This window comes from Oncorhynchus gorbuscha, linkage group LG05, assembly GCF_021184085.1.
Source record: "Oncorhynchus gorbuscha isolate QuinsamMale2020 ecotype Even-year linkage group LG05, OgorEven_v1.0, whole genome shotgun sequence".
NCBI lineage: Eukaryota > Metazoa > Chordata > Actinopteri > Salmoniformes > Salmonidae > Oncorhynchus > Oncorhynchus gorbuscha.
This window is the reverse complement of record NC_060177.1, coordinates 23,438,941-23,511,029: the sequence shown is the minus strand read 5'-3', so window position 1 is coordinate 23,511,029 and position 72,089 is coordinate 23,438,941. Positions and strand designations below refer to the sequence as shown.

The following is a 72,089-nucleotide window of genomic DNA, read 5'->3' as shown; positions in this document are numbered from 1 at the left end:
GGGGACCTCAAATTAATCCTTGAGGCATACTTCAGCACAGCTCTACGGTGTCCGACTTACAACCATCTGCCTTAACACACTGGGTTCTATTTGACAGGTAGTTCACAAATCACTCCAGAGCGTGAGTAATCCCAATACACGTTAAGCTCTGCACCAAGACAGTATGGTCCACAGTGTCAAATGCCTTTGACAAGTCTATGAATGCAGATACACAATGCAGCTTCTTATCCAGGGCACAGTGAACATCATTCTGAACCTTCACAGTTGCTGTGACAGTGATGTGGTTAGAACTGAAACCTGATTGCATACCACTGAAAATATTGTTTTCCTGGAGGAAGGCCTTAAAATGCTTAATGACTAGGGATTCCAATACATTTTCCAGAACAGACAATTTAGATATGGGCCGATACTTATTCAGTAGAGTGGGATCACCTCTTTTCTAAAGAGGTAGGACAAATGCTGATTTCCACAACTTGCGGATTTCATTACATTTTAGGGTGAGACTATGTTAAAAGAGGAGCAATTTTGTCTAACAGCTAATTGTAGTAGGTGAGGGTCTAGATCATCAGGGCAAGGGGATTTGTTGACATCAATTGCTTTCAGGGCTCTAATTACTTCTGAGGCAGAGAAAGACGAGAAGGAGAACCTGGAGAAGGAGTGCCTTGCAGAGGGAGAGGGAGTGTCAGGTAATATAGTCATATATCACTATTCTTTCCTGATCCACATTCTTTCATGTCAGGTGACATAACTGGATGTGTGTTGATTTTATCTATCAATTTCTTTCAGGTCACTGAGAAAAGGATACTGCTACCTGAGACTGTGGTAGTCGTAGATTGGTTCTTTTCCAATCTGTGAGAGAGGTAGATTCTAGAGACAATGTTTTTTTTTTGTTGACAAAGTTGGATGCTTACGTCGATGGATAAGTGCCCTACAATACCTCCACGTTTCCATCACCAATCGTCACCTCCTCACAGATAAAACACTATTCATTGTAAAACATTTGTTTTGCCATCTGACATTAGTCCATCTGCTGGGGTCAAAGGGGATGTTCTTGGGAGGGGATGACTCTGTAGAGGAGTCACTGAGGAGGGAGAACCAGAGAAACATCAATTCATAGATGGACTGGGCTTTGATCAGGACACAAAAGCAGCAGGATCAGTGATGGTGTGAAAGGGGTGTTGAGCGGGGCTGGATTAAAAGGATCCAATTAGTTGCTCCACCTGCATCAGGCCACCAATTAGAGTGGGAGTAGGCTGGTGGGGAAGCGTCTTCTAGTGCCGTCTAATCGAGAGGTGATCATTAGCCTTTTATAAACCAACAGCTTGGTTTGATTGGCAGGTAGAATCAGAGAGTGAATAGGAGATGGAAAGGGTATAATGTGTGAAAGTTCTGTGTAGCTGCTACAATGCTCATGATGGTGCTCATCATGAACCCAACAGTAAGTTGAAATGCATATAATATGTTGTGATTATTGCTAGCAGCATCTCTGGTATCTGAAATCCCTCCCTTGGCGATGCTGCCGGATAATTAACTACAAATCAGGACTGTAAGTCTCGACCGGGGGTAGGCAACCCTGGTCCTGTTTTTGATTTAACCAACCTGGAAGACGAGGTGTGTTGAATTTAGTCAATCACTGAACTGATCAATTAGCTCTGTTGGTCTGGTGTGGTGCCTAGTTGGGACAAAATCCTGCAGTACCTGTCTCTCCAGGAACACCCCTGGTCTAGACAGTGTCAACAAAGTTTTGTAGCTGGGTTCACTTGTTAGTTGACATGTTGTCACGTCAGGAGGATGACTCACCCCGCTAGGCTGTATTTTTCTACTGTCACTCAGTTGTTTTATTGCACCCAAATGCCCTCGTAGCATAAACTAGAAATGTGACCATTCAGGACTTAAAGGTTCATTGAAAATGCAAGTAGAACATTACAGACATTCCTTTGTTTATTTAGTTTTCTTAGTTGCTAAACATTTTCTGGAATTGTAGGTGGAGAAATAGCTGGCGGACATAAGGTCAAAGGGTGAAACAGACAATTTTATTTTTAATATTGTTAGACAGTATACCGATACTTTTAAAATGGCTACATTGGACCTTTAATCAATCCCTCTAAACAGACAGGAGAACTTAAATTATCCTCCTTCACTGACTCGGAGAAAAAGGATGGCTACCTGACAGTGACGGAAAAGAGAAAGAGAGAGAAAGAAAGAGGGAAATACAACAGGCCCCTAAATTTAACCCACCATCAAAAAAAAGGAAGCACAAAGGAAGTACTTAGGACATCTACACCTCTCTACGGCCCTTCTGTTCCACCATCTACACATCTCCACGGCCCTTCTGTTCCACCATCTACACCTCTCCACGGCCCTTCTGTTCCACCATCTACACCTCTCCACGGCCCTTCTGTTCCACCATCTACACCTCTCCACGGCCCTTCTGTTCCACCATCTACACCTCTCCACGGCCCTTCTGTTCCACCATCTACACCTCTCCACGGCCATTCTGTTCCACCATCTACACCTCTCCACGGCCCTTCTGTTCCACCATCTACACCTCTCCACGGCCCTTCTGTTCCACCATCTACACCTCCCCACGGCCCTTCTGTTCCACCATCTACACCTCCCCACGGCCCTTCTGTTCCACCATCTACACCTCTCCACGGCCCTTCTGTTCCACCATCTACACGGCCCTTCTGTTCCACCATCTACACCTCTCCACGGCCCTTCTGTTCCACCATCTACACGGCCATTCTGTTCCACCATCTACACCTCTCCACGGCCCTTCTGTTCCACCATCTACACCTCTCCACGGCCCTTCTGTTCCACCATCTACACCTCCCCACGGCCCTTCTGTTCCACCATCTACACCTCTCCACGGCCCTTCTGTTCCACCATCTACACCTCTCCACGGCCCTTCTGTTCCACCATCTACACCTCTCCACAGCCCTTCTGTTCCACCATCTACACCTCTCCACGGCCCTTCTGTTCCACCATCTACACCTCTCCACAGCCCTTCTGTTCCACCATCTACACCTCTTCACGGCCCTTCTGTTCCACCATCTGGGGGTGTTGTTAAGATGTTTTTTAAGCCAACACTTTGAGATGGGATTGACTTTTTGGTTTATTTGCCTAAACGCCAGTCACATCGGTGATCTCTCAAATGAATCTCTCTCTCGTAGCAGAAATCTGTCCCTTCAGCATTCAAGCAAGTAACTTTTCCGATATTCCTATTCCCTCCTCGTTCTACGTTCCCGCTCTTTTCCTTCATATGCAAAGGAGAGCCAGTGCTCCAACACCCCAGCCCGTCATCATCATTCTGTACCAGTGGCCTGCCTTTTCACTGCAGTTGTTTTAGAGTCTCTGTCAGACCTCCACCGCAAAGAACAACCATTAGTCATGATCTTATCCTCAAAGTATCTGCCCCTTTCTTCTCTTCCTTTCCAAGTTTCTGCATCGCTCCATTCTCTGTGTGGCAAGTGAAAGAGAGGAGGAGGGGTCTCCTCTCTGAACCATCAGATGAACTTCACACAGGATAAATAAAGAGGCGTTTTCAGTCGGTCACAGAGAAGGCCCTCTCTCTACTGCAGGGCCCTGTTGCTAAGGTGCCAGGCCTTTTCATTGCTCAGCTCCTGTTGCTATGGATGGCGCCTCTCTCTCACTTGAGGCTGGTTGCTAGGCAAGGCAGAGAGCTGTAGAGTGCACGTGGCCTGGTCTGGCGGTATTAATCTGCCTGGCGAGACATCTATGTCCAACGGGAGCCGTGATTGACACGTCCCTGCCTGCCTCACGTTGGCCTGATCCCTCTAAGGGACCCTGAGCCTGCTGGGTGGCACACACACACACACACACACACACACACACACACACACACACACACACACACACACACACACACACACACACACACACACACACACACACAGTCTTGTGAATGAGTCGGTCTGATTGAAGATTGAAGGCAGGTCTGACTCCTCACTACAGTGAAAGCACTCCACATTCCTCAACACACAGGGGGGGACACAGTAATTGTCACTGGCCCCGATGGTCATCCATTCAGGCTCTGGACTCAGCCACTACTAAACTTTGTTTCGTAACTGCAGTTGAATTTGAGTCATCCTTTTGCAAGTGTGTTTGGTTTCCTGTGAAGGATGTGTGATATAACGAAATTGAAGTAAATGGATTGCAGTCAGTGCTATTTCCAATCCTATTATATTGGTTCTCAGAACACACATTGTCCAATACAGCGCTGGTATGCCCTCACACAGACATTCCCATGCATGTAAATCAAGGAGCTGAGAGTGACATGTCTATGTGTGGTCAGACTGTCCCATGGTGACTGGTGGGGAGATGAAACAGAGAAGCCGAGTGGCTGCCCATTGTGTCCCTGTAGGGTTTGGCAGCCCAGAAGTGGCCCCAAGTGGCCCCATTTGCCACACATGCATATTTATGCCCACATGCAGATGTATGCAGATTGGCTGTGGGAGTCTGTAGATGTGTCTGACTCTGCAGTGAGAGAGACAAGGGAGAAAGCAGGGGACTGACCTTGCTGTCACAGGGCTTCAACTGAGGATGGGGAGGCTGAATACCCCTCTCTGTCACGTTCGTTATAAGGATCGGACCAAGGCGCAGCGTGGTACGCGTACATTCTTATTTAAAGAATGAACACTGCACAAAATAACAAACCGTGAATCTATACAAATGCATGCTGACAGGCAACTACACATAGACAAGATCCCACAAACACCAAAGGGAAATGGCTACCTAAATATGATCCCCAATCAGAGACAATGATAAACAGCTGCCTCTGATTGCGAACCATATCAGGCCACCATAGACATACAAATCACCTAGACCTACAAAAACCCTAGACATACAAATCACCTAGACCTACAAAAAACCTAGACATACAAAAAACCCTAGACAATGCAAAAACTAGCGTACCCAGAGACACAAATGGAAGAGACACAAATGGAACTTAAACATAGCTCCTGTTTGGTTGTTGATCTTGGTGTTAAACATGGGGAAATGTACAAATCAACACCTCCAAGTTATGTCACATGAGCTTTTTTCTTCTTCTTTTGGGAAATCCTGAGTTGTTGTTTTATTGTCCAATTCTGATTAGTTTATTCTGTGTGTATTGTCCTTCACTAAGCCCTTCCGCTATGGCCTCTTGCAGTGTTGTTTTGAGCTTAGGTGAACGACAGAGCTTCTTCGAAGGTGTCACCATGCTTACTGTCAGACTGTCGATGGAAATGCTGTAAACCAACTGAAATTGTATCAATATTTTACATTCCTGTTGTATATACAGTACCAGTCAAAAGTTTTGACACACCTACTCATTCAGGTGTTTTCCTTATTTTTACTATTTTCTACATTGTAGAAAAGTAGTGAAGACATCAAAACTATTAACTAACACATGGAATCATATAGTAACCAAAAAACTATTAAACAAATCAAAATCTATTTTATATTTGAGATTCTTCAAAGTAGCCACCCTTTGCCTTGATGACAGCTTTGTACACTCTTGGCATTCTCTCAACCAGCTACACCTGGAATGCTTTTTCAACATGTCTTGAAGGAGTTCCAAAATATGCTGAGTACTTGTTGGCTGCTTTTTCTTCACTCTCCTGGCCAACTCATCCCAAACCATCTCAATTGGATTGAGGTTGGGTGATTGTGGAGGCCAGGTCATCTGATGCAGCACTCCATCACTCTCTTTCTTGGTCAAATAACCCTTACACAGCCTGGAGGTGTGTTGGGTCATTGTCCTGTTGAAAAACAAATGATAGTCCCACTAAGAGCAAAGCAGATGGGATGGTGTATCGCTGCAGAATGCTGTGGTAGCCATGCTGGTTAAGTGTGCCTTGAATTGTAAATAAATCACAGACAGTATCACCAGAAAAGCACCCCCACACCATCACACCTCCACCTCCATGCTTCACAGTGGGAACCACACATGCGGAGATCATCTGTTCACCTACTGCGTCTCACAAAGACACGGTGGTTGAAAACAAAAATCTCACATTTGAACCAGTCTAAGATTTACACCAGTGTAAAGTCCACTGCTTGTGTTTCTTGGCCCAATCAAGCCTCTTCTTCTTACTGGTGTCCTTTAGTAGTGGTTTCCTTGCAGCAATTTGACCATGGAGGCCTGATTCACACAGTCTCCTCTAAACAGTTGATGTTGAGATGTGTCTGTTACTTGAACTCTGTGAAGCATTTATTTGGGCTGCAATTTCTGAGGCTGGCAATTCTAATGAACTGATCCTCTACAGCAGAGGTAACTCTGGGTTTTCCTTTCCTGTGGCGGTCCTCGTGAGAGCCAGTTTCATCATAGCACTTGATGTTTTTTTCGCCTGCACTTGAAGAAACTTTCAAAGTTTGAAAAATGTTCCGTATTCACTGACCTTCTTGTCTTAAAGTAATGATGGACTGTCATTTCTCTTTGTTTATTTGATCTGTTCTTGCCATAATATGGACTTGGTCTTTTACCAAATAGGGATATCTTCTGTATACCACCCCTACCTTGTCACAACACAATTGATTGGATGAAACGCATTAAGAAAGAAAGAAATTCCACAAATTAACTTTTAAGAAGGCACACCTGTTAATTGAAATGTATTCCAGGTGACTACCTCATGATACTGGTTGAGAGACTTCCAAGAGTGTGCAAAGCTGTCATCAAGGCAAAAAAATCTCAAATATAATATTTGTTTAACACTTTTTTGGTTACTACATGATTCCATATGTGTTATTTTATTGTTTTGATGTCTTCACTATTTTTCTACAATGTAGAAAATAGACAAAATAATGAAAAACCCTTGAATGAGGTAGTGTGTCCAAACTTTGGACTTGTACTGTATATGTTTTCAAAGTAGAAAGTAATAGAAACAAATTTCAGGAGAAAACCTATAGTACATCTTTCCCATCGGGAGTCCGGTCCATCACATTACTTTTAAAACATGAAGCCAATGCTGGGTACACTTTACCCTTTCTACTTTGATGCATGTTGATGCATCACACTGTCCTGTGTGGCTGTGGTGAGAGGAGGCTGCTGCTACTACTGACGCACAGACAGGCAGACAGGGGGCAGCCGACTCATACAGCACAGGACAAGTGCAGTGGAGGAAGAGATAGATTTGGAGAGAGGGAAGGAAGGACAGACTCACAGAGAGGGAGGGAGTGAGAGACCAAGGGACAGGGAGGGAGGGGTGTAATTCTCTGGGGACGGCTGAGTGTTTGGGTGAAAGGCGACAGCGTGTGTATTGTTGAAGCCCCTGACTCGCCACCCTGGAGAGCCCCCTGTTCCCACGGTCCGCTCGGCAAACAAACGCACCCCCCCCCCCCTCCCCATCTTCCCCCTATCCAACCCTCGCACTCCGAGGTGATGTCATTAATTAACATCAAAATGAGTGTGACAGCAAGCGAGTGTGCATGCGACTGCCAGTGTGTGTGTGTGTGTGTGTGTGTGTGTGTGTGGGGGGGGTGAGATTTCTCAAATAAAAAAATCTCCACTGAACCATTGTTAACAAGCAAGGCAGAAAAAAGGACCAAAATACAGAGTTCTGTGAGTGAGAGCTGGCCTGTCACATCATGTCAGAGCCTCACAAAACCTGATCTCCACACACTGCCCTGCCTGACCACTGAGGGACACTGTGCCCCGTGACTGTGGGGGACTGTGTGTGTACTGTGAGTTTTCCCTCCAATGTCTCGAAAGAGAGGGAGTGATCTTGTTTTTTTATGAACGGCCGTGTGTGTGTTTGTGCGTGTGTGTGTGACAGACAGAGACACAGTATTCGTGTGTGTGTGACAGAGACAGAGACACAGTATTCGTGTGTGTGTGACAGAGACAGAGACACAGTATTCGTGTGTGTGTGCTTGTATGCATTTGTTTCTTCATAATGTGTGTATTGGCAGGTGTATGAACACAGTTTGAACATACAGTAATAACACAGCTGCCTGACCATTAGCCTCTTTCTCCGTGCTATGATCTCTATTCATTTCCATATATACAGTACACAAAGTAGGAGAGAAATGCTTTGTGAAAATGGATGGAGTATAAATCCTGTTTCCCCTCCTTCAGAATAACGTAACCTGTATTGGACATCTCTGGTGGCTTAAATGCTGCAGTGTTCTAGAATGTGTGCGACGTCACGTAACCCAAATCTTTGCGAGTTCTTTTAGTCACGTTGTGTTGTTTAGCCGAGGAGGCCACACTAAGCAGGCTGCCCTCTCTCTTTGTGCCATGAGCAGGGGAACCAGATTATTGTTGATCAAATTTGCAGCCACATGAATGCATGGGAGTCCACCTCATCAAAGTCCGCACAGATAATTGCTACCATTTGATCTCCACTCTCTCTAAGGACATTCAGTGTCATTCAGTGTTAATTAGGAGCTCTGATTGGGGCAGAATGAGGCGAGAAATGAGGGGAATGTTTGTGCTTTGTTGTCCAGCACAAAGCTCTCTTCTCTGGGTTTACCCTGCTCTGCTGGGCCGAGGTGGACGGAGGTCCTAGACCCTGTGTGGCTCCTTGTTTCCAGGACCAGGCCCGTCTCTGTTTCTGGGAGAATGCTGTTCATCTGCCCCTCATCCTCCAAGCTCATCAAGGCATCCCAATGAGCTGAAACAATAAGCTGCATTGAAGGGAAGAGATGGACAAATTAAGGCCCTTTCCTCTGATTGCTAGTGTTGGGGCCACAGGAAACATCTTCACAGACCCCTTGTTGTTAAACTCATCATGGCAGCCAGGCATGCTACCTTTGGATCTTTTGGATGGGAAGCCGGATATTTTAATTGGGAATTATGTGTGTGTGTGTGTGTGTGTGTGTGTGTGTGTGTGTGTGTGTGTGTGTGTGTGTGTGTGTGTGTGTGTGTGTGTGTGTGTGTGTGTGTGTGTGTGTGTGTGTGTGTGTGTGTGTGTGTGTGTGTGTGTGTGTGTGTGTGTGTGTGTGTGTGTGTGTGTGTGTGCGCCAAAGAGAAGGAGCATAAATTAGCATGTGTATGTGCATGCCGACTTGCATTAAAGTATGTGTAATAATCAACACAACAAACAAAACTAACATTAATATCACTTTAATATAACTTTTAAGTTCAAGATACAGTACATACGTAATATATTGGCATGGGACTGAGTCGAGGTTTTGTCAATTATTCAGAACATGTCATGGATATCAGAATGCTGAATTGAATTCTCTTTCCAACACCAGGGCCCGTATCCACAAAGCATCTCAGAGTAGGAGTGCTGATCTGGAGTCGGTTTAGCTTTTTAGATCAAAATGAATAATATTATATGGACAGATCCTAGATCAGCACTTATATTGTCACCTTAGTTCCTATTTTATGTCTTTTTTTTAGTTTGGTCAGGGCGTGAGTTGGGGTGGGCATTATGTGTTGTTCTAGGTTTTTGTATTTCTGTGTTTGGCCTGGTATGGTTCCCAATCAGAAGCAGCTGTTTATCGTTGTCTCTGATTGAGAACCATACTTAGGCAGCCTGTTTTCCCACTATGATTTGTGGGTAGTTGTTTTCTTACTCTGTGTCTGCACCAGACAGAACTTTTTCATTTTTGGTCGTTCTCTTGTTATTTTGTTTTGTGTTCAGTTTAAATAAATATTAACATGGACACGTACCACGTTGCATATTGGTCCGATCTTTCTTATTCCTCATCAGAAGAGGAAGACAATTGTTACATATACTCGAAGACGCTTTGTAGATATGGACCCAGATCTTACTTCTCATAGTGTGAAAATAAATCTCAAGGCACTATTTCAACTAATGTTAAACCTCTTGCGATTACAGTTGTAATGGATAACATGTCTTCTTGACTCCTCTGATCAGTTGATGTTGATGTTGATGTTGAGATGTGTCTGTTACTTGATCTCTGCGATGCATTTATTTGGGTTGCAATTTCTGGGGCTGGTAACTCTAACTGATCCTCTGCAGCAGAAGTAACTCTGGGTCTTCCTTTCCTGTGGCGTTGCTCATGAGAGCCAGTTTCATCATAGCGCTTGATGGTTTTTGCGACTGCACTTGAAGAAACTTTCAAGGTTCTTGAACTTTTCCAGATTGATAGACCTTCATGACTTAAAATAATGATGGACTGTCATTTCTCTTTGCTTATTTGAGCTGTTCTTGCCATAATATGGACTCAGTCTTTTACCAAATAGGGCTATTTTCTGTTTAGCAACCCTACCTTGTGAAAATGATTGGCTCAAACGCTTTAAGAAGGAAAGGAAATTTAACAAGGCACACCTGCTAATTGAAATGCATTCCAAGTGACTACCTCATGAAGCTGGTTGAGAGAATGCCAAGAGTGTGCAAAAGCTGTCATCATGGCAAAAGGTGGCTACTTAGAAGAAGAAACATATATTTGTATTTGTTTTACACTTTTTTGGTTACTACATGATTCCATATGTGTTATTTCATAGTTTTGGTGTCTTCACTATTATTCTGCAATGTAGACAATAGTTAAAATGAAGAAAAAACCCTTGAATTAGTAGGTGTGTCCAATTTTTAAATGTTACTATATATATAGATATTATATATCTTTTAAATATATATATTGCGTACTTTATACAGTAGCTATACAAAAATATCATATTTGAATTATGATGACTTACTGTATATACTTTGTTTGTTTCGTCAGCAGAGCAACTTTTCTCTAGCACACTAGTGATATCACTGTGAGAGATTTGATTTGGTTAAAACAATTGAGGAACAGAATTTGTTGGGAAAATATGAATAGTGTGTAGTATTTATTCAACCTTCATTTAGCAAGGTACTGTAGGTCACTGACAGTAAAATGACTATTTACAATAATGACATGGTGGTGTTGTACAGTTCAAAGGGAAACATAGCATGTTGCTACCTCATAGTGCAACTGAGATATATGAATAGATTTCATATCAAATCAAAATGTATGTGTCACATGCGCCAAATACAAATACTTGCCATCAAATGCTTACTCACAAGCCCTTAACCAACAATGCCGTTTTAAGAAAATAGATTTAAGAAAGTATTTACTAAATAAAAGTTTTAAAAGAACAATAATGAGGCTATATACAGGGGGTGTATGGGGTTGATATATACAGGGGGTGTGTAGGGTTGATATATACAGGGGGTGTGTGGGGTTGATATATACAGGGGGTGTGGGGGGTTGATATATACAGGGGGTGTGGGGGGTTGATATATACAGGGGGTGTGTAGGGTTGATATATACAGGGGTGTGGGGGTTGATATATACAGGGGTGTATGGGGTTGATATATACAGGGGTGTGGGGGTTGATATATACAGGGGTGTGTGGGGTTGATATATACAGGGGGTGTATGGGGTTGATATATACAGGGGATGTGTGGGGTTGATATATACAGGGGGTGTGTGGGGTTGATATATGTATGGGGTTGATATATACAGGGGGTGTGTGGGGTTGATATATACAGGGGGTGTGTGGGGTTGATATATACAGGGGGTGTGTGGGGTTGATATATACAGGGGTGTGGGGGTTGATATATACAGGGGTGTGTGGGGTTGATATATACAGGGTGTGTGTGGGGTTGATATATACAGGGGGTGTGTGGGGTTGATATATACAGGGGGTGTGTGGGGTTGATAAGGAGCCTTTTTTTAACCTAGAATAGACTGTATATGTCATAGTTCTCCATACGAGAGGTATAGTTAAAGTACAGTTGACATGCTGAGTTCCACAGTACAAGGCTGAGACAGAGGCCCGCGTTACCAGCAGATGGTGCCAACGTGGCATAGACTGGCACAGTGGAGCCTGGCGGCGATAGGGGCATCTGATCTTCACCCACTGGGTTTACCATGCAGCCTCTGTTCTCTGTGGGAAACACAATACCTTATCTAGTCATCTATATTACACTTACATTCACTTTCTGCAGGCACGGGTGTGTATGTGGGGGGAAAAAACAGGTTTGTAACGTGCTCTAGAGTTTAATGGCCCATATAGTTAACAGTGTGCAGGTACATATAGATTGAACATACATCATTAAATTCATGTTCGTTTGAAAATGATCACAATATTTCTATGTTGTTTTGAGCAGCAGGCATGAAATGGATTTGGAATGGCACTTTGCACGAGTTGATGCTGAGGCATTACAAGCTGCAATAATGAATATGTTTGTACATTGTTGCAATCGTTTGAAAAAGGTCAAGAGTTTACAGAAAATTGATACCACATTGGAGCTCCAGAGAGATTTCAACATAACAATGCCATTACAATAGAGTGAAAGACATGACATAAATAGGTAACATACAGAATAACTTTTTTCTCAAGAGTAATGCCAATGTCTTGTTTGAGTTGTGGTTGACATATATAATTATATATGTTTGACTGAGATGTGATGAATAAAAGAAACGCATCACTTCACTTGGACCTAACCCACACATAGGCTTAACTGGCCAGTCACCAAGATGGCAGTGAGTGGGCAACATCATTGAGTCCTTCCTACTACACAGGAACTGTATCAATCACTCAGAGAGACCCAAACGGAAGAGCTTAGCACATTTCTCCCTCTTTCTTTCCCACTTTTCACAATTAACAAAAGGGGGATAGAACCATAACCAGTGCACAGATCCAGGTCTCTAGTAGGGCCGGCAGTAATGGTGGTGTTGGTATCCATTAACATTCTGAGGCTGTGCCACTTGGAGCACCAGGCTCCGAAAGAGAGCGCTTAGACTCCCTCTCTCTGACTAGCAGACAGCTAGGACAATAACTCTACTGTGTGACTTCCTACTCTTTATATATTCAAACTCCCCCCTGCAAATATACACCCTGCACCACCGCCATGAATGGACACCACTGTTCACTAACCCTACAATGAGTGGCCATGATTAAATATAGGTCTCTGTGTTATTTTTGGATCATTTATTGGGCTTAATGAATGTGATGTGTTCAATGTTCATTCTAGAGCAGAGTCTCGCGTTCAGATGACATAATACACATAAGTCGATCATCCAAATCCACGGTCTCTATGCTTTCATGGAGGTATCACAACGCACGACAAAACCTCAACTGAGGTTCAAACGGAATTTCCATCCGCTTCCGGGCCTACTTACTAATGAGCATTGAATACAGGATGCCACTAGATGCCGCACTCTTAGCAGCTCCTTTTCCCTTATGGGATGTAGTGCAGTAATTCCACTTCGGACAGTCATGATAAAATAGCCTAAAACATAGTCCCTGTTGTTTTAGAAAATGCTATAGAAGAAAAGCTACATTTATTTGGATGTATTTCAGTGTCTTAAAAAATACCCTTCGAGAAAAAAAGATTATATAAATAAAATACGTAAAATGTTGCATTTATAAGGACCACGCGTTTTCTATAAATGGATATATGTCACTTAAGATCGAAATAATAGTGGAGATTTAGTTGAACTAGATATACTTAATACCAACACATTATGAAAATAATTTCAATAGACTATTTAATGAAAACATCTGAAAGGATCAAGAGGAGAAGTCAAATATTATTTACCATAAGTACAATATAGCCTTTAAAACGTATAGGCTACTATTAAAACCAAGGCAATCAGCACACATTTATAAATGCTTACAAACACCATATAAGTTGTAATATAGCCTATTAGGCTACAGTGACATGCAAATATGCCTAGAACAAAATGTCATTCCTAGAACATTTTGAAAAATAGAGAAACAATTGTTACAGTAATTATGATATTATGATAGTGTGGTTTATAACCCTGTCTCTCATAAGAGGCACGCCTGGATGACAATTAAACGATTAAAAATAATTATACAACTCTGAAGAGGAAAGTTGAATATCATTTCCACTCCTCTAAAATATAATTTTAAATATTTTCGAATAACTATACCTAGAGATCTCAAATTAAAAAAATGGTCTATAAAATATTATAAATTACGTTCTGATGAGATCAAAACTGTAACTGAGCTATAATAGAGAAATACATAATGATTGAACTATAAAATCCTATTTCCTTCTACGATGCTATGTCAATCCCTTTTGTTTCAAAGGGGCTGACATGAACAGTTGAAGTCCCTTTTATCCGCAGCATAGAAATGTGCTTGATCGAAATGTTTTATTGCCAGTTCGTTTGCCGAGGGCTTTGTACAAGAGGACTTAAAACTATATAATTGAAAAGCTATAAGCATCGCAGTAGCATGTCAAATGCATCACATAGTTAAAATAATGTCTTCATTTTTCCATGGACTGGATCAGGTAGGCTACAGACTACTGTAGCTGGCAACCACACCCCTGAAGTATAGTCAGCACATTCTATTGGAAACGTATTCAAAAGGTATTTCATTTTAGTAACTTTATTTTAGTGTTTTAAGAAGTTCTGCAACTACAACTGCTACAATAACACATGCATAAATGATAACTAAGATCAAGTTTATTCCATGACATGTCTAATCCCACAACTAGAAAAGCTGAAACTATGAAGCTCTGAAACGTATCGAAATGTATCAATGCTGAAACAATAAGCAGCCCTCTGGACGAGAGCCTAATTAAAACGAGCCAAGAATAGAGACACAATTTCGACGCCATCTATTCAGACATTTAAATCGTGATTTTCTATAATAGCTCAAACTTTAAAGCTCTTATCAGATATCGTTGGTCTTCATAGCATTGTAATGGAAACAGTTGAGTTTATCATATTGACACAGTTGAGTTAATTTCATTTGGAGATTAGAGTATTTCTCTGTCCGCCACGGGCTCTGTGAGTTAGCCCACTCAACATGCCCTGCCTAGCCTACCGATTTGCTCTGTTCACTAAACACTATTCAATAAGCCTACAATATGTGGCCTCTAGTCGCGGATATGTTATCGAATGTAACCTTCAGTAGCCCTACTAGAGCACTTGGGGATAAGATAAGGTTATGGGACGTTATTCATCCCATACTTGGACTCAAAAAATCTATTTAGCTACATTGATGAGGAGCACTTATTTTACAACACGATAACACCTATTGTTAACAGGGCTATGCCCACGAAGAATTCAAGCATCAGTCAAACATCTTGAAATTAGAGCGCACGAGTACGGCTCTACTACTTTAGGTCTACACTGTACATTAGTGCCCCTCTGCGCTCGTTTGTCAGAGTAGGCCTACTTGGCATCATGTTTGAGGCCGACCACATGTTACTACGACCACGAAGAAGGGCACATTCAGAAAACATTTACAAGCTATGTGTCATCAATGGAGTGATCGAATTCGTCGTTGTTTCACGCGTGCAATATATGGGCCGCTCTCCTTGGTCTTTCGCCTTTTTAGTTTCTGTTGAAAAGTGTTTCATATCTTGAGTCTAATCAGGCCAACATCGTGCTTTAAGGAGTTAAATGTTTCTGCCTTCGCTGTAACTAGGTCTATAGTTGGAGAAATGGTGGTTGTTAGAAAACAGTGGTAATTACTCAGCCACGACACGCCACGACATGCTCATACATAAGTGTCGTCACATTGTTCAGCACCTTGTACCCTGGACAGCGCCCAACTAGATTTGCTCTGCATAGCAGGTCTCTCTCTCGCTCTCTCTGTTCAAAATTATATTGAACGTTATTTCATATAGCTTATCACACATATATCATGCAAGTACAATCTAATTAGACAAGTGAGATTTCATTGCTGATAAAAATACGGTTGTATTTTTCTCAGCATCTTGAAAACAAACAGTGGCCTATACTAGGAATTGTATACTAAAAGGACGAACATGAGTCATAAAACAACAGAATAAAATACTTTGTGGAGGTGTTATGGACTACTATTTGCAAATAGGCTGACATTTTATAAATAACTTTATGCTGTTGTACTGATCAAAAGGCTTGTTGGGAGCATAATGGCCATGTATCTATCCCTCTTGACAAAGAGAAGGCTTTTAAACCTGGACACTTGCCAAACGTCACACATTCCCGCCTGCCCAGGGTGCATTAACAGTATAGCTGGCATTGGTGAAGGAGTAATTATGTTTAATTATGTTTAACACTATGTAGTTAACGCTGTAGCTGCGGCAATGAGAGCATTTATAAATGAAATCACATAAAATCTATTTTAATAAAGCTATTTAAAGATGAATTGATGTTGGGCACAATGCTTTACGCGGTCATATCCGGATTAAATAATGTTTAATATCTAATGTAGGCCTATTCCATCTCAGCGACACATACGGTGTCATAACTTTAATCTACTGGATGTGGCCAAAGTTTAATTCAATTTCCAGTTAAGTATGAACACATGTCCAACTCTATTTAGGATCATTTAGTTTATTGTTTTAAGACAGTCTGATACGGGGCACATTTTTCCCATCCTTCACATGAGCACTTCATGTTCATGACTGATATATGATTGGCTGACACTATTGGATATAATACGCACGAGCACCCTATCAATAATGATGTTGTGAGATATTTCTCGAGAATATGATTTCATAGAAAATTAAAAGGTTATCTTTTAGAAGTATTTTATAGGCTATATGTGCATCATTTGCTACTTTGCCAAAGGTCATTGCCTAAGTTCAAATAGGGCCAGTCCTTCAGCAACGTTAATAAGGGCGCTCTCCTTCAGCTCTATACTACACAGAGCTACATGCATCAAAAGTCATTGCCGAGATGCGTGCCTTCGTTCAGGTCATCTGTCCACTACCACAAAACCATGTGTTTAATTGGACTACAAACTGCTGCAGACTTTAGAAATGCATCCTCTATCCTGAGGAGGTCGCTTTTGCTCCTCTCCACTGAAATGCGCATGTGTGTTTAGGATGCTTGCGTCGTTACTTCTGTCATAAAGATGTTGTTTGCACTTACATGTTGAGACAGAGATATTGTTCCTACCGAATGGGATCATAATACTGTTTTCAAAGAGTGAATAAAAATATGGATGAAATTGTCGAAAATGTCTCACTCTCACTCCCGCACGCACGCACGCACACACACACACACACACACACACACACACACACACACACACACACACACACACACACACACACACACACACACACACACACACACACACACACACACACACACACACACACACACACACACACACACACACAAGAACGGAGGTAGTGAAGGAGAAAGGGAGAGACGTGTATTGCTCAGCCACTCCCCAGTTGTTCATTATGCTTGAGATTTTCAGGCATTTTGTCATCTTTTCATTTGCATTAACATGAACACTGATATAAATAATCCTATGTGTAAAAGTCTAGTTATACAATCTCTCAGTTATTCAATTACATTTGTACAGTTTGGGATTGTTCAGCAGGTTTAGTAACCAATAATACTGACAACGAGGAGAATCATCATTGAGAAAGACATTTAAATGTCTCTTCCTCTACTGTCTATTGGGCCTATCTCCAGCGTTAAATGACCCTGCCCTTCCTCCTCCTCCTCTTCCTCTCACATCGTATTATCATGCATCCTCAGTGCACAATTCAGTGTGTGTGTGTGTGTGTGTGTGTGTGTGTGTGTGTGTGTGTGTGTGTGTGTGTGTGTGTGTGTGTGTGTGTGTGTGTGTGTGTGTGTGTGTGTGTGTGTGTGTGTGTGTGTGTGTGTGTGTGTGTGTGTGTGTGTGTGTGTGTGTGCTTTTGGAGACATTGGCATGAGTGTGTGTGTGCCAGTGGTTATGGTGGGCCATAATTTGCAACATATGTAAATAGTGTAGAATTATATCCAAGACAGGGTCATTCTCTGGCATGGTTCTTCATGCCAGAGTACAGTATCTTGCCTCAGTGAGGTTTCCTCTTTTTGTTGCCTTGATCTGAAAAGACTGAATAGTTGAGAAAACCGTTCTAATTATATGGAAGCACAGCTTATTTAGGTGATGAAAAGGGACTTGTAGTGTCATAGCAGCCCCTTAAATTTGCCAAATAAGGAGCGGTAAATGATGAGGTGAGAAGGAGTGAATGCCTAAAACAAACTATAGAGGCGCTCCACTAAAGCAACCAGGGGCTTAAGATATATTAAATTACCATGATTAGGACTTTAGGCATGGTTCAAGCCTGTTTGAGAGGCTGGGGAGCCTGAAAGTGGTGCTATTCATGTCTGGGGAGCAGGGTCAATAGGTCGGTGAAGTTCACAGGACCTGTTTCTATTCTTATGCTAACACAGAATACAGGCCCTAATGCTCACTGGCTTGGAAGATATAAATGATTGGGCAATAATCCACGGCCCTCCGTTGCAGGGGGAGCTGGTCTATAGCTAATTGCGCTCTGCCTGCTCTCCATTCAGGAGACGGCCATAATGATGTCTCTGAAAGACTGGCCGTTTTCTCTGCTTTCCTCTTTTCCCACTTGCAGTTAAGAGAGGTACACGATTGTGTTTTGATATCAGTGCACGGGGGCTCAGGCGTTTCTGAGTGCTAGTCTTGTACAGGAGGCTCTTGGTTGAATTGAGTGTATGGCTGCATACAGTGAGATGCCGTGTTCTGTTGACAATGACTGCTTACAGTCCATTCTGAAGTTGGCTAGATGTTTTTCCCTCCACATCTCATAATGATAGCCACAGAAAATGTGTTTATTTTACAGTGCCATAAAGTGTTTTAAGGATAATAGATTCTTAGCTGTTAGACTATATGTGCCTTGTTTAGTCACCTCCCTACTCCCCAGGACGGTTTAGTTGTTCCTCCATCCAAGAACGCCTCAGAGTGTAGCAATGTAAATATATGAAATGATGATGAAGAGTATTTTGTTTATTTAAATATCGTTACACGGAACATAAAAGGTTGTTTTGTTCTCCTACGGAAAGCCTGAAGATTCATTTCTCCGTTATGGTAAGAATGAGACCCTCAATGCCTCCCGCTACAATAGGCCCTGTCTATCTCCTTATGACAAGCAGAACATCTGAGAAGAATAAATGAATGAATACAAATGATCTTGGAGTGCCATGTGACAGAACACCTGCAGTCAAGTTCCTGTGGTAGTCTAGTAGAATCGTCTGGGAGCCAGGGCTGTTTCACAAGCATTTTTCACATTCACACAACTAGTCTAGTTTAGGCTAGGCTGGGAGCATCATGGGAGTGGCTTCAGTTAACACTGTACACATACAGAATGTATTTACATTATCATACACGTTTCACCCCAAGCAAGAGCAGTGAAGATTATGTAAGAGATGGGATATCTAAAGTCTTGTGAAATAAATTGTACTTTTAGTCAGGGATAAATGCTTTCTTTTGATAGTTAAAAACCCTCAAAATGCAAGGGAAATGATGTATATTATAGGAATTTTAAGTCTATTGTCCATTGAAAAACTGAAGGTCAAGGTTATGGTTTTGAATATATTGTAATAAAAAAAGTGTATGTAATCCTTTGTTACCTAATAGGGGATATGGTTATAAGAGTATTTCAGTGTCTGTAATCAAACGATCACACTTTCAGTGTCACTGTGAAAGAAATTCATGTCAGCTCCTGTCAATGGAGTTCATTCCATTGGCCATTGGGGAATAGACGGACAAGCCACTTAAACTGTGGTCATCCCCTCTGACCCCTAGCTGCTCTAGAGGGCCCTGGGGAGACACTTAATACCACTGACATCTAGGATTCTAACAGGTCCCTCTCTGAGTCACATTCCAAGCATTGAAACCCCATCATCCCATCATCCCATCATCAAACTCCTATTTTCTATACACCGTATTGTTATATTGCATTGATGAAAGCTACGTTTGACATAATTCCTGAATATGAAGTGCAGCCATTTTTTTAAGTACCTGCATTTCAACATAACATTGCCCATTAGTGCCCCATGAACTGTCCGGTATCATAGGAGGAAATGTAGAATTTAGGATAAAAAAATAAAAAATACATATTTTTACGTAAAAATACATATTATGAAAGGTTGAATTGATTTATAATAGATGGGTAGTTACAGATTCACTGGAAAATTGTATGGGAAGAAATAGAGAAGTACAAGGAATAACAATGTTACTATGATAAACTATCTGCAAACTAGTTCATTGTCTAAACTACGTAAACACTTCATAAATATAAAGGTATTTATAAACCTTTTAAAGTAGTTACAATGTCTTAAAATTACAATGTCTTAAAACACCCCAGGTTTGTTGTGAGCAGGACATGTTGATAAGCACGTGCCACTTTATTGGTCTTTGCCTGGTCAAGCTGTCCCTTTACAAGGACAGGTCATAACCCTCTCTGGCTGGCGCATCCATCCAGCCCTGTTTGGCACTGGACTTGGAGATGGGATTGTCAGCAATATAGACTCACACTCAGCTTACTGCTTGATCCCCTCCTGATACTAAAACACAATAAAGTGCACATTTATGATCATTTCTGTCATTGTGTTTTAATTTCACCAAATTACATTCAGAGTGTCTTCTGACTATTTGGGATAGCAAAATGTTTTCATTTAGGCAGAAAGTAATACAGATTTACCGACAAAAAACCGTGCAATAAACAATATTCTATTTGAACCCTAACCTTTATTTGACCTTATGTAAAGCAATCCATAAGCTTTTTTATTGTAGGCTATTGTATCTGCAATTAAATAAGTTAACTAAACTGACTAGAATTTAAAGCTAGTATAGTGTTCACGTATAGAGTATCTGAAGCACTAATGCATGGAGGCAAAATGTTACAAGTACGTATTATTTTGAGATGTTCTACTGTAGGCACTCTAGAACTCTAAGCTAATAAACGATTAATAAAGATGTATCGACATTCTATTCTTATACCGTTCATTTGTATAGGCTAGATTTGAATGTTTCATTAAAAAGGTGTCAGAGATAGGTGGCCCAAGACGTCAAGCTAAGTAGCCAGCCTATCTATGGGCAAACTAAAGCGACTTCGGTTGGAATGGTCGAAAAGAAAATATAACTTTTGATAACCGTATTGGATCTATTTTGAATAAGAAATCCCTTGAGGTATTTTGGCACCAACTAAACGTTTGATTGGAGTGTGTTTCGGGCCAATCTATTTCCAAATGTCAGTGACCTATGCAAATGATTCCCAACGTGGACCCGACTAATATTGCAGAGAAGACATAGCCATAAATTAGTTGTCAGATACATGATCTGCTTTACAGACTGGTTAAGCACTACACACAATTAAATAATTATCTGCTTACCTTAATCACAGGCTATATGAAGCAATGATTCGTGATGTTTTTAAAATCTAAAAATCAGATGTAGGCCTATTCTCTTAATTCGGGTAAAATGTATTTGATTTTCAGATTATTTTTTTCTGCGGTCAATCCACGATGAAGCATCTTTGAGGGGAAATACGAGTTGCTTGTTTTGAGTCGACGAGTCTGTGCTATCCAGTCTGAAGTCAAATGGCGAGTGATTGGCGATACTCTATCGAATTTAAAGAGCAATTAAATGTTCAAAACAATAACGCCTTCTGAGGGAGAGGGAGTTAGCTCAAGGAGAGAAACTTCTGCAGGGTCATGTCTGTACCGCTACTTCTGCATCACTGTGTCTCAATCGGCTCTCTCAACTTCTAGACTTTCACTGTTTCTTTCTTTTTTGATTCACGTCTATTTTCTTTGCATGTTATTATGCCTTTGAACTTTAGATTTCGTCCAAACCATTAGCATGATTTCATTTATCTCAGCGCATGCCTTATTAGGTTTCTGCAGAATCATTTTAGGATATGTTCAATGTTTCTCAGCAATTACGTGTCATCTGTCACTCAAAATGCATAGGCAACATTTTTATATGAAATCAGTTACCGATCAAAGACCAGCAAACCTGTGAGCTGGTCATCTGGCAATCCTTGGTAGGCTACTTTTGATTTATTTTAGGCTACTTCAGAAGTCTTCATGAGGAGGGTCTGTTTATGTCCAAACGGTTGTAGGCCTCTATTCACATTTCAAAATAAAGGTGATTGGTTGCATAATATTCACACTCATCTGTTAAATAGAAGATCCAGACCAATCTACCAACAACTTTCTATTGTGGTGTGCTTTCCAAGGTGCTGATACACGTACTGTCTTTAAGAGCAACATACTGCAGTTATCAGAGTCTGTAGCTCTAGGCTGCGTTTAGACAGGCAGCCCAATTCGGATCTATTTTTCACGTATTAGTCTTTTGACCAATCAGATAATCTCTGAAAAAGATCTGATGTGAAAAGATCCGATGTGATTGGTTAAAAAAAATCAGAATTCGTCTGCCTGTCTAAATGCAGACATATACACTTCAATATCAATCATTTCTGTATTTCCAATAAAAAACACTAGAATCTTTTAGACATCTGTTGAATTATTTATTCTGTATACACATTCAATTCAAACAGCACAGAAGTTATGACAAGTCAGAACTCAATTACAAAAACATGTTTTGTATGACTTTAGTGTACAAGTATGTGTCACTTTCTTTATTGCAGGTATGTTCACAACTGTCTATCTCTCTGAATAAGGATAATAATAACAATCAGGCAATGAGACGGCTATTAATCGGACTGCTTCAATACTGTATCCAACACATTTCATGTAGAACATTCCCTGATCACTATGGACACATGCAGATAATATTTGTAATTGGAAAAACGCAGCATTTGATGGATATAGTAAATGGATGGAATCTTCACCAAACAATGTCTTTCTTTTCACTGTGACAGTCAAACATTAAACAACATTTGCAATACAGCCAGAGGGTGAGTCATTCACATTTATTTGCATAGAGTAGTCAGTTCTATTCATAAAGTAACTAATTGCACATGACAGAGGATAGACATCCAGAGAGCTTCTCTTGTAAGCAGCCCACACATTAGGGCACTGTAGTGCTTCTCTGAAGCCCAGTACACTCCAGAGTACTCTAAAGAGTACAATAGGGGCCAAACTACACACACACACACGCACACGCACACGCACCACACACACACACTTAGATTAAGAACACATGTCGATCTCATCCCTTTTGATTTCACATCATACACACATTGTCTTACATTCTGCTGTCATGTTAAAAGTTATATTGAAACTATACACTCTCAGCCAGGGAAAAGAGAACATTCATTACCCAAGTGCAATATATCTGCAGATGATCCGTGTGCAACTTCTGCAAACAATGTCTTCAAATAACTCCAAACATTGTCCTTACAGTAAATCTCTCCAAGCATTAACTTTAGGGGGGATTCTTCAGTGCCCTAATTTCTCAGTGTTTGACTGGAGAGGATGCCAATGAGGAAGGCCTTGCATGACATCCTGGGATCTGACATGCTATTCCCGCTGGTGCGTCTAAACCGACTGCCAGGGCTCGGGGCCCAGGGCCCAGGGCCCAGGGCTCAGGGCCCAGGGCTCAGGGTTCAGGGCCCAGGGCTCAGGGTTCAGTGCCCAGGGCTCAGGGCTCAGGGCTCAGGGTTCAGGATTCAGGGCCCAGGGCTGATGGAAGAGGCTTCCTCTGGAGGTTGTCAACACCAGCAGGACCTGGAGGCACAGAGATAAAAAAAAAAACATGTAAGTCACCCATGTCACATTGCTTAACACAAGAACCCAGAACACAGCGTATTGGTTAACTATAAACAGTGACCAGTATTGTTTTAGGTCACAGTAAGATGGAGGGATGACAATGATCTTGGCCTTGATGCTTGATGGAATCTAGTTTGGGAGCAGGGAATGTGTCAGTCAGTGAATGATTGGTTAAAAAATGTGGATGTACAGTCTTCCATCTATTTCTACATTGGGTTATTCAAAACACATTAAGTACACCAATAGAAATGTTATGAATAATAAGGACAAATGTGTTACAGTATGTACAAAGCAATTTCAGAGAGGACAGAAAAGGACAGATTTTACCAATACAAAGAATCATTGTAAATTCATGTGGGATATTAAAGTTTTCCGATAACTGTGTTTATTGTGTCATCCTTAACTGTCATCAACTTAACAACTAAGACAAATCTAGCTGTCTCTCATCAAGTTTTGAATATACACAGGAGCAGTCTACCCGCACCATTACCAATTTCACCAAATTATATATAGAGAGGTTTCTGGACAATTTAATCCCACCGGGGGACTTGGCCAGACCCTTTCTCTGTCAATTTTCCACCCTCTCCCTTATTCAAGCCCCCTCTTTCTTTTTTATGTTCTCTCATATATTTTTTTCTCTGCGGCTCCCTCGCCGCCAAACCCTCAGACAGCATGCAGCTTATGCAAATCATCAGCCTTTTATGCTCAATACTCGTCTTCAGTCCTGAATGAGACCTCAACAAAACACACACACACACACTCAGGTTCATTTAAAATGTCCAAATACACAGAGCCCCCAGTGTTCTCACTCAAAGTCTTTAGCGCCATTCCAGTCCATTTGTATTTGAAAGCCCCAACATGACTGGATGAGCTCCCAGTTAGTAGGATAGGAAGAGGCAGACAGATGAGAGGGTCCTGCTTCTACTGTCCCAGAGAGGGAGGGAGGGAGGGATGCATAGGAGAGAAAGATGGGATGGGAGAATGATGGAGGGAGAGTGAAGGAGACAGGGAGGTAAGGAGTGAGTGATGGAGGGAGGGAGAGAGGGGAGTCTAATGAATATAAAATGTTCTCTGTGTTTCTGTGTTCCCAGGCTCTGGCCTGTCTGCTAGGGGACAGGAGGGGGACGGGAGGGTACAAGAGGGGACCAGAGTGGGGGGACAGGGTGCCTTTGCCCAGCTGTAAGGGGGACCTAAGGGACTTCTCACACACTTTCTGACAGGCTGTCCCTTTCACCAGCACATAGCTGGGCCCGCCAGGCCTGCTACCATAACAACGCTGCAGCCCCTCTGTCATAGCAACGCCACGGAAACGCCACAGAACACTGGGCTCCCCCAGCCTGCCTTGGACACAACCATCAGGGGGAGGATGGGAGGGGGGTTGACAAAAGTAGATGAAGAAGTACTGAATGTGAATCAGTCTAGACATTCCCACCGCTGTGAACTTGAACTTGACGGACAGCCTGAAATGTTCACAGGCCATGTGAGTGATGGAAAGATAGAGAGATACAAGCAGTACAATGGAGGTGAAGACTATCTAGTGATACATTCCTTAACCTTTTCTAAATGATCCCACAATAAATGGATACAAAATGCCTTTATTTATGATGAAGTGGTCATTAAAACTTGTTTGGTTGACCAATTGTTTGCCCACATTTGGTGAAAACACCATAGCCTTTAGCTAGGGCTGTTATGGCCGCTGTCTCCATACTAATGCCTGTAAGCTGAGGCAGGCCCATGTCTGGGGGTCCACGCTGTTTATGGCCACTGGGCCATGGGAAGAAAAGAGATGTGAAAGGTCCCCTGTTGCCGTTACAAAGCTGAGAACAATCCTTGGCGGGATAATCGCGTTTATCCCCAGATTAAGACGAGATCGCAGCTGAGGTATCCTCACAGGAGGAGAGGAGAGGGAGTGTAAAACATTCAATCTTTAGACAAAGCTCAGAGCAGGGTGTGTGATTTAGTCCCTTTTATGGACAGGTTATAACATTGAATGTGATGGAAGATTACTTAAATGTGTTTATCTACATGGGTCTGAACCCACCCGTCAGTTGTTAATTCTGCCAGGATCATGGTGAAAAAACTGTATTGATTCAATGGTTGTGTTTAGCTGCGGGGTCTTGATAAAACCCACAAGGCTTCAGCTACAGTACAATGTGGGATGTGGGAACCACAGCTTTAGGTGTTCAGTGAAGGTGCAACAGAAGCATTCACAGCCATTCTATTCTTATTGTTAACCCATTCTCTAACAGCCCACTTGACCTCATGAGAAATGGCAGAATGGAGCTGCGGTAACACTCTGAAAAGAAAGAACTCATTTTATAGTCATAACCCAAGTATGATCGGTATCTTGCATTTGCTTCAGATTGAGCTCCTTAGTGGGATAATACAAGGTGGTTCCAGACAGCTCCCAGACCCCTGTTCACCCTGTCTATGAATATGCCAGCTGCAGCCTCTGCCACATGGAAACACAGACAGTACATCCCCTCCCCCAACACACACACTGTCTGTCCACACACACATATAAACACACAGAAGTGCATAAAAACACACAGATACTATGCATAAATACACACACACACACACACACACACACAAACTCCCAACCACCTTACATTCTGAATGGATAAACCTGTTAATGCTCAAACATCATTTCTCTCTCTTTACAACTGTTTTAAACATGATATTTAAGTGAGCTCTTCTGTGCTATCCTTCTCACATTCTCTGTCATTACCTTTGTTTACCTCTCATTATTTTGTTCCTGCATACATTATCACCTATTATCATTGTCTGAATGCCTTGCTGTGAAATATTGTTGTCTGCCCCTTGGTAAAAACAACAACTTCTCTCCCTCCTTTCTCTCTCATTTTCCCTCTGGCTGCCTCCTTTTACAGGGTAATATATTGTGATTGTCATTTAATGAATAGCCTTGTCTGTGGTAGAAGGGGAATCGGGAATACAGTCTGCCACCCAGCTCAAATGTACAAATGTAACATGACATTCTCACTGCTAAATTGTTAATCCATACTAACAAATTATGCCTTTTTAAATCCTAAAATTCAGTAAAGATTTTACATCTGTGAATTATTGAAAATTGTTCTCCCATAAACAACCATTAATATACTGGCTGTTATAGACACAAGGTAGTTGAAGCTTTTATGAGGGGCAGTAACCCCCAGCGTACTCAGTGAGTTAAGGTACGTTTAGGTTTTCCAACATGGTAACTAACTATGAATTATATTTTAAACACATGCCTCTGATTATCCTTTAAGTTATTATTTTAACAGTGCAACATCATTTAAAAAATAGCTCATTTAGGGCTTTAAACTAATTTGATAATTTGTGCAAAAAACACACACACACACACACACACACACACACACACACACACACACACACACACACACACACACACACACACACACACACACACACACACACACACACACACACACACACACACACACACACACACACACACACACACACACAGACACTGAGACACATTCACTATCACACACAGACATAAATACATAGAAAAACGGGGAGAGGGGCTGCTTTTCCAGGGGGCACTCTCATGGTTTTGGCGCTATAATGCAGGCATCTGGCAGTGTCTGGTCTGGAGCGTCTTTCCCACCCCATTACCCCCTGTGTCTCCTGCAGCACCCACCCACACAATGGTGGGAAAGAGGGGTGGTGGACCTCCGTCAAGAGCTCTCCTCACAAAGCAGTCATTGTGGAGGGGAGCCAGGAGCAGAATGATAATGTGGACTCCATCTACTGTTTACCAACAGGCAGACTAGCTACAGACAGACAGCTGGAGTACACAGTGCACTACACTAACCTGCAGCCCTGCAGCCCAGGCTCAAAGATCACAGCTCACTGTTGCTCTCTGCTCTGTTCCCCAGTGCCAGGAACTAAAAGAGACATTTAACAGGAATCTGTATGGATGTTTTGTACGTGTGTGTGTGTGTGTGTGTGTGTGTGTGTGTGTGTGTGTGTGTGTGTGTGTGTGTGTGTGTGCGTGCGTGCGTGCGTGCGTGCGTGCGTGCATGTGCATGTGTGTCTTTCTGTTCACGTGTGCATTTCAGATTTCCGTGTCTATGGGCACCCTACAATGTGGTATTAGTCACATTGCGGAAAGATAGCATTGTCCCATTCTCTTATAGAACACATTTAAATCCAGTCAGGTCACTCGTGATACAAGTCAATATTAGACGTCCATCCATGTCTGAGGACATTGGGAGATGATGTGGAAACCGGCCACCAGAGGCAACAGTGAGTGCTTTTACAGTCAAATAGGTTTGGGTTTTGCTAGGGTGTTGTGGACAGGATGGAGGATGGGCTTAACGTTGGTTGTTCTAATTCAGCGATAGGAAGTTGTTTTTGAGATTTTTGTATTAAACCTATCCCAAACCTTAAACCTTACCTTAATCATTCGGAGTTAACGCCTAACCTTAAGACTTTGGAGTTACAGTAGTGCCTAAACTTAACCCTAACCTTAAAAATGTGCAGCTAATGCCTAAACTTAACCTTAAACACTTTGAAATTTGACATTTGGAATCACTTCGAAATGTGACATTTGAGAAACATGGATGAAGGTCTAATTCTGACGTGAGACTGTGAGAGCTGGTTGTTCAAATCAACGTGTTTTGGTTCATACAACCAATGTCCAATTAAAATGTGCATCTACTCGGCACATGTGCATGCAGAATGCAACATCACCAGTCATTACAGTAAAAACATCTGCCTTAATCTGATGCTGTCCTAGGTGCTGAATTAGATTGCAATGCTACTGCATTCACTGACAAACCACTGATTACATACTGTACCAGTGGCTCCCACCACATCACCACCAAATAATTCCCTGTGTCCAGCGTTAACAATCAGGGTTGAAGACAATGAGTAGATATGCATGTAGACTACTGTAACAACAATAGTCTTCTTCATTAACTGGGAACTAGGCCATATGAAATCAATCCACCCAATGAAAACAAAGAGATCAGTCATGTTTACAGATTTCATAACCTTTAAACCTGTCAACCAGGAGGATTATAGAAAGAGCATTCTCCATATCACCCCCCAATTAGTAGTAAGAATCATCCAAATACAAGCCCACTGTCTCTGAGTAAATGGGACATGAAGCATCAGGATCAAAATAGGTCTATTTTAGTCCCACAGTCAGTCTGAAATGGAACAGTCTTTGTATCTGCATTCATGTGTTGAAAGTAGAATATATAGGATATGAGAGTTTTATGACAGATATATGGTGGAAAATTATCACTGTAAGAACTTTCTCTCACATGAATGCAAAATAACTCACATCCATGCTCTGTGAGAATAGTTGCTATGGCACCTAATCCACATAGTGGAAATTATTAATTAATTGATACAGCCAGTATTCGAACACAGGAATAGACTTAACAAAGCATATTCAATGTCATAGGCTTTGCCTTGGGCGCGCGCGCACACACACACACACACACACACACACACACACACACACACACACACACACACACACACACACACACACACACACACACACACACACACACACACACACACACACACACACACACACACACACACACACACACACACACACACACACTTATCATCATATTTACATCAAAAACTATTCATTATGAGATTCCCTACAACTGATTGTAGGTTTAATTAACACATTGTGTGTAGAGCGAGTCCTTTGCTTCTTCCAGTAAGCTTCTTTATATCTGCCCATCCCTGTATTCTATGCAGTGACACATCTGCGATGGAGGCCTTGAGAATATGTAAATCAGGTATGAGGAGGCCCCTCCCCCCTATGGAGAGCCTGCTAGTCTAATTAAAGCTTGCTTGGGCATTAAAGGCACAGTTGTCCTTTGTTGTATTAAAGGCATAGTGGATTTCCTTCATCATAATAAATGCACATTTTTTTCTTTGTTATGTTAAAGCTACAGTAATCTTTGATTGTACTAAAATACATAGTGGTTAATCATTTATCATCCCATGTAATGTACATGATGATGAATACATGCACGTATGGGTAGGCTAGGCTACTGTAGATCTTTCATCCAATGCACGTAAGATGTATAATCACTCAACAAGCATTGTGATCTTATTCTTGTGTGTACAAACAATGAAGCATACATTTTTTGGGGATACGAATGAATGTTGCTCCAAATGAATGCTATTTCCCTACATGATTTAGTGGGGTATTATCCCTTAATCAAAATATCATAGAAACATAATATACCATATGATGTCAGGTGGAACGTGTCTATGGGCCTATTTTTTTGTATTTAAGTGAAATCATAATTGAACAATTGACATTATATTTAACATATAGGAGGCATTAGGCTGTATGTATTATAAGCCACTCTCTCTTTGTATCTGGTGTGGTTTCGTTTGGCTGCCATAAAGGTTTCATAAAAAGATACCTTACTGTAAGGGATGATCTACACTGGCTTTTACATTTCATTAGTTACAGCAAAGGGACTTCAGGATTTAGGGGATATTCGGTTAAACTGGATATTTTTACATTTGGCAAAAATTAATCCCACATTTTCCACTTTGCTGTCGCGTGTCTCGTGCAGCTAAACACTACGCGCATACAAGGCTGCAGCGCGCGCCACTAATGTGCTGCTGTTCCTTTAAAGGCGGCTCTGCATTCTCTCCTCGTTTCTATGCAATTATGTTAATATACAGAGCTTGTCTGGTGCTCTTCATTAACGGCTGCAGTTGCATCATTGTTTCCTTTATTTGTTATCTCTGTAAAGCCAATGATTCAGTAACAGGCTATATTTTGGTGTTTTCTTCCTTACAAATATGTGGTTTTTAATAGGGATGGATTAAGTAGGCCGTACGTAAAGTATTTTTATAAATATTAGCGTTTATTTGTGGTTTTCTATTGCAAATGATCCTATCTCAAGGTCGTGCTTTGCATCCGGTTTGTGTTGGACATCGGTTTCTAAATAACCAGACAAGGTCCTACCTTCAGTGAGTATGCGAATCATTTCTTGTTCAAAAGAATATGATTATTTATTTTCGATATCAAATATTGTCAGTACATTGTCAGATTAAATACATGTAATATTGCATTGCAGTCTCTGTAATATTAGACTTTGTGAAATCCAGTTGAACCTTATATCAACCACATAACCTACATTAGGTAGCCTACCTTTTTTTCCATTTATCATGCCATATTCATATTCCTAGCTTGTTAACATAATTGTCCAGCTAATTGTCTCAACGTGTAATTTCTAAGTTGCATAGCAACAGCAGTCTGTGCAATGAAAGCAATGACCGGCTCTGATCATTATAATCATTTCATCCTGTACTGTGACCAAGAGACATATTTTCAGTTCAAGGTCAGGTGCCTATAGAAACATCTATAGTGTATAGAAATATATTGTATCGAAATAAATTTGCCCTGTTATATTGATTGATAATTTAAAGCTATGAAAAATCATACTCCAATTATACTCTTCACCATAACCCAGATGATAATATAAACAGAACATGTTGTACAGTACACCATCCAACATGACTGGTAGGCCTGGCCTACTGTACTGTAAATCGTGTTTCCCTCTCTATGATAAACACACAGATACAACCATAGTTGTTGTTGTCTTTCTTATTTTGTGAATATGCACATTTTTCATGACAGATGTAAATCAATAAAAAAAAGTGCTGATAATAAGGATATATAAACTGTAGTTCATCTCTGTTATACATAAAGACAACATCTGAAATGACTGAAACTAATTAGGGCTAAACCCCTTGTGCACATTTTTCCTTTTTTGAATAGTTTATAGCTTAATATCAAGTAACCAAAGTAACCAAGAGTGGAAGTAAACAATGAGGTGCAATGATGGAAAATGAAAAGGTCTATCACTTGGTATTTTGTAATTCCATGTGCAACGTAAGCAATAGCCAGATCTTTGAAATTACAGAATATACAGGAACAATTGTAGCTCGAAGACATCTGGTAAGGTGCATATGAATGTGCAAATGATGTACAATAGTCGTGAAACCTAGAGGATGTACATAGGTAGGAGACACATTATGGTATGAATGCATACACAATAGACGTATCGCGAGTGAGACAGAAGTTGTAAGCTAAGTATGAGAAAACAGTGGGTTTAGATGTGAGACACATATGTAACATGTGTGTATGAGACAAACAGCGGTTTGAGATGTGAGGGTTGATTGTAGATTTGAGAATGATTGAAGGTGTAATGACCAACAAGTGAGCTCTGCTCTGTGGCTGAATGCCACAAGGGCATCATCATCATCTGACATGACTGTGTGTGTGTGTGTGTGTGTGTGTGTGTGTGTGTGTATGTGTGTGTGTGTGTGTGTGTGTATGTGTGTGTGTGTGTGTGTGTGTGTGTGTGTGTGTGTGTGTGTGTGTGTGTGTGTGTGTGTGTGTGTGTGTGTGTGTGTGTGTGTGTGTGTGTGTGTGTGTGTGTGTGTGTGTGTGTGTGTGTGTGTGTGTGTGTGAAAGATATATGTTCAAAATTAGGATTATTTAAGAGATAAATATTTATTCATATGGAAATACGTGTATTTAATGTGGTGTATTATTTTTTTAAATATAACTGCTTGTCTGTTGCAAAGTGTGCTGAACGCACATTACAATCAAAAAATCAAACAAGGCTATAGTCAGTTCGTTAATGCAATGCCTCGTTAACATCTAAACAGTAATGGATGGGGCAGCTTTTTCTCTAGCCTACAAGCGTTAATTGATCTAATATCTCCTAAACCCTGCCACACTCCTTAGCCAGTTCAGACTGGAGAGTGTAAGATGAGAGGGGTGACAGAGGCTAGCCTACTGATGAGGGGAGTGATGGAGAAAAGCCCGATAGAACCAATGGTGCTGCCAGCCCTACCTCATGCCAACACAGCCATTTTAGGAGCAGCAGCAAGACTCTCCATCAAGATGGCTTCCGTAGCTCAGCCCCAGTCAGTCACACAGAGTCCTCTGGCTGCCTGCGAGGGGGGGCCTCTCTAACTGGCAGCTCCTTTGTCCCCGTTGGCACAGGGTGGAGGCATGTCGTCCGTCCTTTTCTCCGGGGGCACAGATGGCACCAAAGGCTTCCGGTGATGGAGATTTAAGAGAAGAGGGACAAGGGGGTTGGCCTTTTTCTTCCCCTCCTGCTTTCTGTTTTTTTTTGTGACGACTGTGCCACTTTCCCCTCGCTCAATCCAGACCTGGTGTGAATGGCTGGCAGTCACTGTGGAGGAAATAAAGCACAAAACAGACCCCCTTTTATCACTGCCATGGCAACTACCACATAATCTGTCTTTAGGGAAATAAAAGGACAGAATAACAGTAATTCCTTTGTATCTGACAGTCACACCACAAGATACTAGACTCTGGGTGAAGCTTTTGATAGTAATCTTAATAGAGAGCCGTCTGGTTATTTGACTCAATCAATGGTGTACAGTAGACTGTATGGCATATATTGTACTGGCTTTGTGCTACCCATAGTGGCTGCAATGTTGCTTTAGTGTGTATGTGAGCCTGCTGTCGTTTCAGACCGTGGGAGGGGGTCAGTGTATTAGAGACAATAGAGAACGAGCCGCTCTCAACATCGTTAATTAATTAAAGGGTTTGCAAGCTCGTCAGAGAGTGGTTAGATGCCGGGGAGAAAAAAGATTACCCGCCAGCCACCCTAGATCTTGCCAGCAAAAAATGCTTTGTTGTGGTGTGCTGTCCCGTTTAGCAGATGGTCTAATGCAAAGAGCGCACTTGTTCATCAGTAGTTATTTATTTCACAAAGAAAGATTCATGATTAAATTGTTGTAAAAGAGACTCATAATTCTAATTTTTATTTTAGCGTTCTAATCTATGCCTTCATGAATAAGAGGAAATATAGTTTCAGGCTGTAAGATCTACGCAGAATAGCAATCTGCTTGCTACTGTGTCAAGTCAAATGAATTTAGAGTCCATAAAGGAGGTTATTCTATGATTAGCCTATAAAAGCAGAGAATGAGAGAGGGAGTGGGAGATGGAGACTATAGTCCCTCCATCTTCAGGGAGAATGCATTTTTGAAGATCAGTGAGAAATGTGGGTGGTGGGTGGGTGGCGGGTCGGAAAACAAACCCCGCATGAGATGAAACAGGCAGACAGCCTCTTTGTAAACAGAATGAATTCAGAGGAAATAAGTGGCTGAAGCAGATGCTGAAGTTTCAGCGTTTTTCCTCCTTTACTCCTCCTCTGCTCTTTCCTCCTTTCTGTAGTACAAAGCTGAAGGCAGCAGAGTCAGAACCTGACGACTACAGGGAGCCAGCTCAGATCTGGGTCATGCTGCCACCAGCACAAACCAGGAACATACTGGAGCTTTTACACATCTTCATCTCCACCAAGGCTCCCATGGAGGCATAGAGAAACCTGAAGCCAAGTGGCACGGAGCTGCATCCTGGCACCTGTCATTCACACCCACATTGGTTCATGTTCATGTTCTGTTTTCAACCTCTCTCTCATATTCTCTCCCCTCATCATGCCTCTCTATATCTGCCATTAGCTGTTACTCTACCATATAATGTGCACATGTACTGTATACCTTACTTACCATATAGTAGACAGCTTGTGCTGTTCACACTGCAGAGTTTCTGTGTGTATCTCAGGCAGCCACTGCAGTGACAAGGGCACTGGATCAACCTTTGACAATAGCAAAGACATTTCCAAATACAATACAATGCAATAGTGAAAAAAAACTACACGTATCCATTAAAACAATACACTTGAATTCTCATCACTAACATTCAGCGACAATTAATTTGATCATTGTCGGGTTATAGAATAGTCATGCCAAGGGTTCTTCTACAACATTCAAAGGACATGTTTATTTGGATTAGGCCTAGAGAAGAATAGAGTGGTGAGATAGATGTGGTTGATTTAGATAATGTCTCCATTCTTATTTTTGGGGAATTGTTTGGACCAGAACCTGCATTACAGTTATTGATGAGGAGATTCAGATAGGCAGGCTGGAGGACACAAGGCTTTTGTTTTGAGTAGAGTAGAGGTGCAATCAGCATGCAGTTAGTGAAGAAAGGTGAAGCTACAATAAATAAGTGTAGATGGATATTTTAAACATATATTGAGATTGATTAGAATATGAAGTGTTCAAATCAAGTGAGTTGATAGTAGTTGTTCATTTCCATCATCAACAACTAGCCTACTCTCAGTATTAAAATACCTGAGGAGGAATTTAGATATCGGCCAACACTTGGGTAATGTAAAGCTCACAATAGACATCAAGAGGATGCGGTTTTGGTTAAGGGCGAGATTATCAGAATAGCGACTGGTGGGCCCTACATCACTGGGTTGACCAGTGGAAATTCTAAATTGTCTGGTGACACACTTGAATGGCGAGATCTGTCCGGTCGTGGGAAAAGCTCGCTTGGACGTTTCACAAATCCAGCGTATAGCCTCCTCTTACTGAATCAAACCAATTAGCCAGGAGCGCGCTCCAACCATTGAGAGACACTGTAGGCTCTGAGAGGAGTTGTTGGTTGAATGAAAATGCATCCCCGGATTTGGTTCTCCAAGAGAAGCTATAGAAGTTGCCTTTTGAAGGACGGCTATAGCACCGTGAAGGGCCAGGCAGAAAGTCCAAATTGAGACACTTGAATCATTTAGGCGATTAGGTGTGCACACAATGCGTAAAAGTATTGTGTGACTCACATGGGAGGTATAATGCATTTAAAATCTACAAAAACCATGAATATCTTAAGTGTTCTTCCTTTCTAGGTAACACAACTCAATGTGAGAACACAACTATATGTTTTTACTCCTGAAATGATGTGTTTATGTAATGACATGGATCTCTTGACTTAATATCGACTGAAAGATATCATTAGCCTACGCTTATTCAGAATATCAGTGCAAGGGGTAGGCAAAGCCTACATAGCTCATCTAAATCAGGACAGCCTTTTTCATAGGCGTTGGACTACAGTAGGCCTAAATACGTCATAATAAGGGCTAATAGCGGCCATTTTCTGGAAAATTGAAACCTTTCCGCCTTTTTAAGAATGATATCAATATGAGCTACAAATCTTAATCCATTTCATTAAACCTTAATTCAATGTGTTTGCGTGTGTGTAAACCTGATTTATGCAGTGAGAACTATAAGGAATACAGCCTCAACTGTGGATACTTTGATGCAACAAAGCTTTATTCATATTCAGGCCTGAATACCAATTGTTACAGTTCACTCATATGACTGGATAAAGTTATGTAATTCCTCTGAACGGAATAAAGGCTTTTTCTGAAGTATTTTTCGTTTTAGAAGATGTTTCAGGCAAAAACACTCCAGATGCTTTGCGTGATGGAATAAATAAATATATAAAGAGTATTCTTGCTCCAAGCATACTAAACAAAAGTGGGACAAATATACACTTCAATTCACAGCATGATTGTAGAAAAGGTTGTCTTTTCATTTAAAGGCATGCTATAAAGATGATCCTACTTATATTTTCAGAATATCTTCTCTAAATTAAGTAAGAAAACATATTCAAAATAATTTGGGTTGTAGCAGGTTTTGAGGAATTCAGAAGTGTTTCAACAGATGTTTATAATAAGTGATTAGGGAAAATTGTTATAACTTACCGGAAAGGCACTGAGGTATTGGCCTGTAATTGCATATCAATTATGTTATTTTGTGTCTTTACTCCCAGACACCATTTATTCCTATCCGAGTCGCAGGTTTGGAGGACATTCCTACTTTCGGTTAGCTAGCTTTATGACGGCCGAGTAACACTCATACAGCTAGATAACCAAAGATAGCAACCGACTCCTTCTCGTACATACTGCCAGAGTATCGTATGGGTTCCACCTAACATGAAAAATAAACATTTTGTTAATGCAATAATTAGCCTAATAATGACACTGCTACCACCAATTGGTATCCATAAATGTGCCCCCTTCCCCCAAAAAATAGAATAATAATAAATAGGCCTACATCAATAGAAATATTTCCGATTATTAGTTGATGTGCAGGCCATGGGGTCGATGAATAAGACCCTGGGAAAGGTTTTAATCTGTCTCCATCTCTAACTACTCTCACTGATATAGACCTATGCATGGTGACATCACAAGCATGTAGGCCTATAGGCCTACAAGCCTGTCCTGGACGTGCAACCAGCTTCCCGCCTTTTGTGAAATATCCTTAAATTCTGCATAATTTAATCATCGCGATATTAAATCCCGTGTCACTTTAGAGTAAATCGATCAATAGACTCAACCAGCGGAGGACTTGGCTAACATTGAAATGTTCCATTTATAGGCCTGTAGTTCTGCTCCGATACACCATCACCGTCTTCACCACTTAGTATTCCACTTCCACTACATATCTTATGACAATAATTAGGATCAATTCATGTAAAAACATATCACAGGCGATTTAATTGCATCGATTGGCATCGTATTTGCACGCGGTAGGTACGCTATTATAGGCCTAGCGACTTTTCCAGAAAAATAGCCTGTGTCTATTATGGTAAGGACTGTCACCTATGATCATTATAATGAAATGATATGATGATTATTATTATTATTATTAATGTCATATTATAATTGGAATCCTTAGTCTATAGGCTATTTATATATCTGGATATCATTTAGTTTCTTACCCCTCCTGGAAAAATGTATCTATTTCAAAAGACCATAGAGGATACCCACACTAACACACAATTGGGCTATTCATTCACTAATTCATTCATTTCTCACAAGGGAGTGTAAAAAACACAAGCTAAATCATGTTATCAAGTCGAACGCGTGTAGGCCTTTAGACCATCATTATTTTACCGGGTTTAGTATTGTGGCTAGTCTATCTATAATGAGCCTTCTGCACATGTTTTAATAAAGACTAATCTCGTGATGAACCCACGTTTCCCTTTATCAGTGCGTCTTACGTCATAGATTTTATTTGAAAAAGTCACGAATAATAGTGATCTTGTAAGCAACTTCCAAATAATTTCGATTTAACACATCAATAATTTAACACAACGCAATGTTGTTTGTTATTAATATAATGCAACAATTAAAATATTTACAGAAATTGACACAACTTTATTGCTATGTTACATAATAGCCTAAATAATTGCATATTTTATGTACATGTCTTTGTATGTGGGTGACATTACACATCCTAATGTATGGATGAGGATATTCCTACAAAGCAGTTAGGTTACCACGCTATAGGCTACATTTGAAACTGCCCAATTTCATCACACCGGCTATCTTACTGAATGAATGTAGAAAATAATATAACCAATATACCATATAAATAAAACCCCTAGCAGTATCTACATGACCAAAATGACTGCGTTTATTTCACAAATAGGCCTATACATGTCATAGAGGCTATACAGGGCGATGTAGATCTATCCGCTCTTTCGACTATATAGGCCTAGGCTACAGTTGATCAGATCAGACACAGGTTCATTTGTCCCATAATTAGCCAGCTTTACTAGATCAATTCAGACTCTTTAACACTGTATATAAATATATAAATGATGGTCAGAATTGATGGCTGCGATATGGTAAACAAAGCTGAGTGTCTGCAGCTAGCTGTAGGCTATATAGCCTGAAATAAACTCACATCGACGTCTATTGAATAAGGAATCCTTACTTTTCAATGCGAGGAATTTTTTTCCTGGTTCTTTTGCCATCCAATGGAGGGCGGCGCATCCGCGTGGAAGGCAGCAGTAAGGGTTCCGGTATAGGATGAGAAGCATATGGCTAGCCTATAGAATAGGTTTTAACGAGGAAATGAAATCAGATGATTTACCTATGAAGAGAGTACAGAAAACGATAAACGCTTCTTATCCAAAATCCGCCTTCGAAGCAGGTGGAGGCAGCCAGTTTCTAAAAGGCGCTATCGATGCTCAAACCGATCCATGTCGAATTGGTGGTTTATTTCCGAGGTTGTGAGATCCCTTAACCGTTATTTCACTTGTGTCTCGTGGATGGCATACGGGATGGTATCTCTCGACGGATTATAAATCAAAGCGCGGTCCTCCCGTGGCCCGTTAGTTTATCCATTGTGGCTCTCCTCCGTGCCTCTGTTGCTCTCACTACCCTGAGAGCATAGAGTTTTTTCTCTAAATGCTTCTTCCTCTGACAGTTCTCTCCTGCAGTGACGTCACTTCAGCAGAAAACGGCCGAGTGACCAATCACAGACAGGCTACACAGTGGGAAAGAGACACTAGACCTGACACATGGGCACCCACAGACAGGCTGTGATAGATGAAATCATCAGAGCACCCTATTGGCTGTACTGTGTGTGTGTGTGTGTGTGTGTGTGTGTGTGTGTGTGTGTGTGTGTGTGTGTGTGTGTGTGTGTGTGTGTGTGTGTGTGTGTGTGTGTGTGTGTGTGTGTGTGTGTGTGTGTGTGTGTGTGTGTGTGTGTGTGTGTGTGTGTGTGTGCCATTTTATGAGAGAGCGCTTTTTCTATCCATGTTTAGGCTATAGGCTACTTGAGATACTATTACCGCCTGTTTATTACACTATATAAGTAAAAGATCGAAAGATTACCCCAAACTTGGTTTCTTAGGGCAAGGGGTAGGCTACAATTTGATTGCACGGGTTTTATGCACGTTTGGTGACTTTTACGCAGGTTTATACCTGTGTTTGAGAGTATTTGTGTTTATTAGATTTCCCCCCATTAAGTCTGTATGAAATTTATTGGATGAGGACATACTGAGCTAGGCCTAGTATTGCCCAATCCAGCTTCGGGTGTTGGTGTGGCAGATTTAAATTAAGCTAATTCGGATGAAATAGGGTGCTAGAATATGCCTGTCATCGAAGGAGAGAGAGGGAATCTATTGAAACTGGATTTTGCCTTGTAGTTCTGTGCTTTGATACTATACGCGCTCAGTGTAAGATCTGCTCTGTGGTAGATGTGCTCAGTAAAGATGCTGTGTAGCTATTCATAATAAATTAACTATACATCTGTTAATGTCATTTCTATGTCTTTATGATATTTATTAGCCTATATTATCCTAGTATTTTAGCATGACATTTTTTTTCTCCAACCGTTTTGGCAAACTGTCCAGGTGGGTTATGGGTTAGTGCGTGCTATGTGATGAGACGTAATCAATGCAGCTTGCTATATCTTAATTTATCAGCTGAGCTATTTAAGCCTGCAGTCTACACTTTTAGCATGAGCGTTTTCTCGCTCATCCCCCTTTTTACCTTCAATGCTTGGCACTCTCCATGTTTGATGTTTGAAAGCAGATATTCTACAGCACAACGTTCCGCTCCAGCAGTGTATGTAGCCAATAGGCAATGAGAATAGAGAAAATACAAATACTTTATGGAGGGCAAACGATTTTTATGGTTCATAGAATGTCGTGATCTAATTTCTCTAAACTATCAAACCGATTGAAGTTTCAATTAAGTTTGCAATATCACAGCCAACAAATCAATCTTAAAGTAACTCAAAAACCTATTTGGACTATGGTTTGTGGGTATTGAATTTTCCCCAGGCTTGGAAGACGAAATTCTTGAACTTATTTATCTCTGATCTCCTCTCTCCGTTCGGCCCCAGTCGGACAGGGAAGTAGAGAAAATAATATGCAGAGATACTGTAAAAAGTGTACTTTTTAATGCACCATTTATGTACCGTTTATGTACCATGTATGTACAATATATGTACCGTTTTAGGTACCATTTATATACCCTTTATGTACCATTTAGGTACCATTTTGGATGGTGGTCCAAACAAAGGTAATGCATACGAGCTCTCAGTGATGGAGCACCTTGTAATAAAACTGATCTTAATATGTTTTGAATATAAATGCATGTATTTGCGAGACAACGGCAAAAACGTTATTTTTTAAAGGCTTTCTGGAGTAGGTATAATAACTGGACAGGCTTGACTGTGCATTTTGTCTAATGCAACAACAACAAAACAATTGGTACTTGAAGGCATTCTAGTTTTTATTTTTGGTAAAATCATATGGTTATACTTGTGTGAGGCAGATTGTCTTTACTTGGCTATTTACTCAATTAGATCACACACACACGAACGCACGCACGCACAGACGCACGCACACACACGATATATCTTCCTCTATTATTTCTTATTTCTCGTGTTTTTATTATTATTATTTTGTATTATTAGTTATACTTTATTATATTGAATAGTGCACTGTTGGGTAGTGCTTTCAAGTGAAGCATTTCACTGTACTTGCACATGTGAAAAATACACTTTAAATACACACACGCGCAATCTTTATCTCACACACAAATGGATTTTCGAATGGATAAAAATATTCATTAATCGATCATAGACTCATGTCATGGACTAATGTCACGAGGGACTTTGTGGGGTTGATGGCTCAGGCAGTGACAGAACACGTCGCGGAGATAGCGGGTCAGTTCTTGACCTCTAAACCCTGGGTTTTGTTATAACAAAGTGGTGCTTTCACTGAGTCCGGTCTCTCCTTGTAGAGAGGGTAATTTAAGGTTAGGTTAAGTGCTTGTGTCTCTATAGACAGACGGATTACTAGCTTGTTAACCAATTGTGCGAGCCATTGTCAGATAATGCATTGTAAAATCGTTTATCAAAATAAAATGCCTGCAGTGATGTTACCCAGGTCAGCCTAAAAATGATCTCTTTCCATAGCCTTTATTCACACATATTAACCTGCTGAATCTCCAGATCAAATTGTTGAAATATATCCCAAATAGCAGTTTTTTACAATCCGTAAATCGATTACATCGAATAATGCTGAAGTGCGTATAGACTTTTTAATCTTAATTTTATGTCACTGACCCGTGGTTTGACCGTATTCTGAAAAGAGAGGATGGGCCTATAAGAAATTCATGAAGAGGCTTGAATAATGGTCCAACTGACTTGGGTTATACCGACATCTAGTGCTCGATTAATGCTTTTTCATTCCTCGTGTTATCATACTGTAAAGTCAATGGGATATGATATGCTCTAGGCATAACCTCCATAACGTTTGTAATCGAAAATGAATATATAATCTTAATGAGGCAATTAAGAGAATTTCATAAATGTTAGGTCTATTTCAATTTGTTTCAACATTGTAATATAGGATTGCTAATTGTTTGTGTCAGATGTTTTGTAATATATCAGAAATTATGGTATTAAATCACCAAAGTTATAGTCGAGACACAAACATCCTACTCTACAATAGATAGTTTATATTTTATATTTCTCCCCCAATGCATATTCTCATCTTCTAAAAAAGTTTACAAACTACAATCAATGTTCTATAAGATATTTTTTCTAATATGCGAATATAATACACACTAAACCTAGGAATTATATTCACTGCACAAAGAATCCTTGTTTTGTTTGAAGAAGTCAAATGCAATCTTTTCCATGTTTGGTGCAGACAAGACTTTAAAATGATTTGTATAGTCCTAAATTGGCTTTGTTATTGCAGTTGGTTAGCAAATTAATGAAAGTGTTCAATATGTAATTTTAGAACTAAAGTTGTGTTCTAACAAATGGCAATGCACAGTTTCAGAGATCTAGAATTATAGATTTTTAACATTAAATGATAATAACATGTTTCATGTGTTTGAATTTGTTTGCATTATTACATGCCTCCTTATATTAAACAATAACATGTTGACATATCATTGAGACACGCCATTTCGATGCACGTGTGTGAGTCAGTTGTTATACGTTGGTAAATTAGGCCAACAACAACAAGGTAACCTGGCAACATGTGCGTGCGTGTGTGTGTGTGCGTCTGTGTGCGTGCGTGTCTGTGTGTGAGAGATATTTCTTTACAATTGATTTCGTTGCGATTTTCCAGTAAATTGACGCGCGCCACAAATGTCCGAAATAAGGTGTCTTCGACTGGTGTCTTGGATGGGTGTCAAACACATAGCCTAAGCAAGGGATGGGCAACTGGCCGCAAAGTTGTTCTTTAAAATTAGTATTGATTAGGCCTATATGACACAGTATTTGACCGATCAAGCTTATTTTCCATAAGTAGAGTTCAAAATGCATACACCATTATTATGTATTATGTGTCAAAATTGTATTAGTTGAGCCTCCGTATGGAATAATGTTGGGAGGAGGCTATGGGCCATTCATTGCACATCTGAAATGACTGCAGTGGGTGGGTTTATGAGTTTATGGGTTTACGGGTTTATGATGGAAATAGGACGGAAATCCTACTAGAAAGTTAAACGAAACGATCACCATTTACTTACCCCCCTTCGTGTCATCGACTCCTTTAGTTCCGCAAGGACTCGGCATCAAGGGCAGGGAAAAAAGGATACAAACTTTTCCGTTTTGAATTTAGGTGAAGTCGCTCCTTCCTCCTGGAAGGATATGAGTAAAAAGGTTCCAGTCATTTGGCGCCATCTAGTGTAGGAATCCATAAAGTCAAACAATTCAAATGGTAGGCTATTTGACACTAACAGTCAACAATGAATAACAAACACATTTCGATTAAAGAAATGGGGGTGAAAAACAATTTATCAACAAATGGTTTCTACAAACGTATGTTCCATAATATGCATACAACATTTGATGACCATCATCAAATTAGGAAAAGGGCAGATGTAGCCTAGCCAGCACAGGCTGGATTGCAAATGTTCGTAAATGCTTGCAAAACATATCTGCTTTCCAGACCTGAACCTTTTAGTTGGGTCTTTTGTCCATTTATTAGCAGCAAATATTAAAATAACAAGAATTCGATACTGGCAGATGTAATTACCATCTGCCATATCATAGTTCCAAAGGGTTAACAAGAGGGTTGAGCAAGAATAGTATGCTCTCCTTACCTATGCATCCCTAATTACTGGACACCTGTGTGTCTATATAGGCCTACATGTGACCATGACCCGTGACCCAACATAGTGCCCACTACTGTAGGACTAGCCTAGAAATGAATTGGAATATACCAAGACAGAAAAACCCATAGACAGCACAACACAACAACTATATAAGTAGGTCAACATGGCTCCTATAGCAGACATGGTTAATAAATCCATGTCCTTTTGTCGCTTCGTCTTAATTACAACACTTTCCACACTGCAACTCTCAGAGAACTGCTTGGCTACATGCAACAATGTGGAGCGAACACCATTGTCTCATATCAGATTGCACGACGGCTGTCTGCAATGATCAGTTTTTATATCAAATTATTTTCTTACAGATATTTCAAAGTAGTGTGATGGATATTATTAAAACTCAGATCTACTGAAAAGCTTAGAATCCACCTATTCACTCAGAACCTAGCAGAGGGCCATGGAGATGGCCCCAGTCTGTCAACCTGTAATTACAGCTCAGCTAACAGGAAGAGGTGCTCTTTAGGCTTGTCTGGAGAAAGCTAAAAGACAGCATGTCAGTCGGTAAACCTACAAGACAACAATATGTATTTTGCAGGTGCACAAATGTGTAAAAACCTAGTTTATGAAGCTTAGTTTAATCTACACATAGTGTACACAACATTAGGAAACATTGCTCTTTCCTTGACTGACCAGGTGAATCCATTTTACATTTACATTTTAGTAATTTATCAGACACTCATATCCAGAGTGACTTACAATTAGTGCATTCATCTTAAAATAGCTACTGTAGGTGAGACAACAACACATCACAATAGTATCAAGTACATTTTCCCAGTGCTAGTTAGTGCTAGTGGGAAAAGCTATGATCCCTTATTGATGTCACTTGTAAAGTCCACTTCAATCAATGTAGATGAAGGGGAAGAGACAGGTTAAATAATTATTTTTAAGGCTCGAGACATGGATTATGTATGTGTGCCATTCAGAGTGTGAAGTGTCTTTGAACCAGATATGGCACAGTAGTAGGTGCCACGCACACCGGTTTGTGTGTGAAGAACTGCAACACTGCTTGGAATTTCACGCTCAACAGTTTCCCGTGTGTATCAAGAATGGTCCACCACCCAAAGGACAAAAAATGCATATAGGAAAATCTTTGAAGTCCCCGAATATTAACAGCAGGGTGAGACCCAATCATATAGTTGTCCGCCTCCGAAGAAATCACGCCATGACATTGCACAACGTTACCAGGAATCAACCAATGATAAAGAAGCAATTGTGGTCTAAAATCAGAAGCGGGCTTGTGGCGCAATGGATAACGCGTCTGACTACGGATCAGAAGATTCTAGGTTCGACTCCTGGCAAGCTCGTTCACTTCCTTTTCCTTCCAAATCACAGAACGAGATTCTCACATGATGTTATGTCTATTCAGTGCATTCAAATAAAAAGTATCTGCAGAAAATATCCATTGTTATCGCTAGAGGCCAATGTTAGGTAAGTAACGTTAGCTCTTTGTTATCATTACGCAGGATATTCACAACATTTAACTACACAACACAGATGCCCACCCCAAATGGAGGGCTCCATATTGCTCTGTATTTACATGATTGGTTGACAGTAGGTGGGGACGGGAGGTCCTGTTGAAATACAAATTCACGTTGACAAATCCTCGTAACAGAATGAAGCACAAAGAAGTAGGAATGCCCAGACTTTATTTAATTAACTAGGCAAGTCAGTTAAGAACAAATTCTTATTTATAATGACGGCCTACCAAAAGGCAAAAGGTCTCCTGCAGAGATGGGGGCTGGAATTAAAAATAAAATATAAATTATAGGACAAAACACACATCACGACAAGAGAGACAACACAACACTCCATAAAGAGAGACGACAACAACATAGCAAGCCAGCAACCCATGACAACACAGCATGGTAGCAGTACAACACATGGTATGTCAGTAAGAGTGTCAATGATTGAGTCTTTGAATGAAGAGATTGAGATAAAAGTGTCGAGTTTGAGTGTTTGTTGCATCTCGTTCCAGTCGCTAGCAGCAGCGGACAAAAAAAGACGAGCGACCCAGGGATGTGTGTGCTTTGGGGATCTTTAATTTAACAGAATGTGACAGGCAGAACGGGTGTGGATGGGGACTGCAGTAGGTATCTCAGATAGGGGGAAGTGAGGCCTAAGAGGCTTTTATAAATAAGCATCAACCAGTGGGTCTTGTGACGGGTATACAGAGATGACCAGTTTACAGAGGAGTATAAGTGTAACAGGGGTATATTGGTGATTCCCCTTGCCACTTTATTGTTAGCCAATGGGTATTTGGTTTGAGTTTGTCTTGCCTTCGCCTACTCAACATGGCATCTTATTGGCTGGTTTGCGTAGCTTGCTTACGAGGGAGGGGGGGGGGGGTGTTCCAGTTAGAATCGTCCCAGTGAACAAGCACCAAACCAGCGGTATATTGTTGGTTGCCAAGCACTGTACATCAAAAGTGTTTTTTTATACTCTCAAGCCAGATAGCTAACATTAACACCTAGCTAGAATTCGTAACATATCATGTTTTGCAAATTTGAAACAAGTTGTACATTCAAATTCATAATATATCATACAAATGTGTTATTGGACATGCACAAATTAATACATACCATACGAAATGTAACATATCATACTAAGTGGAACATCTTCGGATTTAGGTACAGAATAATACGAAATACTCTGAAACCAGGTTGCAAATCGAGCTCTGTCTGTACCACACAGCTTCCCAAATTTTGTAACAATGCTGAGGGCGGTACGTCCTGTAAAAATACAAACTCCCTTCTCAACAGCTCTGCTGTGATCCACGAAGTATGAATTCCCTGATTTCTGCAGAATCTGCATCACAGTCAACACTGTATGGCTATTGTAGACGCTGGATTGACCATGCTGCTAGCTTTATGCTAACCAATCACATACAATTTCACTACAAATCGTTTACCTGAAATTGACCAATTACAAAATTGCTGGTATGCCTATTAGATCCATCAGCGGGCTTGTGGCGCAATGGATAACGCGTCTGACTACGGATCAGAAGATTCTAGGTTCGACTCCTGGCAAGCTCGTTACTTTTATTTTTGCACCACCCATCCAAATCACAAAATGAGATTCTCACGTGATGTGATGTCTTTTCAGTTCATCCCAATAAAAAGGCTCTGCGGAAACTATGCATTATCACCAAGAGAGGCATATGTAATGCTATAAGTAGCGTTAGCTAGCTACAGTAGCGTTAGCTAGCTACAGTAGCGTTAGCTAGCTACAGTAGCGTTTAGCAGTAGCTAACGTTAGCATTATTCGAGAGTCTTTGTAATCATCACGCAGGCTACACAGTTGCCAACCCAAAATCGGGGCCCGGGCTGCTGTACTGAGTGAGATTAAACGTTCAGAACATTGCCTATATATTAGTAGGAGAGGGGTGAATTGTTATGGGGGTGCCCGGTTGTCAGCACATACCCTAATTTAACAGTAAACCTTTAACCGAACTCCTGAATTTAATTCTATAACCTTAATCCTAATCCCTAACCTAGCTAACGTTAGCCTGCTAGCTAACGTTATCCACCTAACTAGAATTTGTATCATATTATACGTTTTTGCATATGTACAGTAATTGATTACAAGATAGCTATTTTGGCAGGATATACCAGTACTGGGCTTGTGGCGCAATGGATAACGCGTCTGACTACGGATCAGAAGATTCTAGGTTCGACTCCTGGCATGCTCGTACATTTTTTGCCCCTTAAATTGATCCAGGATCGTGAGATCAGTATTATAAATCCTTGTGTGCTATATTTGCCCTCTGTAGCAGCATAACTAATTTATAGACTATGTGCGGTGGCATAGGGTCCGTCTGTCCTTTTAGTGAAATGTGATGTCAAATTCTCCTGCCCTATCTGGTGTACTGTGTGATCATTTACTAACGTTTAGTTCTAGGGTGCACCCTCTATAACCACGGTTGTTATTATTTGACCCTGCTGGTCATCTATGAACATTTGAACGTCTTGGAAGAATTTTATTGAACCTTTATTTAACTAGGTAAGTGAGTTAAGAACAAATTCATATTTTACAATGACGGACTACCCCGGCCAAACCCTCCCCAAACCCGGACGACGCTGGGCCAATTGTGCGCCGCCCTATGGGAATGAGCTGTCCTTAATGGCCATGTATTCTTCTTATATCTACACAAGTCACAGCCATAAGAGAACTGACCACATAGAGAGATGATTTAATTACTAGTTCCAGAATGTGGTGAAACCAGTCTAATTGGAATGAGTGGCAGTAGAGGCATAATCCTGATTTTTCTTATGCCGGAAAATAAAAGGCATGTTATACATCAGAAAAAATATAATAATTGTCAACCTAAAATAGTCATAACTATAAATACAGTTTATATACCCATTTTTTTGTATAAATAGTCTCTAAAATACACTATATATACATAAGTATTTGGACACCCCTTCAAATTTGGGGATTTGGCTATTTCAGCCTCACCCGTTTCTGACAGGTGTATAAAATCAAGCACAACGGCATGCAATCTCCATAGACAAACATTGACAGTATAATGGCCTTACTAAAGAGCTCAGTGACTTTCAACGTGGCACTGTAATAGGATGCCACCTTTCCAACAAGTCAGGTCATCAAATTTCTGCCCTGCTCGAGCTGACCTGGTCAACTGTAAGTGCTGTTATTGTGAAGTGGAAATGTCTAAGAGCAACAACAGCTCAGCCGCGAAGTGGGAGACCATACAAGCTCACAGAACGGGACTGCCGAGTGCTGAAGTGCATTGTGTGTAAAAATCATCTGCCTTCTGTTGCAACTCTCACTGCCGAGCTCCAAACTGCATCTGGAAGCAACGCCAGCACAATAATTGTTTTTGTCGGGAGCTTCATGACATGGGTTTCCATGGCCGAGCAGACGCACACAAGCATAAGATCAACGTGCGCAATGCCAAGCATCGGCTGGAGTGGTGTAAGGCTCTTGCCATTGGACTCGTTCTCTGGAGTGATGAACCATGCTTCACCATCTGGCAGTCCGACAGACAACTCTGGATTTGGTGGATGCCAGGAGAAATCTACCTGCCTCAATGCATAGTGCCAGCTGAGAAGTTTGGTGGAGGAGAAATAATGGTCTGGGGCTGTTTTTCTTTTTTCGGGCTAGGCCCCTTAGTTCCAGTGAAAGGAAATCTTAACGCTACAGCATATAATGACATTCTAGACAATTCTGTGCATCCCACTTTGTGGCAACAGTTTAGGGAAGGCCCTTTCCTGTTTTAGCATGACAATGCCCCCGTGTACGAAGCAAGGTCCATACACAAATGGTTTGTCGAGATTGGTGTCGAAGAACTTGACTGGCCTGCACAATGCCCTGACCTCAACCCCATCGAACACCTTTGGGATGAATTGTAGCGCTGACTGTAAGCCAGGCCTAATCGTCCAACATCAGTGCTCAACGTCATTAATGCTCTTGTGCCTGAATGTAAGCAGGTCCCAGAGTGGAAGGCCTTCCCAGAAGAGGTGGAGGCTGTTATAGCAAAGGTGGGAGGAACTCCGTACTAATGCCCGTGGTTTTAGAATGAGATGTTCGGTGAGCAGGTGTCCACATACTTTTGGTCATGTAATGTGCTTCTACATCTGCATTGCTTGCTGTTTGGGGTTTTAGGCTGGGTTTCTGTTCAGCACTTTGTGACATTGGCTGATGTAAAAAGGGCATTATGAATACATTTTATTGATTTATAATGTATATGTAAACAGACCATAAATGTCTACATTTTCATTTTATTTTAAAGCTGTGAGTGATATATGATACAATAACCTGTTGCATTTACAACTTGTCATCAATTGATTTCAGCCAGTGTATGGCTGTGGAGTGACTGCATTGTTTGAATGTAATGTCATATTGGCAGTTAATGGAAACATTTATGGAATCATTCCTCTAAAACTGTCTGGCTAGCGCACTAACAATCATACAGTGCAGTTACATTCTTCAAATTCATTATTTTCCAGTCTTTTATCACAGCACTGTCATACCATGGTTGACCAACTCCCTAACCAAAATGGTTGATCTTTATCCCATCATAATTACATTTCATTCCCATTCTAGTATTCTAATTCTGACTGGCCACCCCTCTGAGCCTGGTTCCACCCTTCTAGGGAGTTTTTTCCTAGCCACCGTGCTTCTACATCTGCATTGGGGTTTTAGGCTGGGTTTCTGTATAGCACTTTGTGACTACTGCTGATGTAAAAAGGGCTTCATAAAATACATTTGATTGATTGATGTCCAAATATATGGCTTTATGCATTTAAGATAGCAATTTTTATAATTATTTAGTCACCAAACCACGACTTTCAATATTTTTTATATTATGCCTTTACAATATATTAGTCAGTCAAAGATTACAGAAGCAAGAATCATATTTTATTTCACATACAGAAATGGGTAGTGATGACAAAATAGCCACACTGAACAGTATAACCTGTTTATGATGACAACGTCTATTATTGTACAAGCGGATGAATTACACGGATGAAAAGAAAAGTGCTTGATATAGAAAACGAAGAGCATTCTTCAACATTTATTTATAAAACTACAAATATAGAAACATGAGAAAGGGATGAATACAAAAGATATACAGTTTATAAAACAAATACATCATTTTAACAGTACAAAAACAGGAAAAAAAGAGTCAATTTTGACACGTGGAATTGAACTTGATTCTGTTTCATTTTAAACTGAATTCTGCTGTAAGGTCCTTTTGCATTTCAACTCGATTCTACCATGAGGTCCTTGTGCTTTTAAACAGGATTTTTCCTCACATCAATTCTGGAATTGTTTGAGATCAGTGGTCCGGTGTTGAGGCTGGATCGGCGGGACTCTCTGCGTGATTTGGCAAATGGCAGAGATGTTGTCCCACTCCAAGGCCCCGTGCCTGTCTGAACCACCCGGTTTACAGGCGTCTCCACGGCCACCCGCTGCTGTAGCTCCTCCATGCCGCAGGGGTCCTCGGTGGGGAGGGAAGAGCGCCTCCATGTGGCAGGGAGAGGGGCGTTGACCAGCTCCCTTATTTCCTCCCGGGACCTGGTTGGTCTCTCTGGCTCCCCTGGCCCTCCCCTACGGCTGTCGTCTGGGCCTCGGCTCAGCCTCTCCACACTGCCACTGCCTGCTGTTCTGCCCTCAAAGACTGGAATTGCAACCCAACATTTAAAATAATGAATATTCACATGCCTCACAGCCCAGCACTGAACAGGACAGACTAGGACAGAATACTCAAACACTGAATGTTGAATACTTATTATTCCCTGACAGATGTGCATTTTACATATGTACTTTTTATTAATTTTTTATCTGAGAGAGCAGATGTCTGAGTATTTGAGCAGATGAGGATTATTTTAACAGAAATCAGAGATTGGATTATGTTTTTTATACCGATGCCTTCTGTTATCTTATCTTACCTACATTATGTTACATTAATGTACTTTACCTATTGACAAGGGCGCTTTGTAAAAAAATGACAATAGCATGTCCCTATCCAAAATGAGCCATACAGTACCCTTTCCCTGCTCCATGGGCTGGCTGGCGTTGCCACACAGCTCCCTGAACCGGTTGCTCAGTTCCAGGTTGGCAGCCTTGTAGTGGTTGAGCTCTTTACTGAGGTTATGGATCCAGCCTTCGTACTGCCTCTGCCTCCCCGCCAGGCCCTCGTCCATTTGCTCTGTAGGGAAGTAAACATCAGGGGGACCACAACAATACCTGAGGAACACTGCGCTGCAGATAATGGGCCTGGTGGCTGTTATCACAATGGGTGTGGGAGGGTTGAATGGAAGGTATAGACATGGCAAACTGAATGGAGATAAAATATCAACAATATATATCTTAAAAATAGAAAGGGGTAGTTGTTCCCGTGTCTCATTTTGTTGTCTTGAGGTGGAGCAACAAAGTGTGCCTAGATCTTTGTTGAAAACAAAAAATGTTGGTTATATTCTGACATGTTCTGCCTAAATCCTACAGGTGTGTGTATTTATTTGTGTGTGAGGCCCACCTCGGCACTGCTGCAGCAGTAGCTGTACACTCCTCTCGTGCTCCTTCTGCTGCTGTGTGAGCCTGCGGTCCGTGTCGAGCTGTGTGCGGTCCAGAGCGTTCTCCAGCCACTGCACCAGCTGCAGCTGCTCCTCACCACGCATCTCTAGATCTGCCAGGGCCAGCTGCAGCTTACGCTCCTCCTCCCGCAGCGACACCACCTACACACACAAACAACTTACATTCCCAATCTTTCTCTCACTCCATTTCCATGCTGCTTTGAATCAGAATGGAGACTTGCCGTGTACACATTGACTATGCGGCCATGTATTTGAGCGGACACAGTGAAAACCACAACAGCAGGGAAGAGGGACACACAGACAGACCTTGTCAAAGTACTTGCAGAGCAGTGCACGGGTCTCTGAGGCAGACAGGTAGCTGAGTTTGGCCATAAGGTTCATCTCCCACTGGGAGAGCATGCTGGCAGAGGCCCTCAGCTGCCTTTGTCTCTGGGTGATGGCCTCGTTCTTATACTCTATAGCCGCGTCCAGAGCCTCGATTGCCTCGTCCAGCTGGAACACAGACCGCTCCTCCTGGGGACAGAACAAAGAGAACCACAGGGGTTGAAATGGGGGGGGGGGGGATACAGGAACACACACAATATACCAAACTACAGGGGCACCGCCTGCATTGACACTCAGAACCTAACACGCCAAACTACAGAAACTATACAAATACTACGTATGGAAAGAATCCACAGAGAAGTGTTGGGGCGGTGTTAGAAGCTTCTGTAAGCCTGTAGGGTCTCTGACCTCTGGTGAGAGCAGACTACCCTGCCGTAGTTTGTCATCCAGCTCCACTCTCTGTTTGAGCAGTGTGTCCTTCTCCTGGCGCAGGTTGTTGATCTCCTGGCGGATCTGCTGGGAGTCCTGGGCACTGCTGCTGCGGAGCAGGCCGTTCCTCTCACTCAGCTCCCGCTCCAGAGACTCGATACGGCCAGACAACGTCACCAGGTCCTCACTGAGGGCCTACGGGGAGCGAAGAGATATACTACAGTTGAAGGAAAGACGCTACTCGGCCGTACTAGATTTATTAATGATTTATCAATGAGTACAGTAAATAATTACATTGAAATTAGCTTGGCAAACCACTATACCTGAAGGGCCACTGAGTGTGTGGGGTTTGTTTAATGTGTGTGTACCTGACTTGAGCGGAGTCTTTTGGTTTCCAGACCACTGCGCTCCTGCAGCAGGGCCTCCTTCTTGGCTAAGATCTGTTCCCTCTTGGTCAGCTCTCCCTCCAGGTCCTCCAGTCCTTTCCTCTGCTCCAGAACACTTTCCATCTCCTCATCCAGCCAGCGTTTCTGCTCCTCAATCTTCTGCACGCACAGGAACACATGCAGACACACTTCATTTGGATCCACAATGAAACACGGTAGTACCGTACAAAGGAACTCAGTATTTCAGACGTAACTCACATTGCACACAAAAGGGGCAAATGTAGACACATCCCACATCTGAAGAATGTTCAATAACAAGACCAGCCATTTTGCTCATTGGAAGCCCGGACAAGAAATAATTAAACACTTGTGCCCCACAACATTGTAAATCTATAACTGACAGGCAGCTAGGAGTTTTTGTTGTTGATTGCCCATCAGTCAGTGTATTGATCTATATCGCACCAATCTCCATCACACAGACTGCCAGGTCTCTTACTCTATTCATTAAAAAGACCATGCTAAGAGACCCACTAAAACAGGCTTTCTCACAGAGTTCAGTATGGTGGCCGCGTATCACACTGGTCCAGTGTGAGTGTCAGTGTGAGCTCTGGGCCTGTCCAGGCACATAAGATAATGACTTGAGACTCTCTCCACTCAATATGTACTATGAGTGTGAGATATACAGAAACGCACAGGGGAAACTCAGCTGCATTTAGTTGCTGAGGGATACGAGACATTTTTCATCTTTCACTCTTAACAATGGAAATAAAGCCTTTGGATGTTGAAACATGCTTTTTGGATAAATATGTAGCCAGCTGATCTCCTGGCCAGGCTAGTTTTTAGTTGCTATATGTCCTTGGCTCATATATAGAGGAAACTATGAGTAAAACCACATAAAATACTTTAAAAGGCCATAGAATTACTTTATAAATGGTGTAGAACTACTGCATGGTTTGTATGTAACATCTGTATAAATGCTTTTGAGATTCTATGCCTATTGTATAACTAACTGGTGTATAAATACTTCATCTGTTTATATGTGCTATATAAATGCTTCATAAGCATTGTAGAAGACCCATGTCACACCAGTTGCTCCTCCAGTGATATGACAGAGCCGTTGCTGCCGCTGCGTCTCTGTCTCTGGAAGGCAGCAATCTCCTCCGTCTTTATCCTCAGGATCTTCTGCTGCTGTTCATTCTTTATCTCCAACTCCTGGGGAGGGAGGGATGGAAAGAGGGATGGAAAGAGGGATGGAAAGAGGGAGGGAAAGAGGGATGGAAAGAGGGATGGAAAGAGGGAGGGAAAGAGGGAGGGAAAGAGGGAGGGAAAGAGGGAGGGAAAGAAGGAGTATTCAGTAAAAACAGAGGGATACCAAGGTAGGCAGGCTTCTTATTCTAATAGCAACAATATAATTGGCATCAAACTGCCTAGTCCTTCTTTCATTTGAGAAAACTGATGTGGGGAAATAGCTGCTTAGAAATAGCTGCTATGCATAATGCAGGTGTTAGTTACATGTTGGAATTCTGTCCACAGAATTTAGGCCACAGTGGAGTGTTCGTAATACGCTATGAATGCAAATTAGTCAAGGGTTGACGTCATGTGATCACTGAAAACTTTTGGATGTGACAAATGCCAATCTGTAAAAACCACAGCATTGTCCTGCTCCACTCTGTTTCTTAGCAGGTATTCTACATTCTCCAGGGCTGCACCTTGACTCTGTGCGTGCGTCGCTGCATCTCTGTCTCCAGGCGTCGTTTCTGTTGGCTCTCGTGTCGCAGACGTCTCTGCAGCTGCTCCTGCTGCTGCCTCATGCCCTGCACGCTGCGCTCCAGCTCCGAAACACGCCGCTCGCTCTGTGCAGACAGTGAGGCCAGCTGCGCCGTGTCCCTCTGACGCTGGCTCAGGACCTAACGCGCACACACACACGCCCACACACACAAATATGAATAAACCGACACAGGAGAGTACAAACTAGAGGTCAGCCGATTGTGATTTTTCAATGCCGATTATTGGAGGACCAAAAAAGCCAAATACCGATTAAATCGGACGCTTTTATTTTTATATATATTTGTAATAATGACAATTACAACACTACTGAATGAACAATGGACACTTATTTTAACTTAATATAATACAAAAATAAAATCAATTTAGTCTCAAATAAATAATGAAACATCTTCAATTTGGTTTAAATAATGCAAAAACAGTGAGAAGAAAGTAAAAGTGCAATAAGTGCCATTTAAAAAAGCTAACTGTCATGTGTCAATGTGCAGCAGTTAGGACGGAGTCAGGCGCAGAACACAGAACTGAGTAAAAGACGTACTTTACTCGAAAAGAAACAACAAAATGTCCACGCAGGGAAAACACACCAGCTCACAGAAGTCTTGAACACTAAACAAAGAACAAACACGCACAAAACCATGTGGGAACTAGAGGGTTAAATAGGGAATAAATTATAACGTAATGGGAACCATGTGTGTACAATCAAGACAAAACAAATGAAAAAAGAAACGTAGATCGGACGACCGCCGAACTACGCAGGAACAAGTAGTGGCACCAACTTCGGCGGAAGTTGTGACACTAAAGTTTAAGTTCCTTTCTCAGAACATGAGAACATATGAAAGCTGGTGGTTCCTTTGGTCATTAATATGGTCAAATCCGGAAACTATCATTTCGAAAACAAAACGTTTATTCTGTCAGTCAAATACGGAACCGTTCCTTATTTTATCAAACGGGTGGCAACCCTAAGTCTAAATATTGATGTTACATTGCACAACCTTCAATGTTATGTCATAATTATGTAAAATTCTGGCAAATTAATTAGGGACTTTGTTAGGTCTTTACACAGTTCGCAACGAGCCAAGCGGCCCAAGCTGCTGCATATACCCTAACTTTGCTTGCACTGAATGCAAGAGAAGTGACACAATTTCCCAAGTTAATATTGCCTGCTAACATGCATTTATTTGAACTAAATATGCAGGTTTAAAAAAATATACTTCTGTGTATTGATATTAATGAAGGCATTGATGTTTATGGTTAGGTACATTTGTGCAACAATTGTGCTTTTTTAGCGAATGTGCTTTTGTTAAATTGTCAACCGTTTGGCAAAGTTGAAGTAGGCTGTGATTTGATGATAAATTAACAGGCATCGCATTGATTATATGCAACGCAGGACAAGCTAGTTAACCTGGTAATATCATCAACCATGTGTAGTTAACTAGTGATTATGTGAAGATTGATTGTTTTTTTAATAAGATAAGTTTAATGCTAGCTAGCAACATACCTTGGCTCCTTGCAGCCACAAGGTCCTTTTGTTACTGCACTCGCGTAACAGGTGGTCAGCCTGCCGTAACAGGTGGTCAGCCTGCCACGCAGTCTCCTCGTGGATTGCAATGTAATCAGCCATAATCGGTGTCCAAAAAGGCTGATTACCGATTGCTATGAAAACTTGAAATCGGCCCTAATTAAATCAGCGATGCCGACCTCTAGTACAAACATCCACTATGAGCAGACACACTAACTGATGTTACGAGTGTGCAGTATGCATTAGTGTAGGAGTCTGGCTCAGACAGACAGACCTGTACTTTGCTCTGTGCTGCAGCTATCTTCCTGCGACACTCCTGGGCCCTGGTCCTGTCAGTGACACCGCTGGTCTCCTTCTCATGTTTCTCCAGGTCCTGAAGCTGTCTCTGGGCCTCCTGGACCTCCTGCCTGGCCTGTTCAGCTTCCCCCTCCAGGGCAGAGATCTTACGGGTGTACTGCCTGTTCAGAGCCTGGGCGTCCTTACCTACAGTAACACATGATAACATCTGTCCCACCACTCCATGGTACATTACGTATTGTTTATGGGGAGAAAACAGGCATGTGATTGCCATCATATAGAAAGCCAGGAAGGAATGGTCTTAGGTATGTACCTGTCTTGACCAGTTCTCTGATGAGCTCCTCCTTCATGCGGATGGTGACAGACAGCTCTCTGATCTTCTGCTGGGCCTGTAGCAGGCCCCACTCTGACCCCAAACCCACTGAGCTCTCCCCTACACTAGAGTTGGCTGCACAGAGAGAAGGGGATGCAAACACATGTTAGTGCTTCCACAGTCAACTTAAATGTGAATTAGTTCATTTAGAATTTGAATGAGTTAATTTAGAATTTGATTAGGCCCCGTCCTGCGGTGGGACTCACATGGACGCCTGGTGGAGAATTGTTCAGAGGCAGGCAGCCCAGGCAGCTGAGACAGGAGACCTCTCCCTCCAACTGCTGATCCACCCATAATATCTCTCTTAGTCCAAGTCAGATTCACGTGTCTAAGAGATACATACAGTAGCCATCAATAACCTAGACAGTCAATGATGCTTGGGCATTCTATAATCTGCCTGATCTCACTCAGTTTTAAATAAAGATGTTATATTCTCTGCATACTTCCGTCTGTCGTGGCTCATGTTGACATAAGTGTCCTCCTCCTCAGAGTCCTTCACCTCTCCCTCTCCCAGGTCCTCGTGGTCATAAGAAGATTGACCATAACCACACTGGATCTGGTCACCAAACGAGCTGCTCTCCACACAGCCCAGTGGACCAACCTACAGCCAACACAGTCACACTCATAGCACACAGCGACATACACTGTGGAACACACTACTGATTAACGTTGAGACTGTGGAACTTCATGCCAGTTTTCATTCCACTACTAAGAGGTGCTGATCAGTCAGGTACCTGTCTGTTGGTGAGTCCGTTGTGGGAGTGGCTTGTGGAGCCCTGGGGGGCGGTGTGGGGGCGTGGTGTCAGGTGTAATCCCAACCTCGGTAAACCTGGCCCCGAGAGCAGACACTGCAGCTCCACTATCACGTCCTGCTGCTCCTGCAGCTTATCACTCTAGGGGAGGGGGAGAAAATAATTGAAACAATGAACAATTTTGATCATCTCTCAAGATGTAAATTATTATCTACGGAGACTAGTACTGAAATATTGGAGGCAAGTGAGGACAGACTAAGAAATGAGGCAAAATGTATTTGCATTTATTCTTTGATGATTACAGTGCTGTCATGTTGAACACCAAAATGCCATTAAGAAGTCAAAATTCTGTGTAGTTCTGACCTGCTGTTTGTACTGCTCCATAGCGTCCTCCAGAGCAGCCAGGAAGTCTGTGTTCTCTCTCTCCAGCTGCTGGACCTGGCCCTGGAGCTGAGCCACACTCTCCTCCCTCTTACGGCCCAACTCCTCCCCACCACTCTCTGCCTCCTGTGGGGTTCAATGACAGATACATTGTGAGTCACAGAGCACAACAACACTTCCTGGATTGTTCGGTGAGATGATTGATGCCTTACCACCATAATTCCATCAGGTTGTTTGAATGCTTTTAGGATAGGATGAACTAAGGCTGGGCGATATGGCCAAAATATCACATCTTTTTAAATATTTTGACAGTATGGCGGTATTTAACAGTATTTTATGTTTCTGAAAAATAAACATTCTAAATATGTTTTATGAGCAGTGAAACCTCTCTCTTCACCTCTTCCTCTCGGAACCTTATCTGTGTGTGCCGGGAATCATTTATCCACAAGAAAATACTTTCAACCTCTAGCGTTGGGTGCGCATGCACTAGTGATCGGACAGATGAGCATGGACCAAAGTGTTTAAAAGTATGCCACCATGTGCATACATATGAAAACGTTATCCAAAACTGACCATGAAGTAGTCCACTTTTTGGAACTGTTAACTTACTTAGCACTGTATCAACATATCGCTATAAACAGCATTGTAAAAACCCATAGCAGTATGTGGGTCCATACCGGTATACCTTAAAATATGATATATTACCCAGCCCTAGGATGAACCTCTTGTTGATAAGATAAAATATTTTGTTAAGCCTTTTCTTTGAATAAATAGGAGCTTTATGAATATGTAGTGAGCGATGTAGTGATTGTTAATGTGTGTATGACCTGGTTCTTGACTGCAGCCCCCCCCCTCCTCAGAGCGGAGGTGTCCTCGGTGGAGCTGCTCTCGATGCCGCTGTCAGGTCCTGAGGCAGTGGTCAGGCCGCTGCGTTCTTCCTCCACAGAACACAGCCAGTCCTTCACCCGCAGGCCTTGCTCCGCAGTCAGCACCCCCTCACCCTGCAGCTCACACAGCAACCTGGGGATGGGTACACAGACTTACATATTCAGACAACTACTCCTGAGCTCATTAGCCAAACACAACACCCACACACACATCTATCCTAACAACAAACTGCCCTTTTATGAAACTGTTTATGAAACTGATAATATTACTTCTAGTCAACTACTGAACTTAATGCCAGTGATTATCAAGAAAATGAACGCAGTTTGTGTGTATTTCATCTCACCTGTATGCAGTGTCAGTGCAGGTCCTGTAGTGGGCACTCTGGGCTTGCAGTCTGATGAGCTCTCCCTCTCCGGGGCGCAATCGCCTGTCTGGGTCCGAGCGGGCGATGATACGGGTCTCTGAGCGTTGGCGGTTCTCAAGGGCCCTGCGAAGTGCCCGGATCTGCTGCTCCAGCCCCTCCACACGGTCCGGCTCTCCTCGGCAGTTCACCGTGGCCCGGTTCTGGATGTTGCGGGCTCGCTTGGCGTAGTTCAGTGTGTTCAGGCTCTCGTCAAAGTCCGCAGAGGAGGGGCTGATGCATGCAATCATCAGCGTCTTGGCGTTTCCTCCCAGAGAATCTTTCAAGATCCTGAATACAGAATTTAAATGTCAGACTTAAATTATTTGCAAAAAAAGGAGGAAAAACAATATACCCTGCACACAATTTTATGAGTCCCCAAATGTTAGATGACTACATACCTGGTGATTTTGGAGTCCCTGTATGGTATGTGGGTGCCTCTCCTCTTGGGGTCTCCCAGGGCTCCTATGACATTCCCCAGGGCCAGCAGCCCACTGTTGATCTGGATGCTCTCCTTCAGCCTCTCCCCTGTGTTCCCCGTGCGGAGGATCCTCTCCGACCCCGCTAGGTCCACAAAGTGGAACTTAGAGGAGAGGACGTGAGGCCCGGTGCCCGTGGTGGGGTTACCATGGGCCCGGGAGTTGCCACTGCGCTGGTCCATGTGCACACTGAAGATGGTGTGTGAGCGGCTAGAGTGGGGGTTCATTTGGGTGGCACCTGTGTGTCTGGCCGTGTTGCCAGACTCCAGCAGGCTCAGCACCTCGTCCAGCCCCTCCACTTCACACTCCTTCACCCCGCACAGCACTGCAGGGAAGCGCACACACGAGCACAGACAGGGACATGAATAGCTAACACACATGACTTTGACTCCTCCCTACCCTCATGTTGAACTTTAAGATCCCTGACAAAACAGAGAGATGCTTGTTTGTGATAAATATTTGTTGGAAAAACAAACAAACAAATATCCATACCAATGTTGCCCTTGTCATCCTCTCTGATGTGGATGTCCTTGCTGGCTGTCTCCACCTCCAGCAGGTCCCTGAAGTCCTCCTTGTACACCTCCAGGTAAGACACTCGGACAGAAAAGTCACTGAGGTCATTCTCATCCAGCAGCTTGAAGACCTCAGCCACAGCCCTGGGGATGATGCCCTGCTCCTCATCCCTAAAGGAAGCTACACACAGAGACTGGGTTCATATACCCTGTATGGTATAGCCTAGTAACCTCTCTGAGGATAATTAAGTATGTACGTATATAAAACCATTGCCTGCAGCTTCAGTTTTCATTGAAGGAACACGTACCTCTGACACACACATGCACCACAGAACTGATCTAATATAACACATACTTCATCACACACAAACACACACGCTCTGTGTTGTAACCATAACCCACCCACACAGATTTGCCATCTCACACACCAGTAGCTCAGATGGCAAGCCTGTCTGGTATGGACTGTTCCCGCAGGCTGTGGCAGCTGAATTGTAGGAAGTGCAGTTGGCTTCCAGGATGGGTGTGAACTCTCTGCATATCAGCATTTCTATATCACACACCAGAAGATGTGCATCTATTCTCCACTCCACTACACTACAAGCTAGCACATCTCCTCTGATGGAACTCAAAAGGTGTAGAACAAAAATTATTAAATGACCAAACATTGCAGGTAGCTGGGAAGAAACCAGAAACTCACAAAGGTTGGCCTCCCCGATAGTGTATGTCTTCCCAGAGCCTGTCTGACCATAGGCGAAGACAGTGGCGTTGAAGCCCTGAAAGAAGGCCTCTATGAGGGGCTGGACACACACAGCGTACACCTCCTCCTGGCAGCTGGTCTCCTCAAACAGGAAGTCACAGTGAAAGTGTCGGTCGTGACCCAGAGTGACCCTGCGCTGCTCAGGGTCAGCCGTCATGCAGCTCTCGTGGCTGTGCAGCAGCTCCTTGGGCAGCAGGGGGCGCACTCGAACAGCGACCTGTACCGCCGTGTCCTCCGCCCTGCCATGGCCAGGCACTTTGGGAGACATCGCTGGCAGGCTGGGCTAGTAGTCAGGGGTCCAGGACTCCCTTCAGGGTCTCTGGTTTGTGAGTTCAATCATCTTAAACAGGACATCCTACACAGGCCAAAATAACCACAATCAACTCATACACTGATACAGAAAAACCCGATCAATAATCCTCATACAGAAAATATGTTAACATTCAATAGAAATAAGAAATCAAATGTGTCAAAGAAAGAAAATGCCAGTAGAAAGAGACTAAAAAAATAGATTGTGTAAATAATATATTATAAACTGGGTGGTTCGAGCCCTGAAGGCTGATTGGCTGAAAGCTGTGGTATATCAGACCGTATACCACGGATATGACAAAACGTTTATTTTTACTGCTCTAATTACATTGGTAACCAGTTTATAATAGCAGCAAGGCACCTCTGGGGATTGTGGTATATGGCCAATACACCACGGCTAAGGGCTGTATACAGGCACTCTGTGTTGTGTTGTGCATAAGCACAGCTCATTGCCATGGTATATTGGCCATATACCACACCCCCTTGGGCCTTATTACTTAAATATAGGCCTAGCTCTATCTGGTTTTATGCCAATGAGTCAATGCCAATGAGTCCATGCTATAATGGGAACTGAATAGATGGCATTGTTATCTGGTCATAATAAAATAATCATCTAGCAAAGCAATATGTGGATTTCTGTAACTGGTTAGTCATCTGCTAAACAGCACGTCCAGTCTGAATTTGTTTTTGGGATTTTATAAATTAATTACTTTAATTGAAAAGATGTCTGACGTCTAGACCGCCAAGTAAACAAAAACTTTGATTTGGAACTCGCGCAGCCTGCAGGCTAGCTTTAGCTTAGTTACACACATGATGGCATAGCTCTGGTCCATTGCGTGTCCATTGCATAGTCGAACCCAATCAATGATTTGTAGAGTAGACCCAAAAGTATAAATGTTGCCAGAGAGTGCTGTCTGGAGAAGTTTTCCAGAAATCTGTATACAATAATGAAATGTTAATGTCTCCGCCCTAATAACGGGAGTCATTGTCTCAAAGGTGGGAAGGCGTTTATGCAAAAAAGTTGCCCATACATACTAATGCTTCGCATCTTCCTCTCTGACCCTTCTCTGCGTGTGCAGGGTACCATTTATCATAAATACAATACTTTCTACCACTGACGTCGGGTGCGCTTGCACTAGTGGCGATCCGTCGTATGAGCGTGGACCAAAGTGCTTAAAGGTATGCCACCCTGTGCGCCCATAAGAAAACGTTATCCATCACTCTGTCAACATCTTTACTCTGAGTTACAGCAATGGTATATTGATGCCACTACACAAAAGTAATTTACAGCCAAAAATAACACTCAGACTGAAGATGTTAGCAGATGGCAGTTATGATGTATTGTTGTCTCAACCTTCTTGCCCTTTGTGCTGTTGTCTGTGCCCAGTAATGTTTGTACCATGTTTTGTGTTGCTACCTTGCTATGTTGTTGCCTCATTTCTCTTTATGTAGTGTTGTTTCCCTTGTGATGTGTTTTGTTCTATATTTATATTGTTTTTATTTTTAATCCCAGGCCCCCGTCCTCGCAGGAGGCATTTTGCCTTTTGATAAGAATTTGTTCTTAACTGACTTGCCTAGTTAAATAAAGGTTAAATAAATAAATGACCAGCCAATTCGTTGTCATCGCGCGATGGACCAGATCTAACGATAGTCTCGGTAGCTAGCTGGCTAACTAGCTAGGAAAGTAACTTTTGTTGCTAACTCACTAACGTAAGCTGGCTAACATTGTTTTATGAGAACAACAAAATACGTATACCGTAACGTTAGTTGCCAAAATAGCTAATTTGGTTGAGTAGCTTCACAGAACGCCATAGTTAGCTAGCAGAATTTGGCCAAAAAAAGTTAGCTAGCTAACATTAGCTAAAACGTTTGTTGTTGTTACACGCAAATGAGTTATCACGTACCTCTTATGCATACATAAAGCATCCACAAACAAATGTGTAAAATGAATACGTAAATAACATAGTGCAATGTATTCACTTACTGAAAACTTTAACTTTTCATCTTCCAATCCATTACCCTCCAGCAGAGAGGCTTGAGAGTTGCAGGGAAGGTGTGGGAATGTTTGGATGAAGTGATGTCATTCAGTAGACACTAGCAGATGCTCGTCCAAAAGGTTTCGACTATGTGGTGGCACAGATAGAACACATCTTTGAGTATACATCCATGACCGTAAGTTACTTTTTCGTAGCAGGTTATGATAATTAGGTTAAGGTTAGGAAAAGGGTTAACTAAAATCCTTTACTTGCGTACTATGAAAAGTCACTTCCGGTCACAGCTGTACTGTATCTATTCACAACCCGTCCAAAGTAATGTGCTGAGCGTGTTCAATTGAAACCGCTCTGGTCCAATGACTGTAATCAAACAAACTATGATTCTGAATGTTCTCCGGTTGTTTTACATTTGAATACGACAGGAGAAATAAGAGTACTCTAGCAAATATGCAGTAGGTTATTTGGCAGTTTATCCTTCAATATTAAAACATGGTTAATCATAGTCTCATTATTATTATTGCAATATCCACATATGGTTATATTATGTTATCTATGTGATTGAATATATAGTGCATTCGTAAAGTATTCAAACCCCTTCCCTTTTCCACATTTTGTTACGTTACAGCCTTATTCTAAAATTGATTAAATAAAAAATTTCCCTCAATCTACACACAATACCCCATAATGATAGTGCAAAAACAGGTTATTAGAAATGTTTGCAAATTTATTTTTAAACAAATTAAAAAATGAAATATCTTTACATATGTATTCAGACCCTTTGTTATGAGACTCGACATTTTGCTCAGGTGCATCCTGTTTCCATTGATCATCCTTCAGATGTTTCTACAACTTAATTGGAGTCAATCTGTGGTAAATTAAATTGATTGGACATGATTTGGAAAGGCACTATAGTGCACTATAGTTTTTTCTGTTGAGTTTCATAAATTATTGCTAATACACAGCAAACACCACAGTCTTTGACTTCATTCATACTTCGTTTTGAAGATTCTATGAGACAAATTATAACTTGTTCTGGCTTTGTTGGTGATGTCATGCTGTTTTCTGCAGCATTGAAGGTCCCCACGAACACAGTTCCTCCATCATTCGTAAATGAAAGAAGTTTGGAACCACCAAGACTCTTCCTTGAGCTTGCGGCCCGGCCAAACTGAGCAATCGAGGAAGAAGGGCCTTGGTAAGGGAGGTGACCAAGAACCCGATGGTCACTCTGACAGAGATGGTCACTCTGACAGAGCTCCTCTGTGGAGATGGGAGAACCTTCCAGAAGGACAACCATCTCTGCAGCACTCCACCAATGAGGCCTTTATGGTAGAGTGGCCAGATGGAAGCCATTCCTCAGTATAAAGGCACATGAAAGCCCGCCCGGAGTTTGCAAAATTGCACCTAAAGGACTCTCGTGCCATGAGAAACAAGATTCTCTGGTCTGATGAAACCATGGTTGAACTCTTTGGCCTGAACTCTAAGCGTCACGTCTGGAGGAAACCTGGCACCATCCCTACTGTGAAGCATGGTGGTGGCAGCATCATGCTGTGGGGATGTTTTTCAGCGGCAGGGACTGGGAGACTAGTCAGGATCGAAGGAAAGCTGAACAGAGCAAAGTACAGAGATATCCTTGATGAAAACCTACTCCGGAGCACTCAGGGCCTCAGACTCGGGCGAAGGTTTACCTTCCAACAGTACAATGACTCTGAATGTCCTTGATGGCCCAGCCAGAGCCCTGACTTGAACCCGATAAAACATCTCTGGAGAGACCTGAAAAACGCTGTGCAGCGACACTCCCAATCCAACCTGGCAGAGCTTGATAGGATTTGCAGAGAAGAATGGGAGAAACTCCCTAAATATAGGTGTGCCAAGCTTGTAGCGTCATACCCAAGACGACTCGAGGCTGTAATCGCTGCCAGTGGTGCTTCAACAAAGTACTGCGTAAAGTGTCTGAATATTTTCCTCGTCAATCAATTTTAGGAGAAGGCTGTAAACATAACAAAATGTGGAAAAAGTCAAGGGGTCTGAATACTTTCCAAAAGCACTGTATGTGTGGATCATGATTTGTCATGTTTCTGCAGAAAGCCAGCTGGAGTCACGTTAAAAATGACCTTTCCCAAATAAAATAATGCAAATAATTACAAATAAACCAATAATAACACTATCAATTTATGTAAACGTGATGTTTTGGGTGTAGTATCATATCCTTGCTCATTAAAGGCCTCGTGAACAGCTAGTTTTCTGTCTGTAAAATTATTGCTTGATAAATTTCTTTTTGATATTAGAAATATATATATATATATTGACCATTTTAATTGAAAACAATCACAGTAAGGTACTTAATTGTTACCCATAAATTATTTGATATTGAGATAAAAGCAGCTGCATTAGATCTTTAAGAAATTGATTTTGAGACTATTGGATCTATGCTTGAAAAGCCATTTCGGTAGGCTATTGCTGCTGAGCCCCTGTTTCAAACCCACCCAACCTAACCCTATGGCACAATTAATGACCTAATACAAATTTAGACAGAGGAGGTCTACTGCTAAAATGATCCCAAAGGTATTTCTCCAACATTGAGTTCAGCTTGGTATCATCTATTATGGATTAATTTCAAAATGCACTGTATAAAACAATCTTTTCACTGTACTTCAGGCCATTTTAATGCTCCATTTTGCAAAAAGACCTTGGAGATTATTCTTCCTGCAGTATAGCCTGATATTATTGCAGCAGTTATATATTTATATATTTATCTTTTGGTTGTCTGGCCATTTCAGTTGAGGCACCATTCAATTATCCAGCTATCTACAGCATGCCCCTTTTCCATAGAGATGTATTTCTACAGCACAGTGAAAGGGTTGTTGAGTTTCACCAACAATGACCCTCGAGGCCATGGAAATCAGACTATTTCATACTGATTTGTTCTAGGCCGATGTCTGTTTTTTAGTAAAGGTTGCCATGGTAGTAACCATGGAAACATCCTACACTGATCTCAGAGTTGAAGGTAACGCCCACTCTCATTGTTACTCTCTGTGATGCATATTCATATTCAAAAAAAGCTATTACAAATGGCTGTCATTAGGCTTCCATTTAATCTGTCCATCTCTCTTTTCATCCAGTAACTACTGTAAATGCAATAAATACAACTAATTTCCTTCAATACATTCTTCTTTCCTTGCGGCGAATGCATTTATAGAGGTCTAGAATTTCACAAAATTGTAAAGGCTATACTGCTGGGAAATTATACATCATAGTCATTTGGCACTATGGGATGTCTGGCGTAGACAAGGCTTACCTGTCCAAGGCTTACTACTTACTATTTGCCACTCAATGTCTATGGAATGATATCTGTAAACAGAGTGTGTGCATTGTGTTATTACAGTGGTAATAACCTTCTGATTGGTAACACTAAAGAAAAAGTTAAAGTACCTACGCAAAGATTTCATAAGACTTGATCGAATAAGAAATCACAACACATAATCCATTGTTTTATAACATATTTCAACACATTTGCATTTTCAAAATATATTAATCCCATTACTTATCATGGATGGTAGTTCATAGCTCACACTGGTAATATCAGGTATATAAAGTTCAATAAGATGTGCTCAACTCTAACCAAGTTAGCTAGTATTAATCTTTGAGTATTTATTCATACTGAGTATTTATTAAGTTAGACAAGAATCCTGGAGAAGAACCGTGGCGAAGGAAATGGACTGTGGCCCGTCATGGAATAACATTCCCAAAAAGACTGGAGATCAGCAGCAGTGGTGCTCTCTCATGGAAAACTTGTGTTCCACATAGGAATGAAGAGGATTAAGTATGAGTATTTATTCCATATCAACACTCACAATGGACCCAGCATCTGATGATTGAAGCCCTTATGGCCGAAACGTGTCCATTTTAACATCAGATGTAGCCTAAACACAGAACTGACAAAAGCCGTTATATTTTAAAAGAAGAATAAAAGACACCTCTCAATCAAGAGGAGTTTCCTTTAATGGTAAAAGACATACAATATGTGAATTTATGATGAAACGTCAAAGAACAAATAAGCCATCGGAAATGACAATAGGTTATAGTGCATCCCACAATTTAAAAAAAAGAGTCCACTCTTCCTAAGCGTTGTACGATTATGTCTCTACTAAAAGCTTGAGGTGTCATTGATGCCTGAGTTCTGGACACTGAGGTAGACTATGACTTGTTGTCTGGGTGCTGAATTTACAACAACAAAATCACTAGTCTTCCATAGCGTCCAGGACCACAAAAGTCAGAACTCTTCACCTTGAGCTGTGGCTCCGTTTCTGTTGTAGCGCTCTGTAAGACCAGCTTGGATGGTAGCCCTCTGAGTCACGATGCAGTGTCATCTCCCTAGGGAAAATAAAAAGACATGACAAGCTCGATCAGGGCCAGCCAGATACATTGTAAGATTTAATTTACCACCTGTATTAATTAGTAGGAAACTAAGACAAATTAAAGACTGCAGTTATAGCTACTAAACTGTTGGAATTGTATATTATGGCTCCATGTGCCCTTACAAATCCTGTTTTGGAGAAGTTAATAATGTCATGGTGTACAATTTCCAGTGAGTGGGCAGAGAGTCTCCCAAATTCATAATATTCTCCTTCATTTCCAGGGACTGTCACCTGTGTCCCCCTCCTCTCTCAGTGCTCAGGAAGGACATAGCCAATACAGCCACAGCACTCTGAGTCTAATAAAACCCATCAATGGAGAGGGGTTGTCCTTGTAAACGCTCAAACTGCATTTAATGCAGAGTGCAACCAATGGTCCAAGTGACACAGCGGGACACAGAGAAACTAATGTGCAATAGACCGTGTTTATGCACATCATTTTCCTAAGATACTTTCAATCACGATCAGATCTCTTGATTGGATGCAATGAAGTAGAAATAAAGAGTTACTGATACTTCACCCGCTATCCTCTCTGATGAATATTTAGCCATTCTGTTTAACGGTCGGAACATACTGAGTAGCAGAAGTATAACAGTCTTTCAGTGTCAAGTTATCAACTTGCTCATCAAAGGCAGTTCAACCTGTCTGGATGCTGAAAAGGTGCTGAAAGGGAGTTGGGTCCTTGAATTTTAAACAAGTCAATGTGAAATAAGGCACTTGGGTAAATGAATGATTCCCCATTGATCTCAGCAGGTAGTGTAGAGCTGTGTTGGCCGCCTCCGACTGGAACTGTGGCTAATGTGCTTCATTTGAAATGGTATTCTGACTGCTTAGCCTTAGACTGTCTCTCTACTCTTCTCCATCCCTCTTGCTTTCTCTTTGTCTACACAACATCCACCTACAGTACACACACACACACATCATTCTATATCAATGAATATATAATTATTAGCCTCTAAATAGCTTTTTGTCATTACCCCTACTGTCGGGTTTGGCTGTGTGCTAACTGGCCTGATTAGCCTATATTCAAGTCCCATTTATTTTGCATAAGGAACTGCTTGGGTTATCACAAACAAAAGCAGAGGTCATAATTGGATAGCATTGTATGGGAGTCAGCTCCACTCAATGGGAGCAGACTTGGCTGGGGAGGAAAGGGTAACTTTCCCCCACCATGGGTAATGTATTACATTAGGAGTCCCACTGTGAGAGGGAAATTGACTTGGATCAAATACGTTTTCCCAATTAAATATATATTAACCATAATAGGGCCATCCGCTCGTGTGAATATGAGAGACTTGTTCAAAAAAGCAGAGCCTGCCTCTGCATCCATTTATATATTTACTTGGGGTCTTCATGAGGAAAAAGGTCTGGAATATGTTCCTCTTATTTCTGCTGGAGTCCTGGCAGAACTAATAGGTGCAGCATGGAATGGTAATGCATTATTAAAGCCGGCTGAATTATGCTCTCCAGCTCAAATGAAGGCCTGTCCTCTATACAATTACCGACACAGCGGGCAGCGAGGGGCCAGGGCCAATTCTGTCCTTGTGCGCTTTGAATGGAAACTAATGTTCAACTAGAGCGCCTATGATTATGGCAGACTATGATTCATAAAATGCTGGCAATTTGCCTTTTTTTCCCCATCAACACAGAAAGGAGAAAATAACAAACACCAAAGCATGTTTCTTCCTGACCCCATGACTAAAACACACCACCTCTGAACATTTCACATTCTCCTTTTCGACATTAGATGTAGAATGGTGAACAACAGAGGAAGAACACCTAGATACAGTATATGTGTTGTTACTTTTAAAATCACAATGTCTAGACAGTGCAGTTGGAAACATTCTGATTCTAAATAACACTGACAAATTAGACCAGCATGCACCTGGCATGGGGGAGAAAGATAAAACAGACTCCCTGAGGCCAAACAATCAGGTGTAAAAAGAAAAATACATTCCAGTTTTCCAGAACCAGACTGAAATGAGGATGAGGGAGACTTTAATTCAATAACTCTGAGTGAGAATAATCATGCCCTTAGGGCAGCTCTCTGGCCTCACCTTAACTCCATTATAACATCTCATCACACAGCCCTGTCAGCAGGGAACATGGCAGGAATTTCTTAAATGGCTTTTTATTCACTCCTCATTTCATTAGTTCTGTCTCTCCACAGGTGTGGAGCGGCTCTGATTAGTGGAAAGACTTATGGAGACAGACAGACCCTCCCCTATCTCCGATAACAACACACACACACTTTACATACTTAATGATGTGCATGCACAAACACACACACACAGAAACACGCAAACAGATGAACAAACACTCGCATGCACTCACATGCATGCAGGTACACACACAAACACTTGTGGGGACTTCCCTTTTGATCTCACATTAAGAAGCTGATGAGGGAATACGTCTCACTCTGAATCCCGGGTGCCTCATCTTTACGCGAGTGACAGCAAACGGCTCAGAATAACAGCTCAATTCGATCTGGAATGCAGTTTGTTTCCACCTGACAGACTAACATTACAGTGGCAGGGGAACATGAAATACAGCAGGCGTTGTTGTTTCTTATTGTATGTAATAATAGAATACCTGCCTGTGGCCTGTCAGCAGATCTGAGGAGGTATCAGAGCTCTAGAGATGGCTCACGATCCATTGTCTGCTAGGACTGGAGCACAGCTCAGCTTCTCTTTACTACTCCAGCATGATGTCTCCCCTGAGGTCTCTGTCGAGTTACATGAACAATTTGTTTTATTACAGTAACGAGAGGGCTGCGCTTTAGAAATCAGTCCAGAGTCCCTGTGCTCATCTTCTTCACGTCCATCAAAGTATAAAAAATCCACTCTGAAATACATCTGACACAGAAGGAATCTTACACTCGACGAGGAATCGTACTCTACAACGGGGAAAACCGCTTGTGAGAGTCTGCAGTGCACACTGTTGCTGTAATCGGAATTGAATGATTTCCTACTGTAGCTCATCTACATGGAGTGATTCCCAACAACACTGTAGATGTCCTACCTAGAAAGCCTCCCTAGTATTGAATTAAGAATGATCATTATCTAAATGGATTTTTTATCATTTTGTAAATTGATTTTGGTTTGTCTTAAACGGTTGTCTTATGGGCCAATGGGGTTCCTTTGGAAACAAGCTCTAAATATGTGGCTTCTTTCTTGTAAAAAACTGTGGCTAGAAACTGAATTTTGCACAATGGAAGAAATCCTGTAAGTCCTAATATTACATCTTACCTTACAGCTGCTGACACGCAGTGCAGGAAAATCAAATCCACTATATCCCCAGGCTATCCAGACTGTATTTTCCCTTATCAATTACCAAGCAAATCAAATAAAAACACCTTTAGGTCAATACACATTAGATTACAATTCTCCGTCACCTCAAAGGATCGGCAGTTTGATCCCATTTTCAGGAGACACTAACCGAAATAACATTTTGCTGGTGTATGATCAAATGACAGTAAAAGATCACATGAGGTGTAGCCCGACTGCAACTGTCTGCTGTATTTGTTCTGTATTTTCCATGTTTCATTGCACTTAGTGTGTAATTTCATGTCAAGGTGCTGTGCTATCAGTGACCCTGTTCATGTGTGGGGTGTGATCTATCTCCACTCCTGCACCAGAGCTGCTGCCACAGACAGTAGGCCAGCTGGAGCCTGGCGACTCACCACCCACAGCCATGCCTCACCACCCACAGCCATGCCTCAGCAGGAGAGAAGACTGGGGGCAGTGGCCCCCTCCCCTCCACCCTGGTCCCCTCCCCAATGGATGTGCTCTATGGTGACTCAGTTAGTGTGCACTGCACGCTCTCCCAATCATTTTACCTCATTGTAGAGTACGATTCCTCGTCTAGTGTAAGATTCTTTCTGTGCCAGATGTATTTCAGGGTGGATTTTTTACACTTTGAAGGGCGTGAAGAAGACGAGCTCAGGGACTCTGGACTGATTTCTAAAGCGCAGCCCTCCTGTAATAAAACACATTGCAGGTAAAGTAAGGTGCTGGGGGATGGAGGGAGGGGAGTCAGGGTGGAGGTTTACAGGGGTGTGGTGGAGGGTAAACGCACGTTATGGTCGTTAACACACCTTTTGCGTAAAAATGAATTGAAAGTATAGGGAACGTTCCTTTACTCACCGAGAACTGCGATCAGAATATATATCTTTTTTTTTTACCATAACATCACTGGAGGTATATCAAAGTAGCAGTGGGGTGGGATTCTGGGGTTGAAATGGAGGCTGCTGTTGCAGAGGGGGTGGGGATGGGATGGGGGGGGGGGTTATGAAGGTTACAGGTAGATGCAGGGTGATAGATTGGGGTATTGGGGATATTCAAAGTGTGGGGGGGAGAGTGGTTGGAGATGATGGTAAGTGTGTAGAAAGGGATGGGGTAGTCATAAGAGGCAATGTAGTCAGTCATAAGAGAGATATGAGAGATATGTGAGTAGTAATATTATGATGTGTGGATGCCCAGGAATGAGTGTGTTGGTTAGAAACAGTGGCTGGGGGGTTAGGGCCATGGTGTCCATGTCAGTAAGTGAATATGTGGTCCTATGAGAGGCTTGGTGACTCTCTCTGGGCACAGTCACACTGACTGACTCTCAACTCATCCATCTGGCGTCAGATCTGCCTCGTTCCTTCCCCACTCCTCTGCATTACATTAGGACTGAGCTTCAACTCTGACTACATGTTATCCACCAAACTGACTGTATAACAGACTTCTACCATGCATCCACACCGCCACCTCACCTCCTTCTCCATAGATACTG

General features: G+C 41.8%; 1 protein-coding gene, 1 long non-coding RNA gene and 2 other non-coding genes across 7 annotated transcripts; 2 read left to right on the top strand and 2 right to left on the bottom strand.

Annotated features, from left to right (window-relative positions):
* Positions 1–22,180: 22,180 nt before the first annotated feature.
* On the bottom strand, positions 22,181–38,475 carry LOC124035685. 2 transcript variants are annotated; one of them, XR_006838784.1, is made up of 5 exons: positions 38,044–38,475; positions 36,024–36,249; positions 33,985–34,073; positions 32,298–32,642; positions 22,181–23,364 (listed from the first exon to the last, which is right to left on the bottom strand). It is a non-coding gene; the product is annotated as an uncharacterized LOC124035685 (long non-coding RNA). The 2 variants fall into 2 exon arrangements; XR_006838785.1 differs by having other exon boundaries at positions 33,985–34,046.
* Positions 38,476–44,490: 6,015 nt separating this feature from the next.
* On the top strand, positions 44,491–44,563 carry trnar-acg. The gene has a single exon. It is a non-coding gene; the product is annotated as a tRNA-Arg (tRNA).
* A 1,655-nt stretch (positions 44,564–46,218) lies between these two features.
* On the top strand, positions 46,219–46,291 carry trnar-acg. Its single transcript has one exon. It is a non-coding gene; the product is annotated as a tRNA-Arg (tRNA).
* Positions 46,292–49,615: 3,324 nt separating this feature from the next.
* Positions 49,616–63,171, bottom strand: LOC124035684 (kinesin-like protein kif7). 3 transcript variants are annotated; one of them, XM_046349268.1, is made up of 20 exons: positions 62,892–63,171; positions 60,539–60,953; positions 59,822–60,022; positions 59,252–59,654; positions 58,794–59,141; positions 58,390–58,582; positions 57,545–57,688; positions 57,164–57,322; positions 56,873–57,030; positions 56,636–56,757; positions 56,370–56,504; positions 56,034–56,242; positions 54,165–54,362; positions 53,542–53,667; positions 52,438–52,611; positions 52,049–52,264; positions 51,623–51,829; positions 51,259–51,457; positions 50,770–50,931; positions 49,616–50,406 (listed from the first exon to the last, which is right to left on the bottom strand). In XM_046349268.1, exons 2-20 carry the CDS (start codon positions 60,864–60,866, stop codon positions 50,015–50,017), a joined length of 4,074 nt encoding a protein of 1,357 aa, XP_046205224.1. In that variant the 5' UTR covers positions 60,867–60,953; positions 62,892–63,171; the 3' UTR covers positions 49,616–50,014. The 3 variants fall into 3 exon arrangements, with proteins under 3 accessions (XP_046205224.1, XP_046205222.1, XP_046205225.1); XM_046349266.1 differs by having other exon boundaries at positions 52,438–52,614; positions 62,892–63,170; XM_046349269.1 differs by having other exon boundaries at positions 49,616–50,400; positions 52,438–52,614; positions 62,892–63,170.
* Positions 63,172–72,089: the final 8,918 nt, after the last annotated feature.

Coding starts and splice junctions, on each gene's coding strand:
- LOC124035684 (XM_046349266.1), bottom strand. CDS start 60,866: ATGTCTCCCAAAGTGCCTGGCCATGGCAGGGCGGAGGACACGGCGGTA. Junction 59,655..59,821: donor GGATGACAAGGGCAACATTG/GTATGGATATTT, acceptor GCTTCCCTGCAG/TGCTGTGCGGGGTGAAGGAG. Junction 58,583..58,793: donor TGCACTGACACTGCATACAG/GTGAGATGAAAT, acceptor ACCCATCCCCAG/GTTGCTGTGTGAGCTGCAGG.